Source organism: Numenius arquata, chromosome Z, assembly GCF_964106895.1.
Source record: "Numenius arquata chromosome Z, bNumArq3.hap1.1, whole genome shotgun sequence".
Classification (NCBI taxonomy): Eukaryota; Metazoa; Chordata; class Aves; order Charadriiformes; family Scolopacidae; genus Numenius; species Numenius arquata.
Window position 1 is genome coordinate 40,011,448 of NC_133616.1, and position 72,089 is coordinate 40,083,536.

The 72,089-nt window shown below is 39.0% G+C and overlaps 2 protein-coding genes across 3 annotated transcripts; one reads left to right on the forward strand and one right to left on the reverse strand.

The window, feature by feature from the left end:
• Positions 1-18,230: 18,230 nt before the first annotated feature.
• CZH9orf85 (chromosome Z C9orf85 homolog) lies at positions 18,231-34,501 on the reverse strand. The gene is made up of 4 exons (XM_074166535.1): positions 34,334-34,501; positions 25,081-25,187; positions 22,407-22,520; positions 18,231-21,640 (listed from the first exon to the last, which is right to left on the reverse strand). Exons 1-4 carry the CDS (start codon positions 34,433-34,435, stop codon positions 21,463-21,465), a joined length of 501 nt encoding a protein of 166 aa, XP_074022636.1. The 5' UTR covers positions 34,436-34,501; the 3' UTR covers positions 18,231-21,462.
• A 190-nt stretch (positions 34,502-34,691) lies between these two features.
• ABHD17B (abhydrolase domain containing 17B, depalmitoylase) lies at positions 34,692-54,712 on the forward strand. Of its 2 annotated transcripts, XM_074166130.1 has the most exons (5): positions 34,692-34,958; positions 41,232-41,465; positions 41,553-41,706; positions 52,112-52,291; positions 53,193-54,712. In XM_074166130.1, exons 2-5 carry the CDS (start codon positions 41,240-41,242, stop codon positions 53,410-53,412), a joined length of 780 nt encoding a protein of 259 aa, XP_074022231.1. In that variant the 5' UTR covers positions 34,692-34,958; positions 41,232-41,239; the 3' UTR covers positions 53,413-54,712. The 2 variants fall into 2 exon arrangements, with proteins under 2 accessions (XP_074022231.1, XP_074022230.1); XM_074166129.1 differs by lacking the exon at positions 34,692-34,958 and having other exon boundaries at positions 41,240-41,706.
• The last annotated feature ends 17,377 nt before the right edge of the window (positions 54,713-72,089 follow it).

Here is a 72,089-nt window from a genome sequence, read left to right on the forward strand (position 1 = left end):
TCCCCTTCTCCTTGAGCCCTGTCACTAGGCACAGAGGCTTGACAGACATTGCTGGTGACAACAAAGGCGGCAGTAAGGACATGCCTTATCTGTGTTTACGTTCACTAAATCACCCATCCCAGCCTGCAGTGTGCCTGCATTGCAGTTGGTCAGCCTTTTGTGACTAATGTAGCAGTAGAAGCTCTTGCTGCCTTTGACGTTCATTGCAAATCATAGAATCATAGTCATAGAATCATAGAATAGTTAGAGTTGGAAGATCATCGCGTTCCAACCCTCCTGCCACAGGCAGGGACACTTACCACTAGGCCAGGTTGCTCAAAGCCCCATCCAGCCTGGTCTTGAAAACCTCCAGGAGTGGGGCATCCACAACGTCTCTGGGCAACCTGTTCCAGTGTCTCCCCACCCTCACAGTAAAGAATTTCTTCCTGATATCTAATCCAAATCTCCCCTCTTTCAATTTAAAGCCATTACCCCTCGTCCTATCGCTACACTCCCTGATAAAAAAGTCCCTCTCCATCTTTCCTGTAGGCCTTCTTCAGGTACTGGAAGGCCATTACAGGGTCTCCTTGAAGCCTTCTCTTCTCCAGGCTGAACAACCCCAACTCTCTCAGCCTGTCTTCATAGGACAGGTTCTCCAGCCCTCTGATCATTTCCGTGTCCCTCCACTGGACCCGTTCCAAGAGGTCCATGTCCTTCTGGTGTTGGGGCCCCCGGAGCTGAATGCAGTACTCCAGGTGGAGTCTCACCAGAGTGGAGTAGAGGGGCAGAATCACCTCCCTGGACCTGCTGGCCACACTTCTTTCGATGCAGCCCAGGATGCGGTTGGCTTTCTGGGCTGCCAACGTGCACTGATGGCTCATGTCAAGCTTTTCTTTCACGAGCACTGCCGAGTCTTCTCCTCAGGGCTGCAAAAAGGCTCCAGCTGAATTTTTGGCTTCCCTGACACTGCCCCTACATACCCAGGCAGTGTTCCTTGATTCCTCCTTTGTATCCTGTACTTGTCCCTCACCTGTACACTGCCTTTTCACATTGGAGCTGTGCCATGACTTACTTGTTTTGCTAAGCTGGCCTCCTGATATATCTCCTTATTTTCCTGAGGGTGGACCATTCTTGCACAAGGACAATGCTGTCCTTTAAGGCCAACTATCTTTGCTGGAGTCCTTTGGCCTTCAGAGCTGCCTCCTATGGGATCCCACCCACAATTCCTCTGAATAAAGCAAAGGTTTTGTCCTTGAAGTCCAGAGTCTGCTCTGATGCTCACCTTCCCTTATATGGAAAAAATTCACTATTTATGTTAGACATATCTCACTCTTTAAAGAATGGCTGGACCAGCAACTGTAACTTCAAAAGAATGCCATCTTCAAAATGCTTGTTGTGAAGTTTTCTGTTCCCGGAAAGAAAGAAGAACCCATTCTGTTTCTAGAGAATTATTATTTGCTTCTTCATTTTTCCTATAAAATCACTCCAATTTTCAATGACAAACATGAGAAAGGGGAATAACTATAGAGAACACCTAGCATAATCACTACCTAAATTCAAACCGAAAAATATATGTGCAAGCATTTGTCCTCCACCAAGAACTTTTTGTGAAACAAACAACTAACTAATTTCCTATTATTATCTCAGCTAATTTTGTCTAGGAAATACATCTGTGCTTCACACTTTCTGCAGGGTTTGAAGTGATATAGCAGTTGCTTAGATAATGCTAATTTCCCAGAACTCAATAAGACACATTGAATACACAGAATTTGTCAGCTTGACATTTCTGACATTATTCTCCTTCATGTTAACATAAAAGAGGGTTGCATTTTCTACTTCATTATTGAACATACAAACATAAAACATAATCATTGAGTCACTAGGTACTTTTATTTGTTCATTTATATTACGTGATAGGAGTTGCCCCTCACATGGAGTTCACTAGACTTATAATAGTCAAAAAAGACAGTTAGGTGAAAAGGGGTATTTTCCAAGAACGTTTCTTTACTGACCATGATTTAAAATAAAACAGTGAAACTCTCTTACATCATGAGTTTTACATAAACTTAATTTGAAATCACACTGAAAATTTTGCACAGGGCAAGGCTGACAATTCAAATAATACAAATTTTTTATTTTGGTTTTGGTTTTGGTTTCTGTTCTGTTGTGAGGGTTTTTTTAAGGGCCAGTGCGGTATGGCCTTTCACAATTCCTGTTTTATACTTGTAACCATAAAGCCATACATACTGAAGATCTGTTCATCCATTCCTCCATCCATCCATCCATCCATTCCATCATCTCAGATTCTGTTTCTTTTCCTTGATCCAGACCTGGCATGTCCAGATAGCCATATACTATTCCTGCTTCATGGACACCAAGGAAAAAGTCATATTTTTTCCTATATTCTAGAGTTTTAGGAATGTGAATGCTCTTACAACAATTAGCATTTGGCTTGTTTAGGTTAGAAAAGGCAGAAATGAGGTCTTTGCACAGTAACTCAGAACAACTAACAGGATTGCAGAGTTGTCACAACATGTAGCCCTGCAACACGCTGTTGCCAGCGCTAATTACAGGCCTTATGCTTTGTACCGAGTTTGCAAGGCCTCAGGGCTGAGCTTTGTCAGACTTGTGCTGTCTGAACTTTTTTTAACCTGCAGCTTTGTTTTATTTGGCTTAAACATGAAAGCAATTTCTCTACCTGACCAGGTGCTGATGATCAGTCAGTTTTACTTGTGTGTTGTACGACCATATTTTTATGCAGCTAGCAGTAAAGAGCAGTTATTCTATGCAGAAAGGGATATTTACACCTCTGACACAATGATGCAGCACTAAGAAACCCGAGTCTGGTGCAATAGCAGAGGCCTCAAGAAGTAGAGATGCACACTATGGAGCAGAGCAGTACAGGCATGGGATGATAAGAGATGGGGCAGAGATTTGGCACTGAAGAGAGACCCTGCAGCTATAAACAATTCTCCTGTGATCAGTTAAAGAAATGGTCTGCTCTGGATTTAGAGAACTGGTTTTAGAAGTAGCGAAGAGAACAAATAAATGGCAAGTAACACATGTGGAGGGCACCTTATATAGTAAATTTGAATGTAGTATGGTGCTACAGGCCACTGAAGAAAGAGGAAGGTGTAGAAAAAAATATGTTAAAAATGTGTACAAGTGACCTCAAGTGCATCCTGGGGAGAGAAAGAAGAAACCAGGAACATCAGCATCATTTTCCTCCCAAAGGACTCAAGGGGGCTGACAGCTTCTGTTATTGTCCCCTCTAGGAGTCCAAAGTTACTAACTTTTAGATGCAGAGGAGCAGTGGAAAGGTGAGCATAACACCAGGAAAAAGGCAATAGAAACTACAGAATGTGTATGTTTCACTTTTAATTGTATTATTACTGAGAATTTTCCATACAGAAGTAATTCAACTGCAATATTATTCTTTCATTTTCTGCAATAATTAGATCTAGATGACTAATGGTTCTTCAATTAGACTTTTAAGATTTCCATCCTCCTAACAAGAAATATATGGCTTTGCTTGTGTATAAGATATGATTCCTCTTTCCCATAAACAAGATTTCGAGCATAATGTTGTGCTAGCTCCCAGGGGGCAGAGAATGGAGACAACTTGGAGGGATATGGGGCTGGTTGCAGCAGGGGTGCAGCAGAGCCTGGGGTCTTTGATGAAGGCTGCGCTGTGATGGTGGTCATAGGTCCATGATGAGATCCCCGGCAGGGGCCATAGTGAGGAGCAACCACACATCAGCCACCTTCAGCCAGTCATAAGGTGACTTCTGACCTTTTCCAGTTTTTGGAAGCACAGTCAGACAAAGCTAGTCCTAATATATCAGAAGGTTTGCTGTACAAGGCTGAGTTGTGGGTACAGTCTTATTATTCAGAAAAAGCTACAGTTAGACCAACTGGAATGATTACCAGCACTTCTGATTACCAGCATTTTTGAAAGCCATCTGCAAGGTTAAATTGTAATAACAATGTAACCATGGTAATCATGATAGTGTTTATATTCTGTTAGTTCTGTGAAGGTTTTGAATATTAGCATGCATAACACTGGAAAATAAATATGTAAGTATAACTAAAACATGCTGTAAAAGACACCATTTGTGGGAGGAAGGTTTGTTTCTCAGATATTCCCTGTGGTACTAGGGTCCCTGGTGTATTAAATCATAAAGGATCATGTGGGGACATAAACAACGGGCTGATATAATGCTGTTGTGTAATTTGTATTTTGGTGGTGTTGCAACTGTTATTATTAGGTGTCTCTGGTTTGCCATGATGGAAGCAGGCAAACCTCAAAGCTTCCAACATGCTTTTATTTGTGTTTAATGACTAGGCAATCTGTTAGCAGCTAAAAATCAATCAAATATATTAGTCAAGCCTTACATATACTGTTCCACATGTCTGATGCTCCTTTTCTTGCCTTGATGTTCACAATCTTTGCTGGCTTTGGTCTCTGAGGCCAGGATGGCCAGGCTCAGGGCCTCTTTGATGAATGAAAAGAAAAACAAAGTTGGCTGGCTTGCCCCAAAGAATTATTTCCTCCTTTTGTCAATCAAAACCAGTTCATTGTTGCTCTTCTAGATACATGTTATTGGTTTGCCAAAAGGGCGTTACCCATTGGTGGCCATTATCTGATTCCTTTTAATAGTTGCACACTAGATGTCATTGCCTTAGTTCTACTGATTTTATGCAACTATAGTAAGCAGGCAAACCTTACAAAAACTGTAACTTCTTGACCTGCATCAGTCAGTCTTTTGGTGTGAGTGGCTGCAAGGCAAACAGAACAAAGTCAGTAACAGGTCTTTATTCTGTAAGAGAGGGTAGCATTTTCATTTCATTAATAAAACGTGTCAAGCCATGCATAGCTTTTGGCTGCGTTAAGGCTGTGACTTAAAAGAATTTCAAATGAGGCCAGACCCAACCTTAGAAAAAATATGACTAATTTGGAGCTTATTTGATGGTCAAAAGATGCCACAGAAAGGGAAAGAATAAAAGCCCTCCCTCCCCCCAAACACTTGCCCCCAGAATCTCCCACACCCTACATTCAGGAAAATTTGATGAAACATTAGGTAGAACGGGAACATGAAGAGCGTGCTCAGAACCAAGCACACATTTTCTGTGTTCACATCTTTTTTCTCTGACTCATCCCTGTAAGTCTATTTTCATTAACCAGCCCTGCATGTTTAATAGAGAAAAAAATACCCTCATTAATTCAAAGACTGGTGTAATTTTTAATTTTTTTTTTAATATCAATTTTCTTCTTTGTACCTCAGGGAGTGTGGTAAAAAAATAAGTTTCCACTTAGAAAAAGGTGCTATTACACTTCTCAAAAATTACTTCACCTTGTTCAAATGGAACAGGAAGACCAGTCAAACACATACTTGTTTTCCACACAAAAGGGCTAGAACACCTACAGGCTAGGGAATCTGAAATGTTAAGAACCTTAACATTTTTTTAAACTACAGGAATTGGTCCAGATGTCTTTTTGACAGGTAGCATACAACAGCAATGCTAAATGGCATGGATGTCATTTATTACATTGCATTTGTGATTTGCAAGGAATAAAATAACATGGCCATTTCCAAATCGGTTTACATTATAATCCAAAAAAAAGGAATTGGCTTTTTAGATATATGGCCTCTCTCACCTGGTAACTTAAATTCTGTTAAAGCTCAGTGATGAGTGCTTCAGTGGAAGACTTAGCCAAAGTCAAGAAGTGAACCATCAGGCAACAGGAAGTATTTGGAGAGATTATGCTCATCTTGGGGCTGGTAGGGTTTGGCATACTCCCAAAAGAATGAGATCTCAGTTTATAAGCCTTATTTTTGTCCCAGCTCATGCATTTCATTTTACTCCACACCATTTTGGGCATAGGCAAGGGGACGTGGTCATGTAACCTGACCCACTTCAGCTGCCTGTCCACGAGCCTGCACCCCAAAACCAGCACTGTGTTCACAACGCACATGGACAAGTGAGGAGAAGTCTTCTCTTTCTTTATTCTGACTGGACCCCAAAAGACTCCTTGAGCCCCCAAAACCACACTGACCTCCCCACCATCTTTTCTTCCACTGCTACAAATTTCAATTTAAATTGGCCAACAATGAAGAAAGGATAATTTGTTGTGTTCTCATTACTTAGAACAACAAAATACAATTTTTAACAACGATGCAGATAACCCCTGTAATTCTGTAAGCATTGTGTGGGGTCTACCATTCCCTCAGGAAAATATCTTGTAGCTAGTAGCACCCTTTGTTTCTCATCCTCTACCAAAATGCAGTAATATGGCACTCTGTCCACCTCTGGTGTCAATCCAGTCACAGCCCCAAGGAGACAAACTGTCTGGCTTTTTAAAGTCAAATCTGGATTACAGCAACAGGCAGCCTCAATTTCTATTTTGCAGTCACAGTCCAGCAGATATTTTAAACACAACCTCCCTCTTTGTCTGAGGCTTTCTTCAATAAAGTACAGTCAAGTGAATCCTTGTCCTTTTTAGAAAAGGCTGTACTGAAACTACTTGAAGAAATATGTTGTGTAGATATACAACAAAATCACTATGGGACCTCCATTCTAACCTCATTCTCAAGGTTTTTTTCTTATCTTTTAGAATAATCATAGAGCAAAGGTTGTTAAAGACCTGGAGGCTTCTTTGCAAAATTATTTTGGAAAATGGTGTCATGGTTATCTTGATGATTCAGTTTCTTCTTTCTGACAAGGCTTTTTAAGATAAGAGAGATTTTCAGATTAGCCAATTGCAATTAAAAAAAAATAAGAGTATGTTTGATGTTGAGTATAAAAGCAATTTTATGTAGAAGTCCTTTTTTACTCTTCTAAGAGCTATGCAGTTCAGAAAAGCAAGGGAAAAAAAAAAAGGAAAATATTTTCCTATCAGATGACCTCAGCCATCATGTTGATCCTAGACCAGGTAGAACAGTTGCTGCTCCAATTTCATCTGACAGAGCCACATCAAGTGATATATCTGAGTGCACTTCCTGTAAACAGAGCATTTAACTAGCAGATGTCCCTTTATTGTAAGGACCCTTTACAGACATATGTATTAAAGGTCATAATGGTAATCTCTAGATGAGATATCCCACTTTTATAATGGGGCAAAAGATGTGGAGATCAGTCCGTGATCTTTCATGGAGTGAACGTGCACATTCCATGCTGATGTACATACTGTAAACACCAGAATTACAGCAAAATAACTTTTGGGGGATTAATTGTCAGCGCTAGGCGTGATTCCTCACTGAACACGAAAGCCCAGTATGCATCTCCAAATGAAGTAAGCTGGTGTCCCTTGCTCAAGAAAGGCTGCTGGGGGTGGTTGGGAGCGGTGGCAGTGCTATGGCTTGAGCAGGCTGGGGTGGAGGGGACGCTCCTTCTGCTGCCAGCTGTCTCTGTCCCACCTCCCTCTGGGCACTGCCAGTCATATGGGTGCTTTTGAAAGTCTTATCTTGCATGTAGAGCGTGTCCTTTGGACTGATTTGGTCAGCTTTTCTCTGATTTGCCATCAGAATTGCCATGTAGATAGGAGATTAGAGATAATCTGCTGCATGAGCAATAACTGCAGTTCAAGGTGAAGATGAATTATAAGAAGCTTGGCTATTAGCATCACATTATGGAGCAGTGGAGTTATTTTGGCAAGGTAATTCTTTTGGGGGAGTTAAGGAGGGAGTAAAGCTTGAGAGATGACAATCTCAGAACCTGTGCAGAAGTTAAGCTTTTGCAGTCACCATGGTTACTTAATTCTAAACCAGAAACAGGAAGGGAAGGTATAATTTATTTCTTGTAACTGGCCTGCCCCACGGAATAGATTGCGTTCTACGCTGGCCCCACTTCAGTAAAACCGTTCAAAGGAATGGGCCTGCATTGGATGTGAAACACCACAGGCATTAATCAGTGTTCCTGAACTCTGCAAATAGCAATATTAACAGAGAGGAACTGAAAACAGGTGCAAATGAAAATGAACCGACAAAGCCAAGGTTTGGTTTGTTTTTGGTTTTTTTTAAGGTGGCACAAAAATGGATTTGATTCTTTTCAGAAGGTGAAATTAGACTCCACTTGATTATCTGCACAAGGCCAAGAGAACTATTTAGGTTTTTAAAGCAAGTTGTTTGTGGTGCATGGAACATTTTCTAGGCCTTCTGCATTTGATGTGCTTGTTCTTGTAGCTGTCTTCCATATTAGGAAAAAAATTGCTAGTAGGGAAATTAGTGTCTGAAAATTATGATTAAAATAATATTAATGAAAACAGTATTTCTGTTTATGAATTTCTATCTACCAGTGAAAGGAAGACTGTCTTTCTCTCTTCTTGTCCGTTTGCTCAAATTCTCATCACCTCATCTCTAATTAGGAAGGAAAAGAGCTGGTAGTTCTGGGAGGGGATTTTTCTTCCACATTTATTCTGCTTGAACTTAGGAAATTCTTCAACTCCAGTTCTTCAATAGGTGTGCACTTAGCTGAGAAATAACAATCTAAAAATTAAATTTTCACTGAAAGTTTCAATCAACTCATCCGAGCAGCAAGGACTCCATATTGTAGTTGCATTACTAGCCTATTAATACACCATTTGGGTGCCTTGCCGTTTTAAGTGTGGCACTTGTTACTAAACAACTTTGTCACTTTGCTATATATTTTCTTACTTAACTAAGAAACAATCTAGAGAGGAGAACACAGTTTTCTTTTACTATTTCCTATCTGATCAACTATGTTAGATCAGTGATTTAAGGCTAGACCACATTGGCAATAGGCAGGGTCCGGCTGCACCAAATGATGCAAGGTTAAAAATGCTAAGTCCAGGTCTGTAGAGAGATGTATTATCTTTTACTAGATCAAAATTCAACAAATGACCAATACAAATGTCTAACATTTGATACGCACAAGTCTCCCTGTTACATGTTATTTTATGTAAACAAGTAAGAACTTGCAGAAAGAAATTATTTTCCTATGTTACATCCAATTCCTAAGAAGTTATATTACATCTCTTTACAAAACATGACTTGCTCCATCTTCATGCACTTAAGGTAAAAATATTTTGTTCCAGATATAGTTTAGTTATGTGGTGGTCTGTGCCCTTTACTGCAGTGCCATTCACAACACAAGAAGCGATGTGGATCAAATTCAAATAATCCTTGAAAAAATATGCTTTCAATATTTAAGAGAGACCTAGCCACTGCCTTATCCATTTTAAAAAGCACTAGGAATATGCCAACTTAGAATATGTGATAAGACACCATTAGATTTATTCTGTGATAACAAATTCTAATTTTATATCATTTAAATATTAATAATTTTATTTGGACATTTGATATTAATACTAGCACTAAATCAGAACCACATTCTAAAAGCTGTAGCTTTCATATACATTTTCATTTCATGCTTTTGATTTGCTCTTTAATTATAAATGTTTGCATTGTAATTTATGGCACAAATATGGTGACATCATTAATTATGATTGGGACCAGACATTTGATTTCGACACTTTTATGATTTCCATTATGTAAAGGAAGAGCTCTTGACAGCTGAACATTGCTGGTGTAGCTAATCCAGTCACCACATTTACTGCAGTCAAGGCAAGTGATTCACGAGCTAAATTGTGAACAAAAATGAACTTTTTGTCTGCTGTATCTACCCTCCAAAGACAAACAATAAAAAATGTATCATTTGTTTGAAGTCTTAGACTTTACCGATAATGGTTTAACTGCAATTACCTTTCAACAGAGAAGAGCACTGATGCTCACCCCCAGTGTGATGTTTTATATATAGCAAAACTGTTCTGCTGTTACCATAGAAATCGTTTAAGATCACAACAAAAAAATATTGGGGAATTTTGTGAAGATTCAACTGATGCTGTTAAATTCAATCTATTTTGCTTTCAGTGCACAAAATACCCTCAAAGGTAAAAACGGCCAAGCGTCTATTCATTGAAAGTGTCCTAACAGGGGACCTAGGGCTTGTCGTGACAAATAAAATTGTGTAGATCGTGGTCACTGGATAGCACACAGGGGTGTGGGGAAGTCTGGTCAGCAACAGGAGGGACGTCCTCCCTGTTGGAAATCTTTGGTACTGCCACTCCCTGAGAAAGGGCTAGAAAAACAGAAGCATGGCTGGTACCTGTCTTACCCAACTCCTCTCTGCCTACCAATCTTACACCATTGGAAGACAGATCCTTCAGCTCAACTTTCCCGAGATTTGGGTCAGAGAATTCAGCTCAGGCATGAACATCAGTTTTTTGGGTTGGAAGGAGTTTTACCCCAAAATCGGCCTCATTTCAGAGTTGAGACCTCCTCTGGAACAATAACCTTTCCACCAAAAAAACTTCACATCAGAAATATATACTGATATAACAGTGTTCAAAGTAGTCCCTGTGTGACCAGTTTGTATAAACAAGGTTGTTACCATTTGTGAGCAAATAAATACCCTTGTGAACCATCACATTATAGTAAGACTTCTCAGGAGAAGCAAGTTTTGTTCTAAGTGTCTACAACTGCATAAGGCAGTCAAAATCGCTACTAGCACAGTACAAATTTAAAATGCCAGCTCCAGAGACCATTAGATTTAGTGGCAAAACTCCCATGGACTTTTATGCAGTCTGGATCTGACCCAAGATAAATGAACAATTCCATAATTTTCAGAAAACCCTTCAGTACTTCCAGAGCAAAAATCTTCTGCAGTACTGCTCTATGAAAGGCTATACAGACCTTTAATACTAATTAAAACAACAGGCTGATGTGATTCTGAATGCTCTTATGCACATGGGTAACAGCCATAGATCACCAATCAGAATATGAATTGAATTGTGAAAGCAATAAAGAAGGAGCTCTGTTTTCAGCAGTGGTCAATAAGTAATTTCCACATTTCTATTCTCAAGCACTTATGATTGCAACTTGTCCTGTTCATGACCACCCCCATATTCAAACTTCCCCAGACCAGAAACATCCGTGAAGTAATCCAGGAACCTCCAAAAGGGGAAAAGACAAACCACCTGCTCTCCATAAATTCAAATGTCACTTTTTGAATCTAAATATCCAAATCTTAAACATCCAGCACCTTATAGGTATATTTTCCCAGAGTCTTCAAATAGCTATATAATGAAGGAGAAAATCGTTTTTTTAAAAATATAGGTTCTAGTCTTTCTTTTAAGAAGAGCAATGTTTATCATGCATTTTACCCCATAGTGAATACAGCAACTAACTTTTAGTGAGAGACAAACATGAGATTGACACATATGGATGCCCATGTGTATGCTCATAAATTTTCTTACAAATTTGTTCAGTCTGTATCTATATAGGTCTGTGTTGACAATTTTATAATAATTTATATTTTTGGCACTCAGACCTGAGATTGATGAAGCATCAAGACAACTCAGAAAGCAAACTCAGTACATAAATATATGGGTCTGGCTGGGATGGGGTTGACGCTACACAGTAGCCCGTATGGTGCTGAGATTGCATTGGTGACCAAAGCAGTGTTGACAGCACACCCATGTTTTGGCTGTTGCTGGACAGTGCTCGCACAAGGTCAGGCTTTCACTCTTTCACATCTGTCCCCCACCAAGAAGTAGGCCAGGAGCAGGCAGGAGGCTGGAAGGGGACACAGCTGGGACAGCTGATCCGGATTGGCCAAAGGGATACCCCGTACCATATGATGTCATGCTCAGCAACAGAAGCTGAGAAAAGGACAAGGAAGGAGAAGATTGATGGTGTTTGTATTCTCAAGTAACTGCTAAAACATGATGAAGCCCTGCTCTCCAGGAAGTGACTAAACATCTGCCTGCCCACGGGAAGTGATGAATTATCAGGATTTAGGCTGGGCTGGCTATTAAATGAACGAGAGATGTTTTCTGTTAGTCCCTCTCCCTTCCCAGGAGGAGGAGAGAGAATAAAGGAGAGGGACTTATGGGCTGGAAAAAAGAAACAAACCAAAAAATCCCCAAACCTAGAACAGCTTTAATGAAATATTAACAATAAAAAGAAAATATAATAATATCAATAAATATATACAAACCCAATATTGAACTCCCAGGTTGACGATCACACCACTGGCAAGCACTGGGACAATCCCAGGCTGGACTAAGAGGCAGATGGGAACTGAATTCAGGAACACACAGATCAGGATCAAAGGCAGATGAACAGATAGAGTCCTCCTCAGATGTTGGCCATTGAAGGAGAGAAGGCTGACCCTTGGCCCCATCAGCTCTTGTACTGACCATGGTGCAGATGGGATGGAATGGTCAGTTTGGGGTCACGTGTCTGCTCCTCCCCACAGATGCGACCCCTCTATGGTTTTCTGCTTTAACCCTCCAACATGGTATAAAAAAAAGTTATCTGGCCTTGGTTGTTATAGCAATAAGTATAAGCAGGATCTTCTCTGCACACCCTTTCTTAGTATTAATTATAAACATCAGGCCTTATCACTGCCAGAATCAGACACTGTCTGAAAAACATACCACTAATTTCAGAGAGTGCATTCAGTTAGAAGAGACTTAACTGAAAAATAAAACTGCTGAAAAGAAAATTGTTTCTGCTCTGCCTCAAATCAGGACACAAATGAATTCCTCTTTTTGCTTTGCTTGCATGTGTAGCTTTTGCTATCTCTATTAAGCTGCCATTATCTCAATCCACAAGTCTCCTTGCCTTCCTTCTACCTTCTTCCATGCCACAAGAGAGGGGAGCAAGCAAGCAGCTGCTTGGGCATTTGGCTGTTAGCCCACCACAGTGAATGATTAGCAGGTACATATTGAGGCATAATTCAAAGAGGAAGCCAAACTAACCCTTTCTCATCTGCTCATGTTCTGGGCTAGCTGAAGGGGAGAGTAAAACTTTTGTTGGGCCTTACACATGCCTATTTTCAGGCCCTGTCAACTAGCAGCTCAGAGGTGCTCCTGAGAAGCTGCTGCTCAAAAAAGTGTTCTGGGCAAACTGTCATTTGGTCGTAACATTTTTCGTTTTCAGGCTTCTTTCTCTCTCAACCAGTCTACACCATTTTTCCAAGACTTCTGAGGAAATTAACTAGCTGAGTTTAACATACCGATGTGTAATCCTTCCTTTGGTGTGATTGTATGTGGCTTGTGCAGTGCTGTGATTTTTATTTTTTTTTTAATTCGCATGATGGAGTGGTGGATTACAGAATGAACATGCTAGCACTGACTGTGGAAAATTCAGTATTTGTCTATTTGTGTTATTGCAGCTGCAGGTGTGGAGGCCAGGTTGGGAAGTATGGCCTTTTAAGCTTTCCCTAAAAGCAGACTCCAAGTTAAAAGCAGAATTCCCAGCTCAGGTGGCTGCCCTTGATCCCAGCTCCTCTCCTGAGCAGCTTACTAGAAGTGCGGATCATCTGGGTGGCAGCTGGCTGCACAAATCAGGGAGAGTTGGATCCCTGAGAGGTAAATGCCAGGCCAGCCAGCTCGGGGGTATGAAAGCAAACCGCTTTCAAGACACCCAGCCTGGACCCCTGAGATACTGATGGCTTTTAAAGCTGTTATCACCATGCAGGGTGAAGCCAAGTTCCAAGCCAACTTTTTCACTTTGTTATAGTGACACCTGGTGGTGTAAAAGAACTTCGAGAGAGAGAAACACGAGAACGTCTGTAAATGCAGCACCAGAAAGTCTTGCATCTTTGCTCAGCCATTCACCGTACATCACCGGCAAGCAAATGTGCCAATTTTTGAACACAAGTGTGGGGTTTTTATCAGCACTGGTTTCTTTGTTCCACATTTATTAAAAACATAAAAAAAAGACTTACTTTTTTTGTTTGTTTGTTTTGGTTTTTTTGTTAAGATCCTTACTCTACACAAGGTCATACCTCTCATTTGTACATCATGTATAGAAGTTTATGGTGGGCAGCAAAATCAAATGGGTAAGGCACTGGAGGATGTAAGAGTTTTAGATTCTGCTACTAGTCTCTTGCTGGCCTTGTAGTTCCTCTGACCTCATGCATTTACCCTAACTGATTTACACAGTATACTCTGGAATAGCAACTGCCACACAGATTTGGGGCCCTTAACTATAATGGAGTAGCAAAACACTCCTGCAAATAAAAACACAGACATAAAAAAAACCCAATGACAATAAGTCAAACATGAAGCTCAGTGGACTATCTTGATATTAAATCAGTTAGGGAAGATATCTTTAGCCACCAATATAGTTTGCTCGAGCTCAGTAAATCAAGCTCCCTTATAACACTACTTACTTTCAGGAAGGAGCAAAGCAGTCCCAGCTGCAGAATAACACGACTCAGTGGTGGTGGTGTTAAAGCAGTAGCTTTGTGCACAACAGACTTAGTCAATAGTGTAACTAATGGTAAGCATAGCTTTAATATGAAGAAAAAAAAAAAAAGTCATGAAAAAGCCCATCAAATTAGAGAGCTGAAGTGGTGATAACTCTGTATTTTCTCACTGTGAATGTCTCACTTCAGTTCCAGGAACGGGATTCTTAATCTGAATTATTCTTTTTAGGTAATTGCCATTCAGGCCCCAGGAGAACAAGTACATTACAGAATAGTTACTGTCCATTACAAAGTTTCATTTAGTTGCTTTCCTTTTCACCTCAAATTAAGAGAACTCAAACAGCAACAGTTATTTTGCTCCTTAGAGCCTGCTTGCAAATCTCATTTAAAATGTTAGGGGGCAATAAACACCAACTTCTTGTCAGGCTAATTATGGTAAAGCTGTAGGTTTATTATTTGGACTAATTTCCATGCAGTGACAGCTGGAGACTGTGAAGATGAAGAGAGGCAGTTGCAGCCTGTGTGAACCTCTGTATTTCCATACTCACAAGCTTGGTGCTGTGTTTATTTCAGTTAGAAGCTTTTTCTTCTTCTTCTTTTTTTTCTTTTCTTTTCTTTTTTCTTCTAAATGGCATTTTGACAGACCTGGATTGGGCACCCTGCCTGACACCCTCAGATACTTGGCAAAGAACCCTCTCTCCATTTAAAGACTAGAGGCATATACATTACCCTTCTTCTTAAGCCACACACTGTGTTCTCATTAATGGCAAGCAAAACGTCTCTGCTCAGTGGGAGAACAATACACACTTTTAATTCCAGACTCTATAGTAGAGAGAGGTCTGGACTGCCACATACTTGGAGCGGCAGGAGACAAGAATGCCCAACACGACACATTTCTGAAGTGCGCAGCGTAAGTGCTACAGTCCACTTTTTGTCGCAGCCAGCCAGTTGTTAATGTGATTTTTTTGAAGTAGCATAGGCAGCCATCATCTATCTTTGGTCTCCACAGACCAAAAAAAGTGAGAAGCCACTGATTGAATGTGGTGATCCAAAACATAATTCTTTCTTGATGCGGAGAGATCCACATAAAGTCAGTACTACATATACCTAAATGCAACCCAAGCTAATACAAAAACTGGAAGGAGTAGAAAACTTTCTGCTGAAACATAGCAAAAACAATAGCTCTGAAGTTTCAGTCATTGCATAGTTTTGAGATGGCTTAATCCTTCATGTAACACTTTCCTAAAATAGAAAGATTTTGGCATAACACCATCAGTCTTGCTAGACATTTATACCAAATTCTTTATGGTCTTTTCAGAGCATAGGATTACGGTTTTATAACATAAAGAATATATTATGTCTTTTCTCCAAATAATGCAGGTGCAAGCTTGTTGCATTCTGGGAGGTTCCATCACTAACTTATTACAAGAAAGACTGAGCCAATACTGAAGAGTTATTATCCTTTGAGTATGAGATATTAGGCATTCCCAAGAAATAACTTTAAATCTTTGTCATGTAAGCAATAGTAAATCTGCTGTTGATAGAAGAATAGACATAGTCTGATTTTATGGGGTTTATTTTTCCTTGGAAATCGAAGGTTTAGGGTTATTCTGCATTTCTCTGCTATAACAAAAAATATTGTAGGGGCATTTTATCCTTTTCCCCAAGACCTGCGGCTTCATTTCATGTCACATACATCTCACAAACATCACTACTTCAAAGCAAGCAGTTTGTTCTATGGTTCTGGCATCAACTCTGTTGCTGTTACTGGGAATAACCCAGAGTAATCTATTGTTGCTGTCAGTCAGAGGCTGTATCAGCTCTCATTCAAGCTAGCAACTTCTACAGTTCTACAGTGCAGAACCACACTGTGGGACAAAGATAGAAAATAACCCTAAAAGGAATAAAACAGTAAGGAGAAAGAGTAAGGTCTACGAGAAAAAAAAAAAAAAATTAAACTGTTGTACATGTAGTTTGCAATTACTGATTTAATAAACACTACAAGTTCCAGTGCTGCTACATATACTAATATGCAAACTATGGATACTTGTGACAGATTCTTTTTGCACATTGTGTCACACTTACTCAGGTAAGATTTAGGAAACTGCAAGCCAAGTGCAAGGAGCGCGTCCGTGACAAACATGAGATTTAGAAATGCAAGCTGTCCTAAAACCAGAAATTTGAGTGCTGCCATTCAGCAACATGCATAATCCATATATTTTGTGTAGAAAAACATGGTCTTCTGTGTTGCAGTTTAAAGAAGAATATTAAAATATTTGGTTTCATATAATAATATAAGTGCTTTAAAGCACTACACCAGATCCTTTTAACTTGGGTTTCTAAAGCTATATCAAAGGCAAATGAAAGTACAGATGCTACATATAGGTGAAATTCAGGTAAAATGAATGTGGATATGGTCTTCAGCCCCTGTTTTCAAGCTTCTAATTGATGACTGAATTATGAGTCCTACCCCTGTTATTACAAATAGTTGATTTCTCACTGACTTCAGTAGGAAAAAAGATAAATCCTGCGTGATTGCATCTTAACTATTTTAGAGGCTCCATCAGGAAAATCTGCTACCCAAAATACTCAAATATTTCTAGTCTGTTATAGGTGATTTGTCTGAGAACATGCCGTTAATCTCTAGACAGATCTACATCACTTCAAATACTAGAGTACTTTCAACTGTTTTGAGGTTTAGAAACCCTACTTTACACACCCACTGATGTGATGAGAGCATGTATGCAGTGCACATACTTTCTTATACAGTTTTGTCTTTTAATGGCTTTCAGATAAAAGGCAGGCAGAAGAATGAAGTGAAACAGATGCTGACAGTGTGCATGACCAGGTCCCTAAACATCTGATTATTAAGAATGTCTCTCCGTGCTACTTAAAATCCTTTCCTCATTAACTCTCTAAGTCAGCCTGATGCTTCCTATAAGCAGAGGTAGTTTTGCATTTTCCACCAGCATCCATTTACTTATGAGAACTCCTGAACAAAGAAAACACATATTATTGTAGGGCTAGAGGGTTACAAGGCGGCTCACTTTTGATTATCTGCTATATTTTCCTTTTTTTCTTGCTAATGCTATGATTTGCATCTCAGCATCCAAGTACATAGCCATTATAGGGAGAAAACAACCCATCCTTTTCCTAATTAGCCAGTAGTTCTGTAAACCTGCTGGTACTATTTTAGTATGTTAGAGGAATACCGATTAATCAGCAGTCAGGATGAGAACAGAAGAGCCCGGCCCATGCGAAACTAGAAGTAACTCACTGGGCAGTGCTTTTTGTATAGCCTGATAATTCAAAACATTTGATGACAGGATGTTTCAGAGATGTCTGTGAACTTTGACAGAGAAGACTGCTACGGATTTATGCTAGGAGGCAGCACTGTGTCCATACCGGACTCTCCTCCTACTGCAATGAATCCAGATCGTCTTAAGAAACCCCTATATATGGGAATTGTTTTTCCGGAAACCTGTACAAGACAACAATGACAAGTTCTGACAGCTCAAGCCTATGATAAGCATTTCCTCTTGTGAAGTGAGAATCATCTTCCATGTCTGCTGACAGTCCATTACCTAATAAATTACTGTCAGTGTTGAGTCACACTAAATTAGAACTGGCAACACTCCTAAGGACAATCAGTTAACAGGAATCCAACTGTCAGCAGCATCACTACATCTCCTTTATTCTTCAGATGACTAATTATTAACATCTGCCATTCTCTTCTTCAGTAATGTTTTCTGTAAGGACCCACAAGGTTCAGTTAATTCTTGAAACTCCCAATCAGTCATACTAGACCCTACATCTCAATATCCTGCAAGCACGGGGGCATAATTAGTTCCACTCTTTTGAAGTTTACAAACACAAACTCGTTCTTTGTGAAAGAAGAGGTAGGAACCTTTCAAAATCTCAATTAAAAATTCTAAATATTTAGGTAACCTAAAGATTGTCTCAGAAATCTCTTTGATGACTTCTGATCTCCCTCTTTTTTTTTTTTCTTTTCTCATATAGATATGATTTTATTGAAGATCAGGGTTTAAAGGGTTCTGCCCCTGCATAATCCTCTGTTCAACAGCTTCTTCACAGAAAACCTCCCTTGAAATCCAGACCTATTACTTAAAAGTCTACAAAAAATATCTTACTGTAATTCCAATATGTTCTAATTTCAGTCAAAATTAAACAAGAAAACTAAAATTGTTCCTTTTATTCCTGTTAAAGGTGTCTTTGATAAATGCAAACTCCTTTTTCCTATAGCAGCAAATGTGCCCAACCTCCAAGTTAGCAATATTGCAAGCTGACTCACAACCACCATCGTGCATGGTTTTAGTTGCAGCAATCATTTCCAGCAGCCTATCTTTTAACCGCAGTTATGACCAAAGACAGAACGCTTGCCGGAATCAAGAGCTGTCTTCAGAGAGGCTGGACTAACACCAGCCAGAGACCACTGCAGCTCTGCTCACCCACAGCAAAGTGTCCTCACCTGAAGTGTCAAGTGCCCACCTGAACTGTGAACAGAGCATCAGTAGTGTGATGTGAAGGTGTTGGCTACAGAGGACTTTCCCTAACGTTTGTGCTTTGCTGCTACACGATGCTTATCTCTCTGACACTGCTCTTCCGCGGTGCTGACAAGTTGTGTCACCACTTTGAGAAGAGAGCCCTTCCCCTTATTTTCTCATTATACAGCTCCTGCCAGTTCCATGACATGGTTTCCTGTCATTTCAGGATTTCCTCTCACCTTTGGGGAAAGGGTTAGGGCATTACCTCATTTTTCCAAGTGGAAGAACATTTCCCATACGTATGTCACTTTCAAAAGCCAAGTTCACTTTTGATGACATTCATGGTTTCCCCTCCAGAGACAGCCTTTCTGAAGCAATCTCCAGATTACTTATTAACTCCCCTCTACCCCCCGGCCCGGTCATCTGCAGTGCGTATGGGGGATATTCTATGTTTACTGTCTTTATCGACGTCAACCAGCAGGACAACAGGCGATGTCACACTAAGTCAGACGTCACTGCTATCCTGCTGGGAGGATTTATCTGTCAATGCAACATGACCTTCAGACCAATTTCCAGTCATTTCTAAATGCACCAGACAAGCTCCTTTTCTGCCACTAAGCACCTCTTGGTGCTTTGCAGCTTCACTGACTCTTCCAAGACAAACCATTGCCCTTCTACAAATTTTAGACTTCTAAATTTCTTGGGTTTTATTAGTTGCCGTTAAGTAAAAAAGACAGTATGTTTAATCACAAAACTAGTGGTTTAGCTTATAAACAACAAGTTCATAGAGTGGGCAGAGAAAGGAGATAGGTTGTTTGGGTCATTAGTTCTAGTCCTTTATGACCGCAAACAACCACGTAATAAGCAACCCCAGAAGGAAACATAATACCACCCAAACACATAGTGAACTTCAGACTTTGTCTCAGTGAAAAGCCACAAAAGTCATGACACATCACAACATGGAAGAGAGTAGACCAGCAGAACATTTTTCAATAGTTTACTGCTCGGGGTCATCACAGAACGCTTGGCAAAAATCTACCTATGCAAAAGATCTACATGGGACAGAAAAATTAAAATAATCTTAGCGAATTGAATTCTTCAGCTGCAGAAGGGCAGAATGGAAAAGGAATGACAACAATAAACAAAAACAAACAAACAAACAAAAACAAAAAAACAAAACAACGACAAAAAAAGAAACCAAGCAGATTACTAGCCCTTAGAGATCATTAAAAAGCTCATTTTAGCTATTAAGATACAAACTTACAAATAGTTTAGAAAAGGTTAAAGGGTGTTTTAATGTACAATACAAAAGTGAAAGACAAATCTAAATAAATAAAATATAATAAAAGACAAAGCTTATTCTTAAGGCCTTATGTGTAGTGACAAGCACCTAAACAGTTAAGAAAAAACAGTAAGAGCTCACTGTTCCATGACTGATTACAAGAATTTTGCTGCTGCCTGTTATTGTCAATACTAAATAAAAAAGTTGTGCTGTAAGTCAGAACAGTTTCTAGGCTATTGACTGCTGAATGTCTTAGTACTCCACATCCTGGTAACTAGATTTTCTTTAAAATTAAGGTCAACTACAGTAGCCACAGGGTGGCTATCTCTACCCAAAGGATAAAGTTTCAGTATTTTTCCCATTGGGGGAGGGGGAAAATAATCCCAGAACTGAAGTCACTCACAATTCATATGTAGAAGGTAGTTTGGGAATCAAATTTTTCTGTGCCCACTAGTGCAAATCAGGCAGAACACCTAAGCAGATGTGTAGCTGTTACGCAGTTAGTAAAAATGGCATAGTATATCCTAATAGGTCAAACCATTTAATTACTAGGAAGGACTTTTTCAGCTTTATTTATAGAGGTAGCAGACAATACAAAAGAAATCAAACCAGCCTGAATCCCCTAACAGATAGTTACTGCAAATTCAGGTAAGTTCCTCCTAGAGCTTAATCTACATTGAAATAACCCCTAGAAAGAACTGAAAATCAGGAAGAGAGTAATTATATAAGCAACACTACACTACACAAGTGTTTTCAAAGCAAACTACATTAGATCTGCAGTCAAAGGAAAAGAAAGCGTGAGACTTGTTATGAGAAATTCTAAAAAGTCTTCAGGTTTTTTTCTTTTCAAAACATTGGTAGTAACAAGGTCACAATTCTGTAATGCATACTTACACATGGTAAATAAGCACTAACTGCTCATGAACTGTACTGCTGGTGACATTTACGTCCTCTTTTTTTGCACAGAAAAGAAACAACAGGCATAAGGGTAATGACCACTTGGTATTTTGACCCTGTTTGGAAGCTCATTGACAGAAGTTGCAAGTTTTTCCTCCAGCAAACTATTACAGCTGGTTTAGCTCTTCCTTTTTGTGACAAGACTCTGTATTTACTCTCGACTGTCATGTTGCTTTCCAAGTGGCAATACAGCAGTCACGTAATATTGAATTTAGAACAATCACATGTAGAGGCTTTATTCCAGAGCAACAGGAAGTTATTACATGTATGCAAGAAACAACTATGCTTAAAGATTCAATTTCCGAATCTTTTCACAAGAAATACTGTTCTTAATACAAAAAAAATATTTATTTATACAAAACCCCTGATGAGCATCAGAATACATACTGCCAACATTTATTTTCAAGGACCTTAGATGTCAAATCAGGTTTTCAAAGCAGTTTAAGGTAAACATTGGTTTACCAGTTTTGATTTCATAGTCTCTCATATAAACTCAACCTTTTAGATCTCTGTCCTTTCAAAATTCATATTTTTAAATCGTTCTTCAAGCACATCAGAATCTTCATCACTGTCTGTACTACTGAATTTTGTATCAAAATCCAGCTCATCCTCCAATCCACTGCTCTCTTGGCCATTTTTAGTAGTCATGCTCTTAGTTCTGTCTTGTCCTTTATCAATCCTGCAGAAAGCAAGAGGATATTATCACCACCCACATTTGGAATTTATTTTTCTTTTAAATAAGAATGGGATCGAGGGTAGAATATTCCACTGGGGATGGAAGGCAGCAGGGAGAACAGGAGCAAGAGGAGAGGTACAATAACCTAAAGTTACTTTCACGTTGAATCGGAAAGAAATAAAAGACCATAAAGCTAAAAAAGTCTGTGGAAAAAAAAAAAGATATACGAACACTGACCCATGAAGCAACTGCTGGCCAGTTGTCATAAACTAGCAAATTAATACAGGGTGCTCCATAAAGAGAGAACTCCAGTAAAAGAATTAAAAAAAACAAAAGCCTGCTAAATATATTGCAGTAACTGTCCTCAATATTAGCCCTTGTTTAGTTTTTCTGTTCACTAGTAACTGAATCATCAAATAATAGACAAAATGCAAACAGTAAATTGGCTTATGCATATTTTATGGTGCTCTATACCAAAATCCATTTTGAAGTGCTTTTTTTCTAAGGAAGATATGCAATTTACCCTTTGGTATTAAAATAAAGTGTCTTATCCAAGTAAGACTTTTTTTGGCCCAGCACCACTAACGTTAATAGGCATTTCAACCCTGGTTTCAGCAGAAGTGAGGGTAATGACTCCTACTCATTCCTGTCAGGATTATTCAGAATATGGCATAAAGTACAACAGCTTCTTGGCAGTTTCCAAACAAGCTTTATTAAAAGCAGAAGAAACAGTGCAGTGCTGAAACTATGTAACCTATGTGCTACTTACGGAATTACTATTTCCTCTTCTTTTCCACATTTAGCACAAATTTCTAGTTTACCAGCACATGGTCGACAAATAATATGGTAAGGATCTTTCACAGTCTTCTGTAGGCACTTCACGCTGTGAAGAGAAAGAAAACATGATTAAAAAAATATTTATGGACGCTATTAAACATTCTGTGTTCAAAACCAATGTAGACATACTTTTCAAAAGAGGAACAACACGTTGTAGGCCAGTTTCATATGAAAAAATTAGTGTTTTAGCACGCAGCACTATCATTGACTGTCTTCCCTCTCCTTTAACATTAAAACAAGAACTGAAGAAGAAACATAAAATCAAGAATTTTTATATTTGAAGTGACAAAAGAATACTTTCCATTCATTTCAGTACATAGTTTTACTTTAAAAGCAACATAACTACTTCTGGTTTAGGAATAAAAGAAAATAAGAATATGGTATAAAAGGTGCATATATTTTACAAATCAAAAGCTTCCAATTGAAACACTACAATGTCTTGCTCTTGAACATTTCGGAGTAAAACAAAGCCAGTGCTGGACTTTGCTTTCTATGAACACAAGCCTACAAGGAACTGTATTCTGATCAAACCCAACCTAATTCTGTACAGGTTTCTGGCTGTTCTTTTTCAAGATATGATAAAACTCTGTAGATTAGTAATTTCTAAAATGCTATGGCTTAACCTTCAGCTGACATCTCTAAAGCCTCAGGTTTTTTGAGAACAGAATTTGGAACTATATATCCCATGTAATGCAGCTGTCCTAAAAGTCACTCTTTCTCAGGCACTCAAAAGTCTGTCAAGAAAGATTTAGTGCACAGTTCTCAACAGCGGATTTGCAGACTTGGCTAAAACAGGCTGAAGAAAAACATAGGTGTTTTTGAATGCCTTATAAGGAGAGATGCACTAACTAGCATCTAGCGGAACAGAATTTTTACTCGCTCTCTCAAATCCCATTCTTAAGCAATATAGCCTTCTCCCTACTATCTTCACCTAGGCTCTGTTGCACTTTAATAATTAAAGATGTCCAATTCCTTAAGAAGCTGTAAAATCACAAGAATTGCTGTAGGACACATACAACAAAAGCAAAGTCTGAACTGCCTAGTTCTGGTCTTCCCTCTCCTCCAGGAAAAACCTAGTTAGACGTCACTGGAAATATCTACTTAGTTTGGGGTTATTTGGATTTTTCTCTTCTTCTATGTTCAGTTACATTAGTAGTAAAAAAAAAGTCTACAGATATTCCCCACCATGTCACAGCAAACAGAGGCACTATCAACACAAGGTGGATAGACTTTTTTTTTTTTTTAAATAGTTTAATTCATAATAATTAAATACTTGAAATAAAAGTAAAGTAGGGATAACTTGTGGTTGTACCAACAATCATGTTAGTTAGAAGATGTTAAAAAAGTAAGTTGAGGTACAGAGAAGTCCTCCATTCCCATTGTTTTTGATGTGAAGAATTCATTTTTTCGCCCCATGTAGTCACATTTTTAATCAATCAATTTTTAATATCTATAATGTGTTTACTTCACCTAGAAGCTTCAGACATTGAAAATCCTCATAGTCTTGCCCTTTCAGAGCAGCGGCCCACTCAGTCATTGTACTGCTGTAGGCTGGGCTAGAAACTACCACCTGTAGAGCAGAATAGCCTGCAGCTTGATTTACTTGTTCAAAAATATGACAGAAAACATCACATATTCTGTCATAACCAGCTGTCCCACAATGCCACTTTTTCTATTTCCAATGTTTCTCTGGTTTACATGCTTTTTTGCCTATTGGTTGCTTATTTTCATCCTGTTGGGGGTAGGCAGAGATGAGGCAAAAGAATCAGATCCACCACCACATGATTTGTTACAGCTCCTTACTTTTAAACAGGATGCATAGTCACTTGAGAAAAAGTTAAAAAAGACAAATCCCAACTTTATCTGTGATGAATAGAACCCACAATGTTTACTTTGAGAAACAGTGAGACTTCCACCTAATCATACAGGCCAGCTGTAGTTTCTTTGAATTCAACGTTTCACCGTTGAAACACTGGCTGTAAGGTAAGAGGTAAGGACCTCTGCAGCTGAGCAAGTAAGAAGGAAGCAGAGTCTCTATTACTGAAAATTAACCTATCACAAACCTATACATTCCAATAATAGAGAACTGTACGCAAACAATACTAAACATTTAATATTTAGGATTATAGGTTCATATATAGAAAGAGAGAACATGCTAAGTGGTAATGAAACGTACATATTGCAAACATTTTCTAGGAAATGAGGCCTCAGTAATGTCTTTATGAACTACAAAAGAGAAGTGCAGATTCCTCTAGCACTGACTTGCAATGAGGCTTTGGAAAACTGTGTCGCAACTGGTTCAGGTTTGCCCTTTTGTTCAAGAGGATACACTGACAGTTTTGGAAACTTACAGGCCCACAGTTCAAGCATTTTAACAGCAAAGAGGGAAGCAGTTGCTTTTCCATTGTGCTTTGTTTTCAAAATGTTAAGATAAAAGACTAATGAACTAGGAAACTAATATTGCATATATACTGTCATTGCAGACTCCAAGTTTGAAGAATGTCATATAGTAGCAGCTACTACTTGTGAGTTTTCAAAACTAGAATATTTTCCAAAAAGTTCACAAACTACACTATGAGCAATTAACACAAAGTATTTTAACTCACCATTTTTTAGGTTTTGATAGTAGTTTGTATTTGCTGAATTTTACCCGCCACTCCAAGATACCTTTGCAATGCTGACACACTCCATCATGAAGCTTAGCATTTATTTTCTGAATAAATAAATAAAAATTAAAATAAGAACACATTGAAGATTTCCAACTTTTATGAATATAATCTTGCTTAGAAAGCATTTCCACCCATCACGTGATTAATACAGTATTTAGACAGATGTTTGATATTAACATAACCATTTCATATATATTTACTGCTAGCAATTTTCTTCAGTGGAAAGAGTGCTGACGTAGTCCTTCACCTCAAGGTCCTTTACCTTCATTATTATTATCATCATAATTTTAATAGTTAATAGTAGTACTTATTTATGTTATTACGTTGTTGATAATAATTATATTTTTTTTTAATCTCTAGACATTTTACAAAACATATTTAAGTAGAAATAAGCCCTGAAATATGTCTTTTTTTTCCAAAAGAACATAACTCAGAAGACTTAACATTTAACTTATTATTGCTCAAGCTAACACTGTACTACATATTTTAAGTAAGTAGTCTCAGGATTTTTTCTCAGATCACAATAAAGTAGAACCCACACATTATTTGTAGTCTAATAATTCAATGTCTCTTTCATCATAAGCTTCCTTTATGAAAAAGTAGTACATTTTTGCTCTCAAGTAACTAAGATAAAATCCTCAAAATGGTCATTTAAACTATGGTATATTTTTAAGACAATGCAAAGTTGACCTTAAGATCTACAAGATTTTGGGTTTAGTTTGCTCAGTAACACAAAATGTCAACTGGCCAGTACTATTTGCACAAGAGAAGTTATTCCGAGATAGGCAGTAGTACCAAACTACACTGTTACCTTAAATAACAAGCAATATATACTTCTACATTAAACCTACTTTTATTTCTTCTCTATTTAAAAATGTCAGCAATAACTTTATCTATCACATGGTTGTGTGTATTCATTCAGAATGTTAGGAATGGAAATTTCACAATTAAAAGAAAATGCATATAGCCAAAAAAAAAAAAAAAGTGCTTTTTTTAAAACAGCTTAAAAATGGCTCCTGTACCAAAATTACCTTATGAACATAGTCTAAACCACATCTATTTCTTAGAATACCTAAAAGTTCATTGGAACAGATTCTGCATTAATTGGGATTACAGTTTATATCATTCTTTTACAAATAAAATGAAAAATTATTCTATGCATGCAGTAGCTTCTGAAGTAATTTCCTGGTTTTATGACCCACAAGAGCTTCTTACTAGTCCACAAAGTTCTACTTCAATACATTAGACAAAAGAACAAGTCTAACTTTAGGAATACAGTATCTTATTCTATTCTGAAAAATGTACGTGGCAGAGGAAATGCTACTTACAAGTAAGACTATACTACAGGATTTGTTTCCCATTGTTTCCGTTTTTACTAAACTTCAACCATTCAGTAAGAGTTCTCCCCTGGTGCGGCTAACTAATGGTGTAGTGATTTTTGGCTGGTTCAGTTAAAAGTCAGTAAACTTTTTTCCAAATGATCAAATACAGACTTGTCATGTTAAAAAAAAAAAAAAAAAAAGAAGAAGAAAGAAACAAGGTTTTGCAGGATGCTTGAATATTGAACACAGAAAGATGTGGTTCTGATGTCAGCTATGTATTATTTATTAAATTTTCCAAGAAACAAACATATAGCTAATGTGGAAACTTTCTGAGAGAAGAAAATCATTGGTAAGTTCTCAGCAGATATCTTTTAAAGGGCTGGTAATTCAAACTGCTGTCAGCGCTGACTGTTCATTCTTTCAAAATTCAAGCAATTTGAAGATAAGCCTTCTTTTCAGTGCTTGACTAGCACAAAGTAAGGCTCAAAGTATTACAGCCTGAATAAGGTTCTAATAACCTGCAAATGTGACTGAACTTCTCAGTTCTCCCTCTCACTCTCCTGATTTGCATTAATTAGTAATGCAGGAGGGGAGAAAGACACCAACACTGTAATTTGTATTCCCAGGTGTTCTTTACTGTGATCAACTATTTTTAGTATTGCTAAGGCAGAACCCAATAAACGTCAAAAGACTGCAATAGTTTAATCTGAAGACAGATGGTTGTCTTTCCAAAGGGAGTTATCTTCCTTGCTGAAAAGGAAGATAACTACCTCATTTCCAGTAACACATCCTGACATCACGGCTGGGGGCTGGGGCTGGGAGTCCAGTTACTAAGTGATGCAGGGACTGGCTCAGCAATGCATAACACACTTGGAATGCAAGAGGCCACACTCAGAACTGCATGTGGCATAAACAGTGCAGAAGATGAAACCAGGAATTACGTTCACCTCTCATCTGAAGGAAATCTGAAGTTCGACAAACAAGCAGCCTATTACAAATTCTGCTTAACATTTGCTAAGGAACAAGGAAATATGCATATTTAATTCCAATTGAGTTTTATAAAGCTCTCCTCCCTCCCAGTATGCTTATCATATGGCTCCAGAATACACAACAATCATGCAGGGACGAACTTCTTTTTTATTTTTGTTTTTTTTCTCAGACAAACTAAAGTGCAGACCATCCTAAATTCCAAAGATGCCTTTTCACCTTGCTCATTGTATAGATCTTTGCATGAAAATGCCACATCACTGGCAAGTCCAAGAGAGCAGTCATGTGGCATAAGGAGTATATTATTGGGACTTCTTCACTTTTGCTTTAAACAACAAAGCCCTGCATCGTACCTGATGCTCTCATCCCAAAACCTCTATATTAACACATCATTTCACCACTGTAAAATGTCCTCAGAAAATAAGTAACACACACAAAACTCTAAAGTAAAGTAATGTAATTCAATTGCACAGAAACAATCACATTATCCACACAAAGGCAATGAATCTCTATCACAGATGGTTTGTGTATTTAGACTACTTCTACACAGTCACGCTTGAACTGTTCCAATTTTCTTGGTATGATCAGCACACTTCAAATAGCCTGCGCAAAGACAAAGATTATGAACATTGACCAAAATGCTGCCAAAGAGTCTTTTGACACCAAATTAGATTGTAGCTATGAGGATCACATTTATGTGTAAATAAAAATCTTGATCATGCATAAAAATGCCTGGACTTTTCAACTTTGTCGCCTGTAGAACCACAAATCTTACATAGCATCTCAAAGAAACCACATGGTATCTGCTCAGAAGGTAACAACTGGAAGCCAGACAACAGCTTTTAAATTCTAATTTCCTCCTTCTAACAGGCACACAGAGAAAACAGTCTCCTTCTCCCCTTCAGCGATTTCCTGTATTTTTCACTCCACGTTGGCACTTCAGGTATGGGGTGGTGTAGTTAATCACTGGCTAAGCACATTTGAATGTGAGAGAGACTATGACTCTACAATCTTTCTACTAGGCTGTTGATTTAGAAAGTCGATAGAGTATGATGGATGGATGTAAAGCAAACAAGCAGGGAGATGTAAAGAGTTTAACCTTGACTTGTGTTCACCTTCTAAGTTTAATTTGCTCAGAAAAAAATGCCTGATATTTAAAGGTTACTATTACTAAAACAAGTTGATAATTCACTGTGGCTTTCTACATTAAATTCAACATTTCCTTTGACAAAAAAAAAAGTATAACACTTTCAAAAGAAATGCAGACTTGAAGAAGCAAAGAAAGCTGTCCTTAAGATTTGGATAAGCTGTTTTTTGAGATTTTTGAAATCGCCAAAGAATGTGAGAGTAAGTTCTCCTGACAAACTGGAAGAGAAACTTTCCTGGTATCTCAGTTCCCAGTTAGAATGGGGAAGTTATTAGTTAAATCAAAAAAATCCCTCTGGTGCCTACTTTTCCTATTAATACTCATTTTTTAATGTATTTTGTACATTGCTATTTTGTACATTGCTTAAACTTTCAGATATTTGTATTTTCTTCCTTTCACCCTTTTAATAGCTTACTCTCCTTTAAGGGTACAAAAACCAACTCGCACAAAGAGCTGAACAATGTTTGTGAACTTCGTTATTCCCTTCCAACTTTTCTAGCCAGCTTTTATGCAGGTAGTTAGCTCTTATACACAAAGAGGTGGTAACGCTTATTGTCCAAAATGGATTTCTTGGTGTGAGAACTACTCTGACAGGTTAGATTCTGTTTCTGTCATAGCAGTTTCTCTATTATCTATTTATGCTCATTTCCCTGTTTTAGTCAATAGCTCTTTCCTCTTTTCTTTCGCCATACTTCCTTCCAAGGACAAGTGCAACTCATCCAGTGCTTATAGTATGTCTATATATTCCACAAAGAAATGACACTTATGCAATATAGACATACATAAGCAGTCTTAAAGTATACAGTCACAAAATATTCCATGTGCATATTATATACGCACTGTCAGGTCAACTGCATTAAGGAAACAGCATCCTCTGTATGTTCACGTAACCTAGTATTAAACCATTTACCAACCCGCCAAAAGCAGTTCAGAATGTATTAAAGTAAACACATGCACCTACACCTACTAACTTGGCACACAGAATAATCCCTAGCTTAAGCTAGCATTAAAGCACTCACAAGCAAGATGTAATGATGGCGTTTCAAAGAAGCCTCACTGTCTGTTTGGAAGTTTCTAATTATGTGTAAACCTATGGGTATTTTGATATACTCTACTGAAAGCAGACTGCTACTGCTGAGCACACATCAGTGTCTATTCTGCTGTAAATGAACGCAATGCCAATGCCATCCATAAACTTCCTTGTCAGAAGCACAGGTGATAGTACTTCAATCAACAAGGCTCAATGCAGCATTTCTGAATAACTACACTTCTCAGAAAAACAAAACTCCACAGGATCTCCAGCCCATGACTACAAAGCAGTTAGAACAGATTAGTGCAGACAAGTAAATGTGAAACTGTGATACAAGGCACTAGCTTTTCAGGGTTCTAATACACACTTCACAGGTGGTCTTCAAGTCCTGTGGTGATTTTTCGTCTGGGGTATTTTAACACCTCATTGGATTCTTTTTCTGTATCCAGGCAGGCAGGCCATTGACTGCTCTTATCATGTTGATTTGCAGTCTCTGCTGAGGGTTGTAGCCTCCTTATCTTCTGGTTTATGCTTCTTGTGTGCCTGCGCTTTAGCTGGCAGAACACGGGGAACTGAAAAGTTCCAGACTTGGGAAAACACTACCAAAACACCAGTGTGTTATGGACAATTTCCTCACACTAAAAGACTAAACACAGCACTGTACCAGCTGCTAGGAAAATTACTAAGAAAATTAACTCACTTGGGGCCTAAAGGCTTCAGCAAATCTAGCTACTCTTGCTAAGTAAAATTAGGCAAACAGCATAAACCACACCACATAATAACCCTAAGTAATTTACTCTAATTAAAATTTACTTATTTGAGCTAAACAACTAACATCTCTCAACACTAAGAGAAGTATATTTAACATTTTAAACAAAGCCTTAAAGTTTTCCTTACATCCATACTGGTTACATATGGAAGGCTATATGGCTAGCATCTAAGACCCTTTTGTGTTTTATTGCTATGGACTTGAAAACACATGAAATCAAAAGCTTTCTCTAAGCCCAATTCCAAATAGCCATCTTGGAGATCAAGATGTTTAGCTTTTTTCTGAGCAGTGACCATGGATCTGAAAACATCCCAGTAAGCAGCAAGAGAACATACACACTTTGAAGGACCAACAGTCAACTCCCACTCTCTTCTCCACAAAGAACTGAACACACACGCGCTCGCTCGCTCTCCACTCCCACCTCACTGTGTCCACCCTCCCTGCCCTGAGTTAGGTTACAGTCCAGAATAGATGTTATGCTTGCTCCTCTTCTGCCTACATGAAAGGCTATAACCCATGCCTGAATGCCCTTCAGAACCCAGAATAACAGGGCTGGCAAGAGAGTGGACTTCAGCCTACCAAGTTACTCTCTGGCAGTAAGAACAGAAACTAACCAAACTCTAATACTGTTATCTGACAATTCCAGTTGGCTGATGGTTTATCTTTATCCCCCCTCTGAGGTTCAAGTCATGATCACTGATTCAGCATTTAAGCTCTATATTCACCTGTTCTGTTCCTACTGCCTTCACACAAGTCTTGACCAGCGTCTCCACCGAAACAAGTTATTTATCCATACAGCCAGCTGAAGAAGTAGCTGGCATCAACACTATGATAAAGCTCAGGTTCAGAGTTAATAACCTCTGAAATGTAGGGAAATGCAGATTATCATCTGGGGCATACTTAATGAGAGGAAAGAAATGGAGAAACAGATCAGTCATTTGGATGTAAATATGAATCACTTTGTGGTTTACCATCTTATTACAATGGAGTTCTAAATGCTCTCATTGAATGCCATTTGCTTTCATCTCTAGAACTACTCAAGCTTCCATGTTGACTTATGTAATATACTTTACATAAAATGTGTATTCATATAACATAATGTATAGTCCCCAGCTCAGTGCCACAAACAGCTGTTCTGGAATATACTATGTAAAGCAAGCACCCATAAACAAATTCCAAGATTCAGTATCTAACAACACAGTGTGTCTTACCCTATCCTGGCTTTTCCTTCTTCAGTTCATCCTAGGATGCAAGCTTTCCCAGCACTGTTGTAGGCAGTAGCCCAAATACAGTAGAGAGGCAATGTACTTTGCTGCAAGGGTGTTCACCTCAACTAGCCTATCGCAGAGTAATGCTGTAGTAAACACTGATCATTAGGGGAAAGACAGACGGATCTTTCAGCATGTTCTGCAAGTAGTCATGTATATGGTCTTTAAGATTAGAAAATGGATGCTAAGATCAGTGTCAGACAGAGAGCACAAAACCTTTCAAAAAACCACAAAACACTGGATAGTGACTGCCAGCAGGGAAAAGTCAAAAGACTATTACATCAATTTCCTCTGCAGATACTGCTTCTCCAAGAGAAGCAGCAATAACACTGCAAATAACTACCTCAACTCCACCCACACTACAACCTGAAGCCACTGTAGTTAATATTCAACATTGCTAATGCAATGCACAAATGCAGGATAAAAATTTTCAGCTAAAAAGCACTCTGCAGCCTTTCAAGATAGTATTGCATTAGGCAGTGTGGAACAGTAGTCAAAGATAGGCCAAATACCTAAAAAAAAAATAAATTATAATTTAGCAGTGATTTACAGAAGATCCACTCTCTTTCAGCAGCTCTGAGCAGTCTTCTGATCTACTGAGCTAGTGAGAGGTGGAAAGGAAGAATGTCCCGCTTCTGTATCAGTCCCTGTCATCAAATTGCTACTATTTCCTCCCTTTCTTCATCACACCCTAAACGTCCGGGGCACATCTGACCATTCAGGACTACACAAAACAGAGATACAAAACTGTCATCATTCACTATAGTCTGTATTGGAACTATGACATTAATCAGCACTTCACTTTTCAAATGTCTCAAATAGCAGAAGCAGGCCTAGTCGTCATTATAATGACTCCTGTGTATCCCTTAGCACTAAAACTTAATCCCTTAGCACTCTTAGCACTAGAATTTGTACATGACAGTTTGCCAAAAGAAAAATGCACCCCTTCCCTTTACCACACACTATCTAATGCATGTTCTTCAGGAAGCTTCGTCCCTATGTTCAGCCATCTGCATGAACTGGCAGACACAGAAAGAAAAGAAATCATTCACTTGAAACAGAAAGGAAAAAAACCACAGTCACATATTACAGTTAATGCCCACAGTGAATCCTGGCTACATTCAAAAGCTTTTAAAAAAATTTATTTATTTGAGTCAATGGTACTGTGTAGCCAGTTCTATATGATATAAAATATTTTAAAAGGGAAGAAAAACTGTCATGTGGATAGTAAAGAGATTAATTCAGTTAACTCTCTGTCCAACTCTCTAGGATATTTTTGTGTCTGTATGTGTGTAGAGGCCAGACAGGAAAATACTCTATCAGAGATCATGCAGTGACTCACACAATAACAGTGGTGCTGTTTAGAGACCCAGGAAAGCAGCCTGTTCAACTTGCAGAACTAGTCCTACAACATCTGAAAAAAAAATAAACCAAAAAACCCACCGACAAAAAACCCAAATCTCACTCTTTGATGTCATTGTTGTAACTTACTACCTTTTTTCCCTCTTCTCAGTTCTTTTTGACAGCTCAGTCAGGTTCAGTTAAAGGGATATTGACATGAAGCTCATCTTGTGTTTTGTTTTATTCATCTCTTTCACTGTAGCTTTTAAAAGAAAACATCCCACTTCCATGTTGTTACTGCTCAGACACACTGCTTGGTCTTCATCCTTTCCCGTGCTGTTATTACATTACCACAACTACAAGCATAGAGCGTGCTCCAAGAATATATGGTAAACCATTACCTTCTCCTTGCATAGAAATAAACAAAAAAAAAGTTCTTTTGTCACAATAGTGTGAAAATATCAAACCACGATAATGTGTGTAACAAAAGCACTGATAAAACAGCTAAAGACACCTTTCTATGTAACTACTCAGAAAAGCCCCTTAAGATTTGTTTAAGACTTAAAGCAAACATGAGTTTTTTTTAAGTTGTCTCAAAAGTAGGCAAAGTGAAACTCGATAGTTAGATGGATGACGGGAGGAGTTGTTCAAAATAAATTCTCAAAATATTAAGATGTCTGAAGCAAGTCCACGTCGTCACAGACTTTGAGAAGACCAAACACCTTTCAAGAAGTCACACGGAGAACACTGCAGGTGGAATGTTTACTTACTGCACTCGCTGCACAAAAGTAAATGCTTTATTTCAATCTTCCTCCTAATAATTCTTTGGCTTAACGAGGGCCTTTCATGTCATGAATATGACTCAAGTATCACACAGTGTATTTGCTTACGCAACTGCCTGAGACACGGAGCCGGGTGACAGCTGACTGGAATGGCTTGTTAGGGATCACTCCCTCAACACCTTAGCGAACGGGCTTTTCGGACAGATCCAGGCCAAAGCTTTCTCCACCGCTAAAACGAAGAGGTTGCTCGGCTTCCACTGCTGTATGACTTCGTTTGCCATCCTGAAGCTCTTCAGAAGGCCACAGAGGGACAGGCCGCCGCAGAGGCACCTGCGGGCCCAACAGGCCGCCAGGCGCCAACCAACCCGCTCCGCCGCTCCAGGAGGGACCGCCGCGCCTCACGCACCCACGTCTACCAGGCAGCGACCTGCGCGGCCCGGCCCGGCGCTCCACCGGGAGGGGAGCGGCGGGGCCTGTGACCGATCCCGATCCCGATCCCGTCCCCGTAGCGGTGGCCGGTGCCGGTGGCCGCCCCGCCGCCTACCTTGCGCCGGGCGCTGGTGTCGTACTTGTCGTTCCTGAAGGCGCGCACGTTCTGGTACCGCTGGGGCCGCGTGCGCGACACGTTCCCCTTCTCCGAGCTCATCCCCCGGGTAACCGCCACCGCCAGCGGCGCCTGCCCCGGAACCGCTCTGCGTCCCGCTCCCCCCCCCCGCCCGCCTCGCCATTGGTCCGGAGCCGACGTCTGTATCACTCCTCCGCCCACCACGGTTCGCGGCCTCTTCGCTTCTTCCCGCCCACCCGCCTTCAGGCGGAGCCTAAGTGGCCGGAGCGGCGCTGCAGGCTGCGTCCCCATTGGTGGGCTGCGGCCGGTCCCGCCCCGCCCTGCCGCTTGCCCCTCCGTCGCTGAAGCCGCCGGTCGATCCGATGCAGTCGCTCGGCGAGGCGAGGCCGGCGCTGCCGCTTCCGTAGGCCGTGGGGAGAGCGGCCCTGCCAGCGGGCCGCGCGTTCTCTGCCCGCGGGGCTGCGGAGCTGCGGGCCGGGGCGCTGACAGCCGCCCGCCGCCGTTACTCAGCACAACCGGCACCCTTCCCCCCCGCCGGCCCGGCGTTGGAGCGGCGGCCGTCGGGAAAGCACAAGGCCGCCGACGAGCCGAGCGCCAGGCGCAGGTACGGCCTCTGCGTGTGTTCCCTGAGGGGAGGTGAGAGGGGAGATGGCGGGGAGCAGCCGGCCCGGCCCCGGCTGGGCGCTGGCGGCGGGGCTGCGGTTCGAGGATCCGCTTCCGAGGCGTGGCGGCGAGTCGGCCCCTCGGCGCAGGGTCCGGCCGTTTCTCTTCTCTCCTCGCTTATCTCTGGGCCTTCTTCTCCGTTCGGGGCAGGAGGAAGAGCTTTTCCTCAGGGAGGGAGGCGGTTAGGCTCCCCGACCCGGGTAAGGGGGTGGGGGCCCGGGCGACCCCCTTCCTCTCGCCCGCGTCCTGGCTGCGGGACAGGGGTCCGCTGCCATGTCGCCGGCCTAGTGCCCGGAGTGTTGCGGAGACGTTTGTCCCGGGGCTCCCGTTGCCGTGGTCTTGCCGCGGGTGCCTTTGTTCAGGAAACGGGCTCGCTGACTTGTTAAATTCTGGCTTTTAGCGGGTCGAAATAGTGCCTCCGTGTCAGCGTTGTTGACTTCTGCCAAGCCCTTTTTAGATACAGACACCTGAAGAGTTCATTTAATTTTCGCCAGCCTGATTTAATGTATTTCTTTAGCTTCTGCTGTTGATAGTGGGAGTGATGCTGGCCTTGAAATTGCTCTCAGGTGTGTTAGTTTAAAAGTTTGAAGTGTTGGGTCAGAAGGTAGCTAGAAAAACGGCTGGCTGCGGAAACCGAAGTAGTACCATCTGAACGTAGACGGGTTTTAAAAGCGTAGCTTCTTGTTAGTGATTGACCGACTGGTGCGGTGAAGCGCCAGATTGATGTGGCTGAAATACAATCGGGAGCTTCAGCACCTGTCAGAGTGCAGGTGGCTTTAGCAGAGCAGTTCCGTGGTGCAGAGTCTTGCTTGGAGCATGTAAAACATTGTGTAATCCCACTTAATCTCACAGCTGTCTATCTGGGATCTTCAGAGGGTTTGCTTGTTCTTTAGGTGAGAAAAAATGGCTGGGGTTTTTACTTGTTTTTTCCTGTATTCCCTTTCTTTTTTTCAACTGTGCCATTATGTTTTGAGGCCCACCAGGTAACCAGCATAAGAAAAAGAACGTCTCTATACACAAGTTAAGCTTTATAATATTGCTAGAATTTGTGAGAATAGTAAAGCTGTTTATTTCTTTAAAATCAAACTAACCAAAATGAAGTTTCAGTCCTGTCAGGCTTCTCCGGTTTTGTGCAGGCTGTTTTGCTCTTTGAAAACTACCGTAAAGAGTTACTTCGGGGTATTTCTTGGTATGGCTTTTTCATTATTCAATAGACCTCCTCTGTGTTCTTTTCCAGACCTACTGTGTATTCTTTCTTAATAATTCTATTAGTTTAATGCTTTTATATAATTAATTGGACACTGACTTTTTTCACTGAATGTTTTGTTACTTTTAACTCTTGAAGTAGTTGGAGAATGTTTATACCCTTCTGTTCCATTTTTAGTGTAATGCAGGTGTTGAAATAAATGAGTGCTTCAGTAGTGGTTTGAACTCAAGTTTTCATTGAATTGTGTTCAATGAAAGGGTAAGGGAACTACTTTAAAGTTTCTTATTTCAGCAGTGTATAAAGAAAAATGATGATAAAAAAAAAAAAGAAACCCCACACCCAAACAACAAACCTCAACAATTTGAATATCTTGCCTGCTACACTTAGAGCACTACTAAAATTTACAAACCAGCAGTTGTATTTACAAGTTTCACTTTGTTCTTGTGAATAGTTCCTATAAAATAGGTAATTTAATTTAAATATACAATTTGAATAATTTATTTTTAATGTAAATATAAGATTTCTAGATAAGTGTCTGCAAAGGTTGGGCTTTTGAGGCTAATGCTTAGTGAAGTACTCAAAGATCTGCATAATAGGAGCCACTCTAGTTATAATTTGCAGAGGGAAGAGGACAGGAGTAATTGCTGTTGTGAAAGAACTACATTTGTGTTATCCTAGGAATCACAAAATAAATATTTGAGGTATTCTTTCAGATTAGATAGACTTCCCCCCCTCTTTTGTCAGCCTTAAGGCAAAAAGGTTAATTGCTGAAGAATGGATAGAAATTACTGCCTGTGGGCATTTTTACATTTGTCATTTTCTATGTTACTTTCTTATTTATGAGAGAGTTAAAGAGATAAATTTGATAAAATGAGCTCATAAGAGCTATTCCAGAAAGGGGTGGGTGATGCCACTTGGGTCTGGTTTATTTCTTAGCCTTTCTTGGTGCAAAAGTGGAAGTTTATCAATTTTCCATTTTCTTCCACAGAATTTTCCTACTTAATTTATATGAAAACTGCAGGATAATCTTAAAGGAGATACATATATTTCTCTTATTACGTTCTTTCTGTTGTTAGTAATTTTACCAGCAACTGTGTTGGAGAAGCAACACTGACTTACCAGTACTACTTAATTTATCAGAAATAGTTATGTTGTTGGCATGTGTTGATCTCTGTGTCTGATGATGCTACTGTAATAAACACTGAGATTTACATCATACCTACTTAGAAGGTGTTAGACTACAATTTATGTGCTCACAACATATCTTAGGCAAATGAGTCTCATTAAAGTTATTCATCTGTACTTGCAGAACTGTATGCCTTAGGTAATTTGTGGTCAGTGTTGTTTTTGCCCCAGTTTCAGTAAGAGTGCAGATAGAGCATACATCAAACCCATTTGTTATTAGAGTAATTTTTAATCAACTTCAATTGTGATATCTTGTTCCCTTTCCATAAATTATATTTTACACTTAATAAAATAATTAATCTCTTAAGACTGTTGATCTCCAAAGCTTTTACCAAGGCTGAGTGATGCTAAATGAAGAGGGCTTTGTGACCTTTCTTTTAATTTTTGATAGTACTAATTTCTGGCTGGATTAATGATTAGGAAATCATGTTGTGCGTCTTCTAACATTAAAAACATTTAAAAAAACAAAACAAAACCAAAAAAACTCCAAACACAACACTATTGGGGGAAGTAGCAATAAATTTAATCCCTCATTGAAGTATCTGAGCAGTATACCTTTTGAGGAAAGGTAATGCTTGTTTAGTTGAAGTTTAATTATGACATCTAGTGGATAACTACTAGGCTGAAACGCTGATTCAGTTGAACTTTTAAACACTGATATCAGAATTACTCTATACACCCTGGGGACTCTCTCACATCCTCGTTCCATTCCAGATCCGGAGGTTAAGAACATGCTTATGTGAACACAATGAACACAAACCAGTTCCAGTATAATGGAAACATTGTTTGCATTTAGTAGAAGGTATCCTCTTAAGGAAGGTCAGTAGATGTTTTGTGTCAAATTTGTTCAGTTAGTCATGCTAGGGATCTGTGTTTTTCTAGGGTCTTCTGAGTGAAGAAAGTAGGAAGTATTTAGTTTAAAGAAAACAGTTGTTGCTAGCTATGATTTAGTTGGAGAACAAGTCTGATATCAGAATCTTTAGCTTCAGTAGCCAGAGTTTCCACTGGATTAAATGGACATTATATAAAGTCTACATTACAGTCTAGTATGGGGGAGAAATAGTACTTAAGCCATGGTCTTCAGCATAAGTCATTTGGTGTATGTAGCAACAGCCCATATTTAGCAAATTTAAGCTATCTTGGGGCACAGTACCACCTCATCTGATTAACTGTGGTTACTGTAGTACTTCGCTGTGTGTGGATTCCACAGACCAGCTTCTAGTCTTCTGAAATCAGTTTGACAAATAGCAAGTATTTTCAGCATGAGATCATATTTGTGGTGTTGCTGGGCTGTTTATAGTTATAAATGATGTGAACTCCTGTTTTAATTCTTTCTGACAAGTGGATTGGGAAGCAAGTAAGAAATTCCGTAGCTATCATTGTACGCTGGAATAGAGCGCAATCTGCTGTTCCTGGGCAGAACAGCCTTTTGGAGGTACATATTCTTCTAAATTTTCCACATAAAGGATTTCCATGCCCGCTCATCCCCGCCACCTCCACCCTGAATAAATTGTAGTGTCTAGTTTTGCCCTTCAGCTTTTCTGTAAAGGTGGGAAAACTTAACTTGGAACAAATAGGTTTAATGGTTTCTGATAGAAATAGAGGTGTGGTTGAATACTAGGTCAAAAGCACTTCTTGAAGAAAAAAAAAAACAGCCTATTGAGGCATCACCAGCAGTTTATCTAGGCAGTGAACATGAACTTACTAAGTAGAGGTGAAAGAAGTGGCTCCTTCAGTCCTCTCAGTTGTAAAAGTAAAGAAGGAATATAGTATTGAGTTTTTCCTGTGGGTAAAACAGCCTAAGCCTTTTGCTAATCCCTAGACCTCTTCCATAGACCTTTTTCACTTCTTGTCCTGACTTGCAGGTTAAAAATGAAGTCCAAGTAATCTCACCTGACAGGGAACAGATGAGGTATTCCAAATTTGAGTGACTACTTTTGCTGATTACATAAATACATGAGGTTTTTCTTTAGCTGGTAGAAATGTGGTCATTTATTCAGGATCTTCATTTAAGAGACAATTTACCTTTTTGTGGGTGGGAGGTGATCAGTACAACCTTCCTGCCATCTCCTCTAAATTGGTAGTGTTGGTCACCCATATCTAAGAATCTGTGGTTTCCCTTTCCCTCACAAAAATCTGTATTCCTTTTTCACTCAGGTTGAAAGCACTTGGCTGTAGCAGTCTTGGCAAAAGTGGGGGGGGGAGGAAGAGGTTTTTCTGCCCTACAAAGAGGACTAGTATTCCAAGAATGCTCATGCTGTTTATCGGACTGTTGCTGTGCCTGTGTTTACTGCTGTACAAGTATACTGTATGTAACATTGTATGCAATATGCATTCATACTCTATCACAGGGAAGAGGTCATTCACAGATCCAAAATGGTGTTCTGTGATCTGTATTCACCATTTCTTACAGCAGCATCCTTGAAGCTTTTCTAAAGAGAAGTTTATACAGGCATGAAAACTATGCTTGTGTACAAGTTAGAGAACAAACTTTGAAGTATGATCTAAATATCATTAAGTACTGTACTTAGCAGTCAGATTTTATTGTTGGATTATCCAAGTATTTCTGAAACGACATGGGACTGTGGATGTCAGAAATCAGCTTGGTTTTTTCCCATTTGTAAACTTGGATCTAGCTGTTAAAGCTGGTACATTAAACTGTGTTTCTGTTCACAGTGACCTGGCAGGAACTGAGCTTGAGATCTGTAGATAAATTTGTAATAGAAAAGTTGTTTAAGTTGAGGTGAAACATCAGATGCCTTAACACAAGGAAAGTAGTATAAATGCTTATCTTAGATGTGCTGGTTTCTAGCATCGCTCTTGTCAGATTTCATTAGTCTTCCTACCTCTGAGAAAAAGTATTGTCACTGTAAAGGATTTTTTTTTCCCTTCTCCTTGCTTAAGAGGACACAATGCCTGCTTTTCAGAGCAACTGTATCTTTACCTAGTTTGCTTTAGGTGTATGTGTGTTTACTTTTGTTTTTTCCTCACCCACTCTGTTAAACAATGCTTTGAATTGGTATTATAGATTATAATGATTTGCCAAGTATTGATGACAGAACATTTAGTTAATGCATGGAATAAAAATAGTCGTATCATTAATATAATCCCAATTCCTAAGTGCAATACAGAAAACCTTAGCTATTAATTTCTTTGAAGGGTTTTGAAACATTTATGTCAGCCAGTATGTGGAGCGAGGAAGAGTTTATGGCTGGATTTTACCGTGCTGAAGGTCTACAGTGTTTGCTAAGCCATCAGAAGCGTCTTGTTTTGCCTTCTAAGTTTTGACCTTCGTGCACCTTTCATGCTGCTGATACTGATTGCAGGAGCCCATAATTCATGATTGCAATACGTATTTTCTGTATTTAGGAAATGTCATAGTGATTTTTTGCTGCAGAGATCTGCATAGCCTTAGTACCCTGCAAACACTGCAACATATTCTAATTGTTCTTTGTAACACATGTATTTGTCAATGGGATGAACAATTCTCTTAACAGCTTAAGATGAGGGACTTCCTTTCCTCCAAAGAAACTCCAAAACTCATGCTTGTTCTTTCCCTGGGTAATCATATTTTAGTATCTGTCAGGGCTTTAGAGTTATCACTAGTCTTTAGTAATATGCTCATTCTAAAGTAGTTAATAATATCAAATAAGCTATTATATAGAAGTTTACATATATATTTATGTCTATGTTTTGTTAAATGTTTCCACTAAAATTATGTATTATTTTCTAGAGAGGTTAAGTTTATATTTTCCATGAATTTTTCTTTTTTTATAAAGGATTGTAACCAGAAACTGATACCATTCTCTCTTCCTGTTTCAGACTAGAAGATGAATAATCTTTCCTTTAGTGAACTGTGTTGCCTGTTCTGTTGTCCGCCATGCCCAGGGAAAATTGCCTCCAAACTGGCATTCTTACCTCCTGATCCCACGTACACACTGATGTGTGATGAGAGTGGTAGTCGCTGGACTTTACATCTCTCAGAGCGAGCAGACTGGCAATATTCTTCTAGAGAAAAAGATGCCATTGAGTGTTTCATGACTAGAACAAGTAAAGGTAACAGGATTGCCTGTATGTTTGTGCGTTGCTCGCCTAACGCCAAGTATACTTTGCTCTTCTCACATGGAAATGCTGTTGACCTAGGTCAGATGAGCAGCTTTTACATAGGACTGGGTTCACGGATTAATTGCAACATATTCTCCTATGATTATTCTGGATATGGTGCAAGTTCTGGGAAGCCAACAGAGAAGAATCTGTATGCTGACATTGATGCTGCTTGGGTGGCTCTTAGGACAAGGTAAGATATTAGTTGACATTTTTCTTTCGTGGCTTGCTTTTCAAATGGTTGTACTTAATCTACATTGGTAGTTTAAACAGAAATGCTGTATTTTAGAACTAATGGATTCATATCCAAGCTGATTGGTGGTGCCTTATGCTGAAGGCGTTGTCACTATTGAGCAGGATCAGTGTATAGTACCAATATACTACAATAATTGGAATGGGATGAAATTTAATAAGGTATGTTTCAGTATTGAATGATTAGAAGATAATCTTTATTGTCACAGCTTAGGATCTTCTCAGTTGGAAATATCAGAAGATAGGAAAAATATAATTATTGATTTCCCAGTAACTGAGCCACTGGTGTGATGTGGGTGACAGAAAACACAACTTGTTTTTTCAGATAATTCTATCACCTACTTCTTTTATAGGGAGAGGCAGTAGAAAAGCTGTTATAAGAGAACCTGGTGAGACTCTGCTTGGATTTCTGTACAGTGTTCAGACCATCTTTGTTTCAGAATTCAGGCTATTCAGTATTCAGAATTCAGACTGTTTCAAAATATCAGCTCCAGTATTTCCAAAGATAGCTTTCTATATAAAACAAACAAAAAAAAACCCCAGGAATTTGAATAAATGGTGTTAGCTCAAATAGGTTAAAAATGGACAAGAAAAATAATGCAAATGGGAAGGCTGTTAACTCAGCAATTTTTGTGTTCTAAGCCTCTGGTTTTAGAGACATAAAATAGACTCTGGAGACGTTCTCTGATACAGGTAAGAATCCCAGGCACTGAATAAATGCAGCACTGAATACCCACTTCTTAAATTTGAGAGCGTTTTTCACCATGGTTTGTTCTGATTAAAGCAATATTCTCCTTGTGTTACAAGTACCCAAACTACAAAAAGATTATTTTTTAAAATACTATATGATCATAAGAATAGATGTTCACAAAAAAAAAGAATGATCATAAGAATAGATGCTCACCAAGGTGTTGGATTTTTGCACCAAAAAGCTGTGAAAACCTGAGTTTAATATAGAGCAGCATGTTATGGTTAAATAATTGCAAGGTAAGCATGCTTTTTAATAAAGTAATATCAGGGATGTGACTTAGTGTAAGGGCATGTGTAAAGACTTTAAATCCCGGAGCCTGTCACAGTGAATTTAGAACCTGGTCAATGTAATATTAACTATTTTCCTATTACTTTGGATTGGATTATCCATTTTCAGTGTCTTAAATACACAGTCTTGTATTTATTTTACATTATAATAAAGGGATGATAATTCTTCTTAAAAAAGCATATTCTATTCATATATAAGAGGTGGAAAAATGCTTACTATCATAAGCTTCATACAACCACAAGGGACAGGTATTCAACCTCATATATTCAAAACATGCGTACTGTGTTGTTAGATTAGGTTTTGGCATTTCTTTTGATTACAGTGGAAAGTTGAGATATAACTAGACATCTGTTCTGTAAGCCAAGAGCTGCAACAGGTGCACTGATGACTGTGATTCGTAGTTAATAGGTGATCTGGAAGATAGCCACTTGGTGAAATACACAGTAACATTGGCCAGAAACATAATATAGTTTGCGAACAATGTAGAAGACAGTCTGAATTGTTTAAATGTGCCAGCAGATGGAAAAGAACTAGATGGTGAAATTTAATCGTTTGTTTATGTCGGTTTACAGGCTCTGTTTAAAAAACTAATTTGTGTGTGTTGTCTCTTCCTCCCCCTGACAAATTTCTGATTCAAAACCTAAAAGGATACGTGATTGGAACTTGAATTCTCTCCTCCATTCTTGAATGGTCCATAGTATACCTTGCCTAATCAAATAAGATTGTTCATTATAATATCCCGCCTGAACATGCCCTTTGCTGAACAGACATTTTTGGGATGGAACTCTAAACACATGCTCCATCTTCTGCTTTTCTTCCATTCAGGAATTACCTGACCTCAGTCCCATTTGCTGTCTTCATTTATTTTTTGTGTCAAAACCACCTTTAGAAATAAGTAATTCTGTAGAGGTTCGATTGGTCTGCCCAACTCATGGATTTCACAAACGTGAACTGAATTTTTTTTCCATTGCTTAAAAAGTGGTTGGTATTACTAGTTTCCACTGTGGTACTTTAAACAACTTTCCAATTGGCAGAGCTGGTCTTGTCCTTGTATCTGAACGTAGCAGGGAGAAGTTCAGCACATGGTTCTGGATATACTGGCTCACACATGTCAGTTACCAGTCCACAGTATTCTCTTGAGCTCTGACTCAGTGCTCAGCTGTGTTTAAATACTTGACGAATATCTGGACCAGAATGGAGCCTTTGAGCATTTGCTACAGCACTGAATTGCTTTTCTAGCATAGCCTGTTCTGTCAGTGTTACACTGACAGCATCTTTAACGTTTTATAATGCAAGTGTTCTGCAAAAACAAATTAATTTCGTGGATTGTTTGCAGGATAGATGTAAGTATAGCTGTAACTCCTTTGAAATTCCTGTTGATGGGATGAGAGAAGAAAGAGATCCTAAACTTTTAAACTATACCTCACAGATAGTGATGAGACAAAGAAAAGAATGAAGATATTACCTTTGGAGGTTGATTACAGCCACCTGTGTTTCCCTGTGTTCCCTGTTCTGAGCCCTGTTCATAGAACCCAGCTTTAAAAGATGTTTTGTGGGTAGTTGAAATGCTGATGGGGACTGCATTCTACAGTCAGCACAGCTGCTTGTGGTGGAGATGTTAGTGTGTTAAGTTTTGTATCTTGGAAGGACAATCCAGATGGTAATCTCTAAATTGGCACAACTGTCCAGTGGGGACTAGACACCTAGAGTGAAATAGTCTGGAACTAGTATTGAGGATGATGGTGAGGTTGGTCCAACACTACTTTCTTAAAAGTGGTAGTTATAAGAGTATGTGAATATTATCATTCGTGTCATACGTATCATACGATGCTATAACTGGTTGGTTACGATGCTATAACTGGTTGGTTGGATGAGGGGAGGGCAGCAGATGTCATCTACCTTGACTTCAGCAAGGCTTTTGACACAGTCTCCCATAGCATCCTCATTGGGAAACTAAGGAAGTGTGGGCTGGATGAGGGGACAGTGAGGTGGATTGAGAACTGGCTGTGTGACAGGACCCAAAGGGTAATGATTAATGGAGCAGGTTCAAGCTGGAGGCCTGTAACCAGTGGTGTCGCCCAGGGGTCAATACTTGGTTCAGTCCTGTTCAACATATTCATCAGCGACCTGGATGAGGGGACCGAGTGTATCCTCAGCAAGTTTGCTGATGATACCAAACTGGGAGGGGTGGCTGACACCCCGGAGAGCCGTGCTGCCATGCAGCGAGACCTGGACAGGCTGGAGAGCTGGGCAAGGAAGAACCTCATGAGGTTCAACAGCGAAAAGTGTAGGGTCCTGCACCTGGGGAAGAAGAATGTTAGGCACCAATACAGGTTAGGTGTGGACCTGCTGGAGTCAAGTTCTGAAGAGAAAGATCTGGGGGTCCTGGTAGACAGCAAAATGACAATGAGCAAGTGCTCTTGTGGCCAGGAAGGCCAACGGAATCCTGGGCTGCATGGGGAAGAGTGTGACCAGTAGGTCGAGGGAAGTCATTCTCCCCCTCTACTCTGCACTGGTGAGGCCACAACTGAAATACTGCATCCAGTCCTGGGCTCCCCAATTCAAGAGGGATAGGGAACTACTGGAAAGAATCCAGAGAAGGGCAACGAGGATGATTCAAGGATTGGAGCATCTCCCTTATGAAGAAAGGCTGAGAGAGCTGGGACTCTTTAGCCTGGAGAAGCGAAGGCTGAGGGGAGACCTTATCAATGCTTATAAGTATCTAAAGGGTGGGTTGAAGGAGGAGGGAGCCAGACTCTTTTCAGTGGTTGCCAGTGAGAGGACGAGGGCGCGATGGGCACAAGCTGGAACATAGGAGGTTCCACTCAAATATGAGAAGAAACTTCTTCACGGTGAGGGTGCCAGAGCCCTGGAACAGGCTGCCCAGGGAGGTTGTGGAGTCCCCCTCTCTGGAGATTTTCAAGACCCACCTGGATGCAGTCCTGAGTAACATGCTCTGACATGCTCTGGGCAATCCTGCTTTGGCAGGGGAGTTGGACTAGATGATCTTTATGGTCCCTTCCAACTCTAAAAAATTCAGTGAAAATTCAGTGAAATTCAGTGTAAATGAATACAGAAGGCTAATTTGGCAGCAGATCAGAAGAAGTAAACAGCAGACGCAGTTTCTGAATGGTCTCCCTATTCTTCACCTGCTTTGAGTATTTTAATAGGAAGCAGTAGCTATCTGTGCGGGTGCAGACTGTAGAAGGCGGCCAGGTGATTCACTGCCATCATGTTTGGGAAAGTTGCGCTTTGGTGCATATTTATGTGCATGGGACTATGTAAAAGCTGCGAGGACATTCTTTTTCTGGCTGTCATAGCTACAAAGTGTCGAAATGCCAGGAGTCATTTTGGGATACGCCTATTTTCTGCTGTCCTGGTCTCTGAAGGGCTTTGATGACACCCTAGCAAGGGTGGAAAAGTTTAACAAGCCCCAGGCAAATGCAGAGCAAGTGGCACTCATTCAGAAACTTGAAGACTTGCTGGAGTTGCCTCATGGACAAATTTACCTTTAAGAAGCCAAACAGCCCTTTCATTATTGCTTATCACGGACTGTATAATAATCGAAGGGTAAATCTCACCATCAGACTGAGTTGTGAAGGGGACAGAATGTCCATAATTTGAACAGCCAAATATAGGAATAATCAGATCTATTTGGATGTCATCTGAAAGTGTTCTTTTGAGAGTTCATAAACTATCTGTGGGATTTTTTTTTAATTCAAAAGTGTGTGGGGGGGTGTTTGCTAGAAGGTGAGGTGCCTTAACTTCAAATATTTAGAGGGAATTTAAGGTTTTATTTAAATTGATAGGGAAAAGCAGTTTAATTTTTCATGAAGAGAAATCTTGCCAATAGGACAAATGTCAGTAGCACTGTAAGGTTTAGAAAAGGCCAAACCGTCATGAGAGAGGCAGAGGAGGTGCAGCTTTTCAATTACTTTGTGCACAGTCAATGGGCTTGACTCATAAAACATAGTTCCCTTTTTCTTCTAGCAATGTTACATGTTGTATACACAAGAAGGGGAATGTGCATCTGAGTTAAGGAAGAGCTGTACGCTCATCAATCTTATTCATGGCCTGGAATGTTGATAGTTAAAGGTGTGGAGAATGTTGATGCCTTTCATGTTCTGCAATTTGCAGCTGTAATTTCATGTGTTATGTGCATGATGACAAAAGGTTCCAAAACGTGCATTGAAAATTCCCTCAGGATGTTCTCCCTTGTTCCTTGTGCCCCAAGCACTGCTGTCAGTTGGTTCAATGCATGTGTTGCAATACATCACAAAGAGTGGCCTCACCAGAGCAGCTACTGCACCTCTTCATTAGTGTGAGCCTGAGAGGTACTAATGAAAATATATCCTCCTAAGGTTGATTTTACTGATACTTTATTTTATTACTGTAAAGTGAGCGAGTCTTCTAGATTAACAGCAGTTGATCAGAAGTAAAAAGATAAATTGTTTTCTGTCTCCCTTAAATATATCAAGGGCAAAATGGCAGGTACTCTAAAAGCCTGCAAGTATAGTATGGTAATTTTAGCTGGTATTTGGTTGTTAAAGGTAACTGAAGTTTAAAAAAACAAACCAAAACCCAAAACCACTCATTACAGCCAGGCATGCATTTTGTTGTTTGCATATTGCACATCATGGTAATGTGATGTATATCCAATAAAAGTATATAATATGATGAATATTATATGAATATTGTGAATTATTATTATATGAATAAATATAAAATAAAATATAAATATATTATTTTATATATAAAAATATAAATATATAAATATAAAATAAATATAAAATAAAAATTATATGAATATAGGTGATGTGTGATGTATATCCAATTAAAGTGTACAAGATAAGGTCGAATGAGGCCTCGAGCAACCTGATTTAGTGAATGATGTTCCTGCCTATGGTGCGAGGGCTGGACTAGGTCATCTTCCAACCCAAGCTGTTCTATGATTCTATGAAAAGAAAAGGAGGAGGCAGGAGGGGTGCAAAAGCAGTGGACTGCCACTAAAATAAGTGCTTAGTAAAGTGCAGAAAAGGTCTTGTTACAGAGACAGAAATATAAAAGAAACTGTGAAAGAATTTCTGCTACAACACACTGAATTTTGTCACAAAGTGGGGGGAAAAAAGAATATTTCATTGCTGCTTAGCAGTTTTTCTTTTCCTGCTAGAAGCTGAAAAGATCAGGCAGGAGTGTTGAGGATTGCCTCTTTTACACAAGACCACCTATATTTGATCAGCATATGTAGGCTCGCAGAAGAGGATACTGGCTTTATTAGTTGCCTTGAGTTAGCTTGGACCCTGATTTAAGGGAGTGGTCTGATGGAACAGCTACAAGGATTTATTGGCTTGCTCCTTTCTTTAACCCACTAGTGACATGTCATTTCTTACTTGGCCATGAAGACAGCTAGCACAAAGGAGCAGAAAATTAGTTGCTCTCTCTTCAGATTAATTCAGTTTCCTAAACTAGCTGGTGAAGCCAAATGAGGAGCAACATGTGGATGAAGACGCAAATAGGAAGGTGGTTCTCTTCTGTTTGGTGATAGCTTAACTTCATATTGACATTAACCTGTACTTTTAGTGTGATGATAGGGCAGAAGTTTGCAAGTGCTCAGGCACTCTATGCGGATGCTAGCAAGCTTATGTCAGCAGAGGTACATTTAGTTCTATGTAAAAACTGCTTTTCAAGTTTTATGTGCTTTCCAGGCAGGTGGCCCTTATATGCATGAACATAAAGGATGAATCGGGTGTTGGAAGGAGTTGAAATCTCAGTTGCTATGGGAAAGAGAAGAATGTTGTGGACAGCCTTTAAGCTGCAGAATACATCTATCTAAATTTCATGCCAGAATAACTTGTCCTGAGGAACAGTGCTTTCTTTGAGAAGATACATCTGTGCATAGCTACTTTAAAGGTTTAATTCCGAGGTCCTTTCTGGTGATTAGTGCTTAAAAAAAACCCCACCATTACCACAACAAACTGAAGGCCTGTCTATTATGACACAAGTTATCTGAGATAACTTGAGTAGACAATAGTGTTTACATTATTCCTATGATCAACATAATGAGCTTTCAAAGATAAGTTTTTCACAGCATGTCTTTGAGCTCTTGTCACCAGAACAGCTACTTACAGCATATGGCTCTGTAACTGTCACATTTCCCTTCCACAGGTTGGCCTGTAATTCTTAGGCACTGGTTAAGAGAACAACACTAATGCCACTTTTTCTCTGGATCTGGCCTTTCCTCATTTGGGAGACTAGGTGTGCAGTCAACTAATAATTTTCTACCAGGCTTCTTGGAGTTTACAGGACTGTTGAAAGGAGTAGATGAATTTTATGAAGAGAGAACTTACCAGCAGTTATCTTTTCAAGAATTCTTCCATTTTAGATTGGAAGGTAATACCTTTGGGAGTGGGGAACTGAGGGACAGTTGGGCTCTTCCTTTTCCCCCAAACTTCTCAGAAGCCTGTTCAAGAGAAGAGGGAAGACTGGAGGTAGACACAGCACATGTTGTTCTCTGGTTTCCAAGCTGCTTGGTTTGGTGGGGGTTTTTTTGTTGTTGTGTTTTTGGGGCTGGTGGTTGTTGTTGTTTTGTTTGGTTTTTTTTAAAGCCAGGATATTCAAAAGTCTGACTAATTTGAACCACCACTTCTGATGATTGGCCTAACTATTTTAGTTTCCAGACTGTGAAACAATTTCTGGGGGGTGCTGTGAAGGCAGTCTGTTTGGCTGCGATGGAGAAAGCATTTATTATATTTGGATTAAAATAATCCTTTTTTTGGATTATTTTGTAGCTAACATTCAGCTATCTTTAGGCTGAAGGACTTGGACCTAAAAATAGGGGGAAGAATAATGAGAAAGAGGAGAATCAGTGCTCCAGAACATACTTTTAAGTTTTGCTTTAAATTTCTGTGGAGTGGCCTGCATCTTGTAAAACTCAATACTTGAGGAAATGTGAGTGTGATAATTTTCAAGGGTTTTTTATTTGAGAACTATGTTATGTCATAATGTGCTGCAGACTTCATGCCATACTAATGATGCAAAGTGTCAGGCATTAATGTGAGTTTTGTTCAGATTATATGAAAGGGATAGAAGGCCATACTGTACTTTCAGAATGGACAAATGTGATTTGAATTATTTTGAACTGGGGGATTCACTGTGAAAGGGTAGGTGCTAGCTGTTATCAGTTTCAGAAGAGATACAGATTTCAAAGCTTTAATTTATTGTATTTTTGTGTGTTGGATGTTTGAGAAAATATTTGTTAATCATAATGATTTTTTTTTTCTTTTATTTCTGAGAAATGTTGTGAGGTGAAGGGCTTGCCTGTAGTTCCAGGCTGATGATTGAGTCTTAGTGTTCTAGAACTCTTAATTTGATTAAGATCCTAGAAACTCTTTCTGGGAAACACTGATAGTAATTAAGTAGTCATGATACAGATACATTCATAGAATCTATCTGTGCTAATACTTTTGCAGCTTTTACGTTTCACTGTAGCAGAACACAATTTAAATAAAGAGATGAATAGTTAAATAGATAATGTTAGCTGTGAACAGTGGATTTTGAGCCTGAATTTAGAAAGCTGTTTGGGGTGCCTAATGTGTTCTGCTAGTGATACTTACATTTTAGTAAAACGTTACTTTGTTCTTTTTGACATCTTCTGAATTCTTTTTTTTTTTTAATTAACTGTTTATTACATACTGATGTAACACACAGGACTTGTGGATTTTTGGTTTTTAGTTGGTTGGTAATTTGAATGTCTTGGTATATGTGAAGTATCTTTTTTCCCTAATGCTCCTGATTCTAAGGCTTTTAGACTTTCCTTGTTTTAGTGTTTGGTGACCTACAGTTTTTTAGCCATATTTATAAGATACTGGACAATTTTTCATTACCTCTATTTCTCTGACTTTACTGGAGGTATGCGAAATGTACTAGTTTGAGAACTCCTTTTTGTGTGTGGGTGTTGTTACCTAGCTTTCACAGAAAAGATGCATGCATTTATTGTAGAAGAGGTAATGATTGCAATTCCCTTTATTCAACTGAAAACGGTTGTCTTTCCTTTTGGGATTATAGTCAGTTAGCAAACATCAAATGTACCTTGGACTGTTCCACAGTGGTATTAGGCTAGTCTGTTCTAACTCAGAAAGGTGAACAAGTTTCTCATAATACATGAGAGAAATGTTTGGGGTTTTTGTTTGGTGGGGTATTTTTTTGTTGGGTTTGTTTGGGGTTTAGTTTTGGTTTTGGGTGTTGTGTGTTGGGGTTTTGGAGGGGTTTTTTGGTTGGTTGGTTTTGGTTGTTGTTTTTTTTTTTTTTTGTAAAGCAGTGCAGTATCTCTTCCTATTTAAGGTACTTCATTTCCCAAGTAAGATTAATAAAGGTACCCTCATAGATACACTTTTGCAATCTGAACCTGTACTGAGATTATTTTGTTAGTATAGATAATGTATCACCAGCTCACTTCTGCTGTGGCACTGTTCTTGGCAGAGTAACGTGTTTTTCCAGTGTTACTTGCGAACAAGCTGCTCTTTGTACCCATGCTACTGCAGAAAAATACATTAGATCTGACTTGTATAAGTGTTAACTAGATGTTACATTGCTCTCGTTTATCTCAGTTAATTACAGAAAAAATGAGTGCTTTCATCTTACTAGGAGGGAGGCTTTGACTTTAATTTTGCAGTGCTTATTGTGCTGTCTTAATTCTGGGTTAGGCTGGGTATTCTTCTTGCTAGTTTGGATCTCAAATCAGCTGTGATAAGAAAGAGGCATCTCAGCTATTACATAGAATGCATAATATCCTGACCACTGTCTGTATGGGCAGGCTCTAGGTCAAACTAAATTGCTGAGCAGTGTTATCAGCTTAGAGTTTTTATCAGGTATCAGAAGAGTGAAGCCAATCAAATTTTTGCAGATTTGGCTATGCTCCATTTGATGATAATGATAGAGCTAGTAAGTCTGTAATTAGTTTTCTGTTGTAGGTACACTGGAGTTACCAGTAAGGGCTTTCAACCAGTGCACAAGTTATAACTGCATTCACAAATCCGTATTTAAAAAGAATAAACCCATATTTCAGTATCATTCAGGCATAAGAAAAAAAAATAATAGTGCAAATAGAGTAAATTATTGTCCCTTTCAGTCAGGAATCTTATAGAATATACTTGCTTGACCTTCTACCAAACTCCTGTTTCATAATTTATTTATTTTTAATATAAATTTTCATCTTCAGAAATGTTTTGGGGTTTTTTTGCCTTGCTGTGTAGTGATTATGTCCGTTTCACTTTATATGCCACTTGTGTTAACATTTTTAATTTTCTAGGTACGGAATCCGCCCTGAAAATGTGATTATATATGGCCAGAGTATAGGAACAGTGCCATCTGTGGATCTTGCTGCTAGGTATGAAAGTGCTGCTGTAATTCTTCATTCTCCACTGACCTCAGGAATGCGAGTAGCTTTTCCTGATACAAAGAAGACTTACTGCTTTGATGCATTCCCGAAGTAAGTTATAGGATTTTTTTCATTCTGCATGCATTTTTCTCTATTACAGAAGTTTTAGACTAGGGAAACAAGTAATATAGCAAATTCTCTGAAATTCCTTCCAAAGGTTTAAAAAAACTGTTGGCGATAAATCAGAGTAAATAGCAGCAATGAGGAACATTTGATTTGAAGGAGTTTACAGAACTTTGTAAATCGTCTTGGTTTTTCACGCAATTAATTATTTCAGTGGGTATCTGTTAAAGAATTGATTAGTTTTCCCATATGTAACCCCAATATCACTAATTCTAGCAAGCAGTTGTATTCCATTGAATTGTTAATCTAGGTAACTGTGAACAAAGTCTTCTGCATGTTTCTAGAAGTTGTAAAGACTGGAAAACCAAGTAGATCTTAACTGAAGAAAATTCCCGTCATGTGTTTCAGAACTAGGCCACTAGTTGGCCATTACAAACCGGTACACTTTTCTCAAAGAATTACTTTTATTTTGAACACCTGACTTTTCTTTTTTTGTTCCCCATAGCCAAACTTTTAGTGCTAAAATTCTTTCACTTCTGACAAGCACTTTTTTACTGAAACACTCTGAAGTAGTATTTTGATCAGTCCAGTAACTTTGATTTTTTTTTTTTAAGTGGACATGGTAATGAACACCACTTTTAGATGGATTGCTCTGTTATTTGATCCTAATAGTTTCCAGTAGTGTTTTCCTTTCTGTGTGGCTTTATGTGTGCTACTATAATGGCTTCCAGGGTGCTGATAAGATTTAATTTTCTAATGATTTAAACAACTTCAGAATTAAATCGTTTAAACTACAATGTGTAATTAAAAACTGAAATTAGCAGCCTGATCCTTCAAAAAGATGTAGTAAAGCTCCCTGTGTTCATAGATATAATCTTTTTTCTTACAGCATTGACAAAATTTCTAAAATAACATCTCCTGTGTTAATAATCCATGGGACTGAAGATGAAGTAATTGACTTTTCACATGGCCTAGCATTATTTGAGCGTTGCCAGAGACCAGTAGAACCGCTGTGGGTAGAAGGAGCGGGACACAATGATGTGGAACTCTATGGACAGTACCTTGAAAGATTAAAACAGTTTGTGTCACAGGAACTAGTGAACTTGTAATTTTCTTTGTATAGTTAAGTGCTTTTTCATTTCACTGCAGAACTGCACGCCTTGATAAATACATAACATAAAACCCGAAGGTTGTGTTTTCAAATCATGTTTGTTGCCTTCATTAAATATACAGGTAATGATTTGTCAACATAATTAATGAAGGTTTTAATGCCAGCATTATAAACTGGAATTACATGATCATGCAGTCAAGCTTGGCAGTTCATATTTGTGTGAGACTTTTTTTTCTTCTTAGATGTACAAAAAAAAAATCAGAGTACTGTATGAAATTTTAATTATATAATATCAAATGCTGTAAAAGTGTTGCCAAATGCTTTAGCATATCAAAAACAAGTTTATAAATATTTTTTAAACATCTCAAAATGTACTGTGACTTACTGTTGCACAGGTGTAAATTAAAAAACAGACTTTAAGCAGTTGTTCTGTAAAAATGTAATAGCCATGAAATCTGAGCAAATACTAATGTATCTAATAAGAATAGACAGTCACTGGAAATGACTCATGCCCTGTTATAGGGGGAGGGAGTCAAAATATATCTTTTTCCATACTTTTCATCTTTTGTGCTTAGTTTTGCATTAGTTGTTTTGTTCTTGTGTTGTCCCTTTCAGATTAAACAAATTTATCTACTCATCTTTTCAGCAGTCCTAATCTTGCCAAAAATAATGTCACGGGTTATCATTGTTGTAACATAAATATCATTCATGTGATTGCTACTGAGGCCACTAAGTACTTCATTGAAACCAGTAAGACTTTTAGAGCCTAGAAGGCTTTGTGGACAACATAGTTTCAAACATTGATTGCATAGAGATGCAATATTTCATTAAAAAGAACCTGGAAGATTATCCAACTTTGTAATAAAACAATTTGCAAGTTTGCAGTTGTCTGATCAGACTTACTTTTGGATGTTTAGTGTAAAAAGCTTCTTGTTTTTGAGTATTGTATGGAAATTTTACTAACTGCGCCTGGGTGGGGTGGGAGAGAGGGGAAAGAAGAGAATGTTGACATTTTTCTATTAACTCATAGTAAAATAAACTTTGCAAGTTGCCTTTCCCTTGAATGCATTTTGCTTGAATAAAACTATGAAAAATAAACTTAATTATATGTAGCCTATTTGAAAACAAAGTAATATTCCAAAAATACACACTGTGCTTCTAATTTTAAGGGCCTTATGTAGTTTAATTGTTCTGCTTGTTTTTTGTGATTGAGACTATTGTATATTTAAATGTAGCTTCAAGTATTGTGAGGATTTTTGGTTAAGTTGTGTTGATTAACAGTAAACAATATTGCACACACTTGCTGTTCTTCCTTTCCTTTTTTAAAAAGAAATAGCAACAGTTGCTTGTGATATCAAAATAATAAGCAACTCCCCATTTACACTAGGAAATCTGAGAACTAAAGCCATTGTTGGCTTCGTTGTCAGCACACTTATTTATCTGCAACTGCTGGACTGATCGCCCTCTGACCCCCATGCCTGATTTACTTCTTACTGGTGTTCAGCATACAGGTTTTCTGCTGCAGAGCTATTTAAAAATATTCCTCTGTAATGAATTCAAATTTAACTTTCTTTGAAATCATCAGTGACTTCTTGTCTTGTGCTTTTTGATTTGTTAACTGAACAGAAAGAAATTTGAATTTGTTCTAAAGCAACTGGGTTCTTGTTTGTCATCTTGATCAAGTATGCTTCAATATGTCCTAACTTCAGATTAGTATTCAGGCACAATAATAAAGATTTTCATCCTAATCCAAGATTTTGCAATTGGAAGTTTGCTTAAATAGATAGTGTAGCTCATCTTTATTACATCATACTGTATACACAGCTTGATTTAATTTTCTTACTACCCTCCAGCCACTATCTCTGATTTAGATGGAAATCATTACCATTAAGTTGGGATGAATGAAGTCTGTTTTGAGAGTCCTCTTCAAAAATTCACAAATAAAGAATGTAGAACTGCAATGATAAGTGATGTGGATTGGCTGATAGTACTGCAAATTGCAGGTAAATGATCAAGCGTCATCACAAGAACTATCTGAGTGTGCCAGGGAATATTATGGCACCCTGTAATTGAAAAGACAGAAAAGGTGGCATAGCAGTTTTACTGCTTTTGTTTCTGTGTTTTGTTGAAGTGGAACAAAAAGCCTGACTAACTGTTTTGTCTTCAGTAGATGCAGCTGTGCTGGTTTACACTGGTAAGTAAAGGTTCTGGTCTCTTTAGGACCACTTATGCATGGTTAACTATTGCAGTTTGTTCTGATTTGTATTTTACACCTATATTTTTCAAATGAGTTGTTTACTGAAGGAATTAAAATTGGTTTTAGGCATAGCCTAGCTTGTATTGAGAATCATATTATGGCAACAAACTTACAAACATAAAGCATCTCTGAGCTATTGCAGCTAGGAGGAAAACATTTGACATGGTGGTTGTCTTGTCTTTAAACCCTCATTTTGGTGAAATTGACAATGGGCTCTTGTTTTACATCATAAATACAATTGTCTCATGATAAATAAGAGTTGATTCAGCATTCATTAACAAGACAATGTCTGTATTTTAGGGAAAAGAAAAGAGCATTTTTTGAACCACATGGTCTCATTCCTTTTTTTTTTTCTTTTAAGACACAAATATTTGACAGTAAACTGTCTTTTTTTAGTTCTGGAAACTTTGGCAAATCAACTTGAAAAACAACCTAATTTATGTAAAATATGAGATTACCTTCTAGAGGTGGGGCCCTTTGGGACAGGCTTTGCAGAGTCACTTTCCCAGCTACACATTTTTAAAAAAAAAAAGTCCCCCCTCTTCACTGTCTGCTTGTGGCAGAGAAGAATTCTGCTGTATGTTCAGTTAGCTACTCTTATTGACTGATTTTGAACTTGCTTACCTTTTCAAGGTGGTGTTTGGTTTTTTTTAGTGAAAAAACATTTGCATGTTTACTTTTGAATTCTTAATTGAATGACATTTATGTCAAATAGGAGTGTAGCAGAGCTAGCTGCTTCGCACTTCTCACTGTGGAATATTCCAGGTCCCACAGATACAAATACATCACTGTACAGTAGCCATTATTAGTATTTTAAAGACCTGGTTTGAGAACCAGAGGACAAAGCATCTTAGGATGCTGATGGACAACAAGCTGACCATAAGCCAAAGCACCTTTACAGCAAAGATGACCAACAGCATCCTGGACTGCATTAGACAAAGGCTTGCCAACAGGTCAAGGGAGGTGATCCTTCCTCTCTACTCCACACTGTGAATGGAGACACACCTGGAGAGCTGGGTGTTGAGTCCAGTTTTGGGCTTTCCAGTGTGAGGAAGCTACATGTGTACTGGAGCAAGTCCAGGGCAGGGCCACAGCCATGACTGAAGGACTGGAACATCTGTCATCAAACGAGGGGCTGAGAGAGCTGGGGCTGTTCAGCATGGAGAAGGAAAATTTGAGGAAGGTTCTTAACTGCGTATGTGAATATCTGATGGAGGGAGGGAATGGAGAGAGCTAGACTTTCCCCAGTACTGCCCACTGAGAGGACAAGAGGCAATGAGCACACACTGAAAAACAGGAAATCCGATCTGAATACCAGAAAACAACTTTTTTTTTCCGTGAGGGTGATCAAACACTGGAACCAATGGGCAGTCCCATCTTTACAGATATTCAGAACCCAGCTGAGCACAGTCCTGGGGAACCTGCTGTAGCTGACCCTGCTCTAAGCACAAGAGTTGGACTAGGTGATCTCAAGGGATCTCTTTCAACCTCAGCCATGCTGTGGTTTTGTGAAGCATGACACGCAGATCGTTCAGATGGTTGACGCTATGCATGTTTGTGTGCCATCACCATACATCAGCTCAGAAGCGGAGACTGAGTTACAAGAATTATCTTCGTGTAGTGCTCCCTGCTTTTAACAGTTTATTTTTCAGCAACAGAAAGCAACAGAACAAAAAGTGCTTGAAAGAGGTCTTGTACAATTTTGAAGACGGGAACATTGCATTCACAGCTACTGTTACCCTATGTGCTTGGCAAGCAGCAGAGGAAACTGAATGGAGATGGGGTTGTTTTGCATTGTTTTAATAAAATTAGTTAATAAAGCTTGTTCTACTTCACTTGAATAGTGTTTAAAAAACAAAATCAAAAAGTTGTTTATATTCTCATTGGGGGGAAAAAAAAAAAAATTTCAGGAGCTACTAACTGTGTATCAGGCTTGCTTCCCCTCACTTAAAGATTTCAGGTAACATTAGACTCTTTCCAATCACTAAAAGTTACTGTGAAAACCCATTGAGCTTAAGTAGCTCCAGATTGAAATTTCAGCATGAAATTGCCTTAGAACTCTTTAACATATGGAACTTCTTAACCAATTTGTGTTGAGAGATTATTAATTGTAAAACAGCTATAGATTGTTTCTTTCCAACAGTTTCGCTGTAAAGAAATCCCGTTGTATGATGATAACCATAAATTCTACACTATGCCTTCCCTTTTTTTTTATTATTTCTCAGGTAAGACCTCTTGCTCTTTCTTTCTGTGAAAGGAAGTAAAATTCTAGCATAGTTCTGCTAAAATGGCAAGGAAAACACCTTAAGAAAGGGGATAGTGTAAAAGAAGTGTTCCCCAAAAACTCATTACTCTACCAGCAAGGAAGGGGCCATCCTTAAAAAAAAACAGTATCTCAGCATCAACTTTTCCCTAGAGGTATTAGTAAAGTATCTTATTCTAATAATCTATTTCAAAATAATTAGAAAATCTGAGAAGGGTTTAGTTGCCTAGAAGAGGTTTTGTGGTTGGTAAATGAGGCATCATACAAATGGTTGTAATTTTAATGTTTCCTTTTCAATTTTTTTTTTTTTTTTTTTTGCTTACAGAGAGCAAATAATTTTCTAACCTTCAGCACTGAAGAGAAGACGTAGAAGAGAGATTACTGAAGATGAGATAGGCAGTTTACCTTCCTATTATGCTAGAAGCTATGCACATCTCAAGTAGGTAGCTGTGCCCTGTCTCCTCCTAGAGCACAGGGTATATCCATATGAATGGAATCAGACTCTCGAATTGGGACATCTTTTTATTCCAAAACCACAGATGGTTTTGCCTGAAGTTTTTTTCTGGAGTCAGCTAAATAGTGGATTTACTATATTGTTCTAAAACAGACTTACAGCAAAGATCCAATGAGCTACAACAGCTTTGTAAGTCATTTGTTCAGTAACTCACCTGGTACTCTGAAGACATATAATGGCAGAGCAAGTCTTTCTCAAGCATCTTAAGCATTGCAGGAGTCCTTGGTTGGGCAAGTCATCTGCTTTTAAAGACCATACAATCTAATCTGAATATGAGCTAGCAGTGTGCCCAGGTGGCCAAGAAAGCCAATGGCATCTTGGCTTGTATTAGAAATAGTGTGACCAGCAGAAGTAGGGAGGTGATTTTCCCCCTGTACTCAGCACTGGTGAGGCCACAGCTGGAGTATTGTGTCCAGTTTTGGGCACCTCAATACAAAAGAGAGATCAAGGTGCTGGAGCGAGTGCAGAGGAGGGCAACGAAGCTGGTGAAGGGCCGGGAGAATAAATCTTATGAAGAGCGATTGAAGGAGCTGGGACTGTTTAGTTTGAGGAAGAGGAGACTGAGGGGTGACCTCATCACTCTCTATAACTACTTGAAAGGACATTGTAGAGAGGTTGGTGCTGGTCTCTTCTCACAAACAAATAGCGATAGAACAAGAGGGAATGGACTCAAGCTGCAACAGGGTAGGTTTAGACTGGACATTAGGCAGAAATTCTTCACAGTAAGAGTGATCAGACACTGGAACAGGCTGCCCAGGGAGGTGGTTGAGTCACCAGCCTTGGATGAGTTTAAGAGTCGCTTAGATGTGGTGTTGGGGGATATGGTGTAGGGAAGAACTTTGTAGAGTAGGATAGATGGTTGGACTCGACGATCCCAAGGGTTTTTTCCAACCTAGATGATTCTATGAAATACACTCTAAATGTAAAAGGGTTGTAAGCGATCCTAAGGAGAGTGAACTCAAAATCCCTGGCAGGTGTGTCAGAGCATTTTTGATTTGGAGACACATGTGGTGCATTGTGATTTTGCCCCAAATCTTGATTAAAATAAGTTTGCTAGGTCCATTTGGTAGGTGCTGCACACTATTCAGAATGGGAACAGAACTGCACTGGTCACTGGTTTTAAATGGCCTCTGAGAATGGTGCTATTTTGTTATGGAATCATAGAATCATTGAATGGTTTGTGTTGGAAGGGACCTTAAAGATCATCTAGTTCCAACCCCCCTGCCATGGGCAGGGACACCTCCACTAGACCAGGTTGCACAAAGCCCCATCCAGCCTGGTCTTGAACACCTCTAGGGATGGGGCATCCACAACTTTCCTGGGCAGCCTGTTCCCTCACAGTAAAGAATTTCTTCCTTATGTTACTGTCTATGTTTTAATTAATCAGAAGCACATTCACAAAAGATTTGGGTAATAAAATCTAAGTGCTGCCAAGAGGCATTGGGGTTTTCAGACCTTTCTGCTACCCAAGATGGCATGTAATGGTGCTAAATATAGAGTTTACTTCTTTATTTAGCATTTGGACAAGTCTTTTGTAGCATGCTGTACAGAGAAGGACAAAGTATTGTGTGGTTTATGTACCAGAATTCTGTGCTGTAGTATCATTTATAGTTACAACAGGCTCACTACCTGTCAGAGGTTTTGTGGCCAGTGAAGTGATTTAACACAGACCATGTGCTTGGAGCCAGAACAGGAGGAGAGACGAGGAACACAGTCTTGAAAAAGCATATGACACACAGGCTGTATTTTCCCACAAAGGCGAGAGGGTTATGTTGTAAGGAAAAATAGAGATTCACTTGAGATTTTAGCTCTGAAGAGCTAGAGATCTTCAGAGATGTGAGGTATTATAAGGCATGACAAAACCATGAGGACTGGCAAATCTGAGTATGCTGCCCTGGAGGTACTTCCAGAATAATGCAGTTAAGGTAAATGTTAAATCTAAGCCATTATCATTTCAGACTGTGCTGTTGCAATGCATTATTGTGCTAGATATTCACTTAGTAATGGTAAGGAGATGCATTTTGCATAAGGCGTTGCTCATGAATAACAAAATCACTTTGTATTTGCCCATGACTCTCTGATCTGTGACATTTATGCTTGCTTTCTACAGAAATTTGCTTAAACAGATTTGTTTACACGAATGTTTGGGGAACAGCTACTCTAAAAAACATATGAACAAGAGTGTGTGTTAAGAAAGCATTACGGCTTTCTGCTTATTGCTTTGTCAGTATTCAACAGCTCTTCAGGGCCGTGGTCTCTCTTTTTCTTTGTGTGGTATGTGAGGACTTGGCCACCTATGAGAATGTATGTGTTTAATAGTAATTTTGTTGTTCTTGTATTTAAACTTTATCATTTGTTCTGAATTACAATTCAGAGAACAATTGGATTTTATAAGTAACCAGGAATCACTGAGGTATAGGTATGTGTTTGTTTAAGTATTTGACTAATATTTTTAAATATACATATATACAGATATTCCATATATCACTGTGTGCACAGAAGACTCTGTTGGATATATAGCTGTTGTACAATTATGTAGTTTCATTGGAGTCAATCGTGATCATTTATGACAGCCAAGGATTTGATTCTTATTCACAGTGAATGATTTAACTGGCTGCAGTGCTTTTCTCTGCTTCCTATTTATGGCTCATAAGGGTTTTTTTCTTGTTACATAGGTGTAATTGAAGAAGCAATTTGTTTATGATGATGGGAGCTGATCCACTCCATCAGGTTCCATGAAATTTACAGACATCTGTTTCCACATTTAAGTTTTATATTATTGCAGCTTTCTGCACTATGTAGGCTTCACGTGGAGCAATGGGATATGGGTGCACAGTAAAGTTTTTACTTATACAAACACATAAATTTCTTCTATGTCAGTTTTTCTGCAGTAACCCTGTGACCTTACCCACAGTAAATGCAGGATTACTTATGCTTCTTTCCTTTAAATGTGTCACAGTTACACATGGTTCAGAACATGCAAACAGATTAGCAACTAATGCACAGAAAAAGCTTCCTTTCATTACTTACTCTGAAAGAAGTACTTTCTTTTCTCTGTCTCAAAGCCATCTCCTAAAAATTTCACTCATAAATGAGTGTCTTCCATCTCATGTTTGCAGGGTTTGGTGAACAGTTCTGCCATCATCTGACCCATTTTACCCATAGCAGATTTCACTCCATTTTAATTTGTAAAGCACATGCTCCCTCTTCTTAATCATTTTACAAGTTATTCCTGAGGAGATTCCAATTGAACACAAGAGGAAAATGTTTCACAATGAGAACAATCAGGCGCTGGAATAATCTCCCCAGGGAAGTGGTGGATTCCCCAACACTGGACACTTTTAAGATTCAGCTGGAGAGGGTGCTGGGCCATCTGGTGTTGGACTGTGCTTTTGCCAAGAAAGATTGGGCCAGATGATCCTTGAGGTCCTTTCCATCCTGGTGTCTATGAATTAAGTTGTCCAGTGCTGTGTCCTGTTTGAGAAGCAGTAATTAGAGTGCACAAAGAAACTGCATTACTGAAAATATGTGCACATGCTTTCAAATAATCTGATAAAGAGAGAAGACCCGAAGTGTATAAATAAAGAATCTAGCACTTGGTACACATTATGGATCAATACTTCTATAGACAAATTTTTATTGACTTTTGAGACCATTAGCGTAGAAAATGAAATGACAGTTTTGTTTCTGCAATAGAATCATTCAGAAAAAATATTGTCAGAAAGAAGTATGTAAAAAAAGGAAAGCATTCTCTCCAAAGCTCTTAGACTTTTTTAACACAGTTAAAGCAGTAAAACCATGTATCAGCATATATTTTGAGGACTAAATTAAATACTAATCTTTACCTTGTTCGTAAAGTTAGCTGATATGTACTGTAATACTTCGATGTGATATTTTTGACCAAAGGTGTACATATACATTGATAATTCCTGTAGTGGCCCTTTCATTTAACTCTAGGAATTTTTCTAAGGAAAAAAAATAATAATCAAGTGACTTAATACCTGCATTGGTATTTTTTGGTTTACAATTCACTGTGATAATTTCTTATGCCATGTTGAAACACCTAGGGTAATGACTTTTTGAAAATTGCAGCAGCAGAGGAAAAAATAAGTAAATAATCTCAGACTTCAAAGGCTTTTGACCACTAAGTCGCATGTTGCCAGACTTACTGTATTGATTGCTGCTGTAGCAATACTCGAGTTGAAGTAACATCATCTGGCATGTAATTGCCACCTGCGAGTACTATGTAAGTACCACCTGTGAGCATTGAGTTTGGATTGTCTTGCTCTTTAGTTACAGCTCTCAGGTGCACGCATGCTCATTTCTCACTGCAGATCCTTACCTGCTCCCATTTTTCACCCTTGCACTCTGTCTAGCTGTCCCTCTGCTTGTGTCGGTGCTTCGCAAGGCAGTACGTCCTCCCAGAAGTCTTCCAACCTGCTGCCAGAAGTGGATGAGGCTCCACTGGCTGCATGCCGTATTTTGCATTTCAGTGGCACAGGGGACCTCAGACAGGAAGGGACTTGTTGCAGCAAATGGTCAGCTATTCCTGCATTCGTAAGGGGAGGTTTGCTGCCAAGGGAAAGGGTAGCCAGAAGGCTAGAGGAAACAGAACACTACAAAGGCATGTCTCTACTCCCAAGTATTTCTCTTCCATCTTGTGATGGGAAAAGAAAATAACAGGAAAGAGAGGATGTGGAAAATAAAAAGTCCCACAGGGGGAAAGAAAAAAGGTTAAGTTTAGGGGGGGAGAGGGGGACGGGAAGGAAATAGGCAATGGGAAGGTCCAAAGATGGGTCTGCAAATCAGATAAAACAGGCTTGTGGTTAGGTAGAGGAGGGCAAAAGAAGTCGAATGAGACAGAAAAAGGGGAGATGCTGGGAGTATGGATAGATTATGCAAGAACTAGGCAAAATGAGAAAAAGGAAAAATAAGAAGACAAATACAAAAGGAGCTAGGAGCTTCTGGCTTTATAAAATAAAACATTTTTGAAAGAAAAATGCAAATAATCCAAATGGGAGTGGAGAAATTAATAGATGGAGAAGTGCCAAATATAATGAAAAACAGAGGGGAAGAAGGAAATTGGAAAAACAAAAGGAAGCAGAAAGGAGAGGAGGGAGGGAAACACCCTAAAATTTACTTCTTTTTTCCAATTCTTTTATTGAGTTGTATATTCTTCAGGAATCAGTTTATTCTAATAAAAGAATTTAAGTGCATGTGACAATGGCACATCCTCTACTCTTTTTCATTGATGCCATTACTGTACGAGGGCTATGCCAATGGTCTCCAAATGTTTTTTATCATGCATCTCTATCAGTAAAACATTTTTCAGCATGCACCACTAATAGATGTTTGTTTATTTATTTGTAAATTATATACATGTACTATTGTACTAATACATTATGTACATTATAATACATATACAAAAATTGAAAATAAAAAAGGATGAGGTAAAGATGAAAAAAAATACTATTTTTAAAAGATTTTTATTTTATTTATTAATGGTAAAAAACATATATCCCTGCACCCCAGAGGATTGTCTTGTGCACACCCTGGGGTGTGCTCACTCTCCCCCCCACTTTGGAGACCACTGCACTAGACCCTAATGCAATGTCTAAAGCTTCATGATGAGCTCTCTCCAAAGCTGCTGCTGACATTTCTGATGGCCTTGGTGATATCACAAGGTGCAAAGTTGTCTCAGCTCTTTGTGGCAGTGAAATGTAAGTGTTTCCAGTACTGCACAGGAACAGATCCTGATATAGCTAGTTAGGACAGTCAAAACCAAATATATCATCATTCAGTCTGACTACACTTCAATTTTCTAGGTTCTTGTCATCTTGTTTTTACCAGCTACAAGGACAAAAATTACAGTTTTCAAAAAATATGCACATCTTAATGAAGGCAGTGGCCATGACTTTGGAAGTTTTTAGTCCTGCTACAACCAAACTAAACCTAAAAGTGTTTACTAAAGACATTGAGAATTCCATTCTATTTAAAGTCTTTCACATTTTTCTAAGATTCTTTGCAAAATAGGAAAAGTAAATTAAACTGAGTTGTGCAAGTCCTTTGAATTAGACCTGCAATCATGCCATCATTTGCACAAGTAAGATTAGACGAACTGCTTCAGGGATAACTTTATTTACATGTGTTGAGTCTTAATTTTTGAATGTATTTAATGTAGCACATTAGCGTGATATTCAAAACTTCAGTAGTAAATCATACTGGGCTTTCTTGAGAAAGATAAGTCTGCAAACACCTGCCTTCATTTTGTCATCTTACCATGTACTTTCCTGTGGAAATTCATGTAACAAAGGTTATGGGAAGGTAACAGCTGTAAGAAGGTAAATATAGATTTCTATTTAAAGAATATTTCTTTAGTCTGTTTAGCAACATTTACATTTAATATTTATAAAATTCTTCTTTATATGCCTACAAGCAGCAATTTTAAGCAGTAACAAAAGGCAAATGTTGACAGTGAAACAAAAGCATGCTAAAACAATTGGATTATTGAAAGGTATTTTTAGATTAGATTACAATTTAAAGCTTTCTAATTTTCTTTATGCCCTCTGCTGACATACGCCTGAATTACCAAATGTTAATACACTTAACATGCTAGGCTGAAGAACCTTTGTTACAGGCAGGTTAGCTGATACAGTCTTCAGTTCAACGGAAAGGCTCTGGGTTTGAGTGTTGTAGGAATGTAGGAGTTTATGCCAGCATGAAAACTGGCAAATTATATTATCTTCTTTGGCTGAATTTATACTTAACGTTTCAAATATGTACGTGCAGTTTAGTGGTTTTTTCTGACTTCCTTATCATTTTACATGTTTTCTTGAAAGAGTCCATCAATGGTATTGACTATCCTTCTTAGAGACTTAAGGACCAGAATGGGTAGATCCCAAAAAGATGTGTTTAATCTTCCTGGGCTTGACCTTTCTGCTGAGGCTATCAAATAAAACAGTAATTGTTACAAAACAGACATCGGTTTGTATAGAATTGTACTGAGAAGATTGCTTGTCTTCAGTATGCTTCCCCACAGTGGCATCAGGCAATTCCTCTGCGCTTTGTTTTTAACTCAGTTTATAAACACAAATCCATCATTCTTTTCATCTGCTGGAGTACTGGTTGAAGTTGACTCAAAGATAAAGGGTCTGTATCCTGTTAGCTGTCTGCTACCCTTTAAGTAGTATTTAATGACTGTACTGTTTGTGAGACAATACTGGCAGAATGATAGGAAGACAATACCGCATTCTGAAATAGAAATGATATTATCAATGAGATAATTTAAAAAAAAAAAAATTCCTATAGAGCTGTGTGGAGATAGTGTGTCTGGAATTTAGTTCCAAACAGAATGCATTCTGTGAAGTTTTATAAGAGATCTGTTTCCCTGAGGATGTTTGTGAGTCCTTTCAACAAGGAAGAACCAGTGAACTCAAGCCCAGCCCAATCCGGTATATTAAAAACATATGTTTAACCACAAAAAATACTGAGATTATCCCTGTGTTTAACCCAAGCCTCATCCTTTTAATTTACCTCCCCTGTTTTGAACCTGTAAAGGACAAATGTTATATTGCCCAGCTTCGGCTTCAAAACAGAAGCTAAAAATACTTCATTTTTAAAAGAAAGCTTAGATTCTGATGGAGCCACAGCATTCTAGAAAGACTGGAGAGTCTAGAGACAGTAAGACAACATTTAATTAACCTTGAAGCTAATGAAAAAGGCATAGGAGCTGACAACACCAAAGATGCTTGAGTTTGCACTTTTCCTTATGTGTTGCTACTTGCAGGACCAATTCTGAGATTATGCATGCTGGACCTTCGAGGGGTCAAGGAGAGGTGCTCGAGGTCGTAACTGATGGGTACCTTGGGGTACGTGACAGGGAGGATCACAGCTTTGGCCTCTGTAATTCCATGACTTCTCTGAGTTTAGGCCATTAGTAATCCAGAGGACATTTCGGTGCTGCAACTGGAAGATTAAATATGTTGCTAAATCAACCAGACATCAAATGTAGTGTTCTCATGCTTTAGATTTGCCCAGTCTATAGTAAGATGAAGATTTTCCATTGCTAGCATTATTTGAATGTTTAGAAAAGCCATAAGCCACAAGGAACTTCATCCTAACCTTTTGTTCCTTCCAGTTCCTGTGCAAAGTCTAGGAGTCATCATCTTTTCCAGGGCTGCCTTATTCCTTAGCAATGTTCAAGTCCAAGGGTTTGTTTCCATTTTTGTTTAATGGCCTTTACCTGACAGTTCTGTTCTGATCTTAAATACTCCTCTAACTTAAGTTCTAGCTCAAGAGTAGTCCAAAGAAAGGAACAGGCCTGTGAAGTTTCAGGTGTCATCAACTGCATATGAAAAAGTCAGCATTTTATTGACAAGTAAGAAAGAGAAATCTGGTAACTGTATGCCTTCCTCATTTAGGAATCATTTGAAAATTTGGCTAGTGAAAGGGTCATTGTGTATACCAGGATGGCAGTGAAATTCTGTTAAAGGGAAGAAGAAACCTCATATTCCAGGCAAGCGATTCCAGATAGCCAGTATCTGTTCCACTCCAGATTTCTATTGGAATATAGTACTAACCAAGAATGATAGGGAATTATCAGCGATACTAACTTTGTTTGTTTATTGTTTGGGTTTTTTTGTTTGTTTGTTTGTTTTTCCCAACCAGGGGTATAGTAATTACTAATATTTCCCTTTAAAATGTGATTACTGAGCTTCAGGATTAGCACCCATGAGACATATGGGAGCCATTCACATCTCATGCCTTTTGTTGTACCAGTCAGCAATCTCTGTGATTAAGTTGATATGCAGCCCGTATTTTGAAACTTAATTGTAGAGATGCGGGTTTTCCAAGGCAGGTATTAAGACTGCCTGAATATATTTGTATAGTATCTCACAAGAAACTTAAAGATACTCAATTTTAGATACATCAGATAAAATACAATCCCTTTCTGGGGAGATGAGAGAGGAGTGGTAAACCAAAGCTTAAACTCTGGAGACCAAATATAGCCATACATTTCAAAAAAAAAGAGGTAATTACTAGCAAATAATCTTATAGACTTGTATCTAGCAACATGTGAGTATTTGCAATACAGTATAGATGGATCAGATAGTACTGCCTCAAATTTAATATTTGTGAGAAGAGAAAATAACAGTATAGAAACAACAGTAAGAAATACTGTTATAGTAAGAAATAACAGTATGCAAACACATTTGTGTACATTTTCTCATTTTAATTCATTATCTCTACATCAACATTTTGCACAAACATTTGCACAACATTTTTCAAAGTGAAAGTGATTTCTATACTGTCTTTCAGACACTTTATGATTTATTGTCACATTTCTCTGATTCTGAAAAAGTGTTTTCTTTCCCTGGTTACTTGTGACAGACGACACAAATTGTGAAGCTGACTAGAGGTAAGCTGTTACCAAGAATCCAAAATAAACAGGGAGAAGCCTTTTAAAAATTCTTTCAACTAAAATGGCATGTCACAAAGGTGAAGCTACTGTATAATTGCAGCAGGTTGACCCTAGCTGGCCGCCAGATGCCCACCCAGCCACTCTGTCCCTCCCCCTCCTTAACAGGACAAGGGGAGAAAATAGGTCGAGATAAGGACAGGGAGAGACCACTCAGCAATTACCGCCGTGGGCAAAACACACTCAGCTTGGGGAAATGTCCTGGTTTGAGCAACACAGGACTAATGTTTCTTTTAATGCTTGGGAAAACTACACTTTTAGAAGACTCTAGTCTCTGAATTTGTGAAAACATTCACTTTATAGCCATCTATACTGTGTGGGATTCAAGGTCTCACGGTTTTGAGTCTTGCCAGGTGCAGGGATGGGGAGGAGCGAGGCTGGCCTGGGAAATAACCCAGGCTGGCCAACAGGGTTATTTCCATACCATGAACGTCACATTCAATATAAATTAGAAAGTTTGCTGAGAAGTTCTCTCTCTTCCTTGATGGTGGCAGTCCAGAGAACTTCTTGCCCCAGTGCCGGACCCCTGAGCCCTTCCCTTCCTCCCAAAGCTGTAGCGCTTGCAGCGTCCGATATATATCCATTTGCTGTCCACTGCTGGGAGTGCACAGCTTCCCACTGATAGAATTGGCTGAGTACAATCCTTGTATATTTTATGTTGGTGTCAGGATCAATATTTGTTCTTCAGTGTTATTAATGTTAATTATCCAGACTTCCTCTATTAAATCTGTTTATATTTCAACCCTCAGGTTTCCTTGTTTATTCCCAATTCCCGTTCCCAGGTGGGGAGGGGTCATCATGTGAATAATAGAGTAATTGTCTAAATGAAAATAAATTGTTGTGAGTTTCTCAAACCATAACAGGAATTTAATTTAATTTAGTACCAATCAAATTAGAGTAGGATAATGAGAAATAAAACCAAATCTTAAGCAACTTCCCCTCACCTCTCCCTTCTTCCCAGGCTCACCTCTTTTCTCTACCTCCTCCCCCCAGTCAACACAGAGGGATGGGGAATGGATGTTGTGGTCTGCTCATCACACATTGTCTCTGTCACTCCTTCCTCCTCAGGGGGAGGACTCCTCACACTCTACCGCCGCTCCAGCATGCAGTCACTCCCACAGGAGACAGTCCTGCATGAATTTCTCCAATGTGAGTCCTTCCCACAGATTGCAGTTCTTCACAAGTTGCTCCAGCGTGGGTGCCTTCCACTGGGTGCAGCCCTTCAGGAACAGACTGCTCCAGCGTGGGTCCACCATGGCACCACAAGTTCTGCCAGAAAATCTGCTCCAGCAGGGGCTTCTCTCTCCACGGGTACACAGGTCCCGCCAGGAGCCTGCTCCACCACAGGCTCTCCACGGGATCACAGCTTCCTTCAGGAAACATCCACTTGCTCCAGCATGGGGTCGTTCACAGGCTGCAGGTGGATATCTGCTCCAGTGTGGACCTCCATGAGCTGCAGGGGCACACCCTGCCTCACTGTGGTCTTCACCACAATCTGCAGGAGAATCTCTGCTCCAGTGCCTGGAACACCTCCTCCCTCTCCTTCTCCACTGACCTTGGTGTCTGCAGAGTTGTTTCTCTCACATATTCTCACTCATCTTCCCCAGGTGCTGTTGTACAGCAGTTTTTTCCCCTTCTTAAATACATTATGACAGGGGCGCTACCACCATCACTAATGGGCTCAGCTTCAGCCAGTGGTGGGTCTGCCTTGGAGCCAGCTGGAGTTGGCTCTACTGGACACCAGGGAAGCTTCTGGTGGGTTTTTACTGAAGCCACCCCTGTAGTCATCCTCCTCCCGAAACATTGCCATGCAAACCTGATACAATAATTTACATGTAGGATTTTGGTTTTATCTCCTGAAAGGTGTACGGAGTTGAAACAGTAATATCAAAAGTGTTAGACATTAGATAATTGAAATTAATTAAAATAACAAATGCCCTGATAACCTCTATGACTGTGTAATAAACAATCCTTTGTGTATAGCAAGGGATTTGACCTAAAAGCATCCATAGCTTTGGGAAACAATAGTATCCCTCTCTTTGCCTTTTCAGTTAGCAGGACTGTGAATATCTAACGAGTTATGTTTCAATTGCTGAGTTCCAAGTAGAGGACACAAATTTTCCCAGTCTCAGACAGCTTCTTGTTCTGACTAGCCCTGCTCAAGAACACATCCTTTTCTGAAAATATAAGTAGCTCTCATCATACGTGTTTAAGTTGGTTTACCAAGTTCAACTCTTGACTCCTTTCTTCCTAATTTTGTAGGATCAGAGCATAAGTCTGATTCACATACAGGTGGAGATTTAGTCCAAAGCTCATCCCTGCAGCAGAGGCCAATGAGAAGCTGCTGCATTGCTTAGGCCTCGCCTGAGTTTTAGTTTGAACCCATGGAAAGGTCTAATCATTATATTAGCTCAGCACCATTGGTGGTTCCTTATGCTTGTAAACAATGTAAATATATGGTATGAAATGCCACTCTTAGTGGAAAACATTGGCCAAACAAGTCTTGTAGACAGGCTGTGTGATACATAAAGCCTGCACGACCTTTTCTGTTCAATGTCTGTTCCTGTGCCATCATTACCTGTGATTATCTAAAGGCTTGGTTGTGTGCAATTTTTTGTAGACCCCCAACTGTAGCATTGTTTTTCCCAGGACTTGGCTCAAATTACAGCAAAGTTTTTCTTTCATCTCCGTAAAGTCTGTGTTCTGTCTAATTCAGACATGGTGAAAATTGCTTTGACAGATATTATGCTATTTGTATGCTCAGCTTTAAGTTTCAGCTGAGAAATCATTGTCTAAAAAATCTTTGCTGACTGAGTTTTGGATGCATTATGCAAAAATATGAAGTATGTTCCCAGCTGTAGCCCCCTTTTTTTTTAATTGGTTGGGTTTTTTGTTGGTTTGTGGTTTGTTTTATTTTTATCTCTTGCTCCATGCAGCTTGGTCCATGGAATTTTGTGGAGGTAGGACTTAACTATAAAATGTTGGTGTCAGTCCAACATGTACATCTGGCTTGCTTAGTAAATGTGTTTCCACTGCAATAAAATAAGCAATAGGGGAAGGGAGTGGAACCAAAAAGCAAGAGAGAAACAATAGGTTGGTAGCAAGAGAACTTGAAGGAAAATTAAGGGGTCAGAAGAAAAGAATTTTCCTAATCTAGGAAATCTCCCTAATCTAGGGATTTCCTAATCCCTATTTATTCTTAAGTGTATAAAGAATGGCAAGCTTGCACTGAGAACACTGTCTTGCCTTGAGAATGTTATATACTTTATTAGGTATTTTTCCTGGGTTTTTTTTCCCTCATTTTTATCTAAAATTAAATGACAGTGTTTGAGGAGACAACAGGGAAGTGATGTTCTACTTTCTTAAAAGAGCTGTTGTATTGCAAAGGTTATAATTTTTGCATTGTTCCTATTTTGTAACTGACACAGAATAGGATTATACAATTAATCTGAAGGGCAGTTCTTTGTTAAAAACTTACTGATCTGATCATGGTAGCATATGGTACTTAGAAGGTGTTGGGAAATCTTAAGTAAAGTTTATGTACACAATTACAGGCTATTCTAAACAGCTACTGTTCAGAAATAAGGTCTTAGCATTACAATGAACACTACTAAGCAAACACCAGCTCAATATTCGGTGGAAGCCAACAGAGCAAGAAGGCTTTAGAGATGTATACGGGGAGAGAAGAGAATAAAAAGAGAGCAGATTTTTTACCCCAACGTTCCCATATTCTGAAACCTACTACAATTCTGATTCTGTCATCTTTATAAAAAGGTGCAGCAAAATCAGCGAAAGAACAATAAAGATGGCAAGATACGGAACAGCTTCCATGTAAAGGACAAAGAAATATTTAACATGTTTAGGTTGGAAAAGAGATAAGTATGGGAGAATGTGATGGAGTGGCATGGAGAAGATGAATAAGGAATCACTGTATCTTTCAACATAAGAACTAGGGGTATCATATGAAATGAGTAAGCAGAAACTCCAAACCCAACAGAAAGAGGTATTTCATCTTACAAGAAGCGGTTATGCTCAGAACTCCTTGTAACAGGATGTCACGGATGCTAGGAACTTACGTGAGTTCAGAAAGCAACAGATTATTTTGACAGAAGCTGTCAAAAGAAGCTGGTAAAAAGAAGTATATCAACAGTGACACAGCCAAT

Coding starts and splice junctions, on each gene's coding strand:
- CZH9orf85 (XM_074166535.1), bottom strand. CDS start 34,435: ATGAGCTCGGAGAAGGGGAACGTGTCGCGCACGCGGCCCCAGCGGTAC. Junction 25,188..34,333: donor ACACCAGCGCCCGGCGCAAG/GTAGGCGGCGGG, acceptor TTATTTATTCAG/AAAATAAATGCTAAGCTTCA. Junction 22,521..25,080: donor CTATCAAAACCTAAAAAATG/GTGAGTTAAAAT, acceptor TTCTCTTCACAG/CGTGAAGTGCCTACAGAAGA.
- ABHD17B (XM_074166129.1), top strand. CDS start 41,240: ATGAATAATCTTTCCTTTAGTGAACTGTGTTGCCTGTTCTGTTGTCCG. Junction 41,707..52,111: donor TGGGTGGCTCTTAGGACAAG/GTAAGATATTAG, acceptor TTAATTTTCTAG/GTACGGAATCCGCCCTGAAA. Junction 52,292..53,192: donor TGCTTTGATGCATTCCCGAA/GTAAGTTATAGG, acceptor TTTTTCTTACAG/CATTGACAAAATTTCTAAAA.